This window comes from Meriones unguiculatus, chromosome 20 (assembly GCF_030254825.1).
Source record: "Meriones unguiculatus strain TT.TT164.6M chromosome 20, Bangor_MerUng_6.1, whole genome shotgun sequence".
In the NCBI taxonomy this organism is placed as follows: Eukaryota; Metazoa; Chordata; class Mammalia; order Rodentia; family Muridae; genus Meriones; species Meriones unguiculatus.
Genome location: NC_083367.1, coordinates 5,019,666 through 5,091,754, shown reverse-complemented (window position 1 = coordinate 5,091,754; position 72,089 = coordinate 5,019,666). Strand labels below are relative to the sequence as shown.

The following is a 72,089-nucleotide window of genomic DNA, read 5'->3' as shown; positions in this document are numbered from 1 at the left end:
CTACTGATATTGAATATCACAAATACAAAATACACTTTAAAATTTGTTAATTTCTAGACAGCCTATTAAGATAAGCAACTGTTCCCCCAAAGGGGGAGAATTCTATTAGTCTCCTAGTTTCCAAGCATTCAGAAATACAGTTGTTTTGGTGGGAAGAAACACCTGCCTGGACAGCAACACCCACATGTTCAGTTTGTTTGCCCTGAAGCATTTGTACAACATCTGCAGGTTCTTCAGAGCACACTTTAATAAATAGCAACCTTGGCAAAACTGTACCTGTGCTCTGTATAGAACAGTCTGTGTGTAGAGCCTTATCCCCACTGCTTTTCCAGATGAGTGAGTTCAGTCAAGTCTCTAAGACATTGACTGACACCCAGCTGCATATCTGTTAGAGATTCAAATGAGATTCCATGAGAGCCATTGGTACCCGCATTTCAGAAAGTGTTTGCTTCTGAAATGGAGACTCAAGCCTCTGCTCTGACTTTGAACCCTTCTCTTCCCCCTACAACAGGCATGCAGGTGAGGTACTGAATGTACAAAACAACCCCCAAACGTATTTGTATTGGATCTGCTTATCAATGTTTACCCATTAAATGAAAATAATATGTAAGCTTTATGTGCATTTTTTGGGTACTTTTACTTGTGTATAACTAAACATTAAACATGGTTTCTCATGTTAGTTCCATCTACAGAATACTAGATACTTTTGAATTTAGATTTTATGGCTTTTTATGTTCAGTTAAACTAAGCACTTTATGGAGAACATGACTTGTCTTAGAGGTTATTTTAAGTATTAATTTTGGTATAGATTATCATTTTAAAATTATTTTAGTCTAGCTATACAAAATATTTGTGTTTTCTTTAAACAGCTTTCTAGTGCCATCTTAGATTTTGAGTCTAAGAGTAGAACTGTGCATAATATTTCTATGTGTGACCAACAGGAAGACCATGTACTCAGCTGCAGCTTCTAAATCCAGATTTGCACGTCTTATTAAAGAAGTAATGAATACATTCTGGCCTGGCAGAGAGTTGGTGGTTCAGTGGTATCCATTTAGTGAAGACAAACATCACCCATCCATTTCATGGCTTAACATGGTTTGGAAGAATCTTTATATACATTTTTCGGAGGATTTGACTTTATTTGATGAGATGCCACTCATCCCTAAAACTGTACTGGATGAAGATCAGATGTGTGTGGAACTCATTAGACTCAGGATTCCATCAGTAGTCATTTTAGATGATGAAACTGAAGCTCAGCTTCCAGAATTCTTAGCAGATATTGTGCAAAATCTTGGGGGGGATTGTCTTGAAAAGATTAGATACCTCTATTCAACATCCACTTGTTAAAAAATATATTCACTCGCCACTACCAAGTGCTGTTTTGCAAATAATGGAGAAGGTACCACTGCAGAAGTTGTGTAATCAGATAGCATCACTACTTCCAACCCAGAAAGATGCTCTAAGAAAATTTTTGGCCAGCTTAACTGATACCAGTGAAAAAGAGAAAAGAATAATTCAAGAATTGACAATATTCAAAAGACTTAATCACTCATCTGATCAAGGGATTTCCTCTTACACAAAATTAAAAGGATGTAAAGTTTTGGATCATACCGCCAAACTTCCAACAGATTTGCAGCTATCTCTTTCAGTAATTGATAGCAGCGATGAAGCTACCATTTGTTTGGCAAACATGTTGAAAATTGAAAAATTAAAGACTACAAGCTGTTTAAAGTTTGTCTTAAAAGATATTGAAAATGCATTTTATACTCAGGAAGAGGTGACACGTCTTATGCTGTGGGTCCTTGAGAATCTGTCTTCCCTGAAAAATGAGAATCCAAATGTGCTAGACTGGTTGATGCCACTAAAATTCATCCATATGTCACAGGAGCATGTGGTAGCAGCCAGTGACCTCTTTGATCCTGATATAGAAGTACTAAGGGATCTCTTTTATAATGAAGAAGAAGGCTGTTTCCCACCTGCAATTTTTACCTCAACAGATATCCTTCATTCTTTGAGACAGATTGGTTTAAAATATGAAGCCAGCCTGAAGGAGAAAGATATTGTGCAAGTGGCAAAAAAAATTGAAGCTTTACAGGTCAGTTCCTGTCAGAACCAGGATGTTCTCCTAAAGAAAGCCAAAACACTCTTACTGTTCTTGAATAAAAACCATACACTCCTGCAGTCTTCTGATGGAAAGTTGGCATTGAAGAAAATAAAATGGGTTCCAGCCTGCAAGGAAAGGCCTCCAAATTATCCAGGTTCCTTAGTCTAGAAAGGGGATCTCTGTAACCTTTGTGCACCTCCAGATATGTGTGATGCAGCACATGCAGTTCTAGTGGGCTCCTCACTTCCCCTTGTTGAAAGTGTCCATGTGAACTTGGAGAAAGCACTGGGCATCTTCACAAAGCCTGGTATCAGTGCTGTCTTAAAACACTTTAAAATTGCTGTTGACTGACATACTTCAAAAACCTTTAGTGATGAAGATTACTATCAGTTCCAACATATTTTGCTTGAAATTTATGGGTTCATGCATGATCATCTGAGTGAAGGGAAGGATTCTTTTAAAGCCTTGAAATTTCCATGGGTTTGGACTGGCAAAAACTTTTGTCCTCTTGCCCAGGCTGTGATTAAGCCAATCCATGATCTGGATCTTCAGCCTTATTTATATAATGTACCTAAAACCATGGCAAAATTCCACCAGCTGTTCAAGGCTTGTGGGTCAATAGAAGAGTTGACTTCAGATCATATTTCCATGGTCATTCAGAAGGTTTATCTCAAAAGTGACCAGGAGTTGAGTGAACAAGAAAGTAAACAAAATCTTCATCTTATGTTGAATATTATGAGATGGCTATATAGCAATCAGATTACAGCAAGCCCTAATACACCAGTTCCTATTTATCATAGCAAAAATCCTTCCAAACTTGTCATGAAGCCAATTCATGAGTGCTGTTATTGTGACATCAAAGTTGATGACCTAAATGACTTACTTGAAGATTCGGTGGAACCAATCATTTTGGTACATGAGGAAATACCTATGAAAACTGCAGAATGGCTACAAGTTCCATGCCTTAGTACAAGACTGATCAACCCTGAAAACATGGGGTTTGAGCAGTCAGGGCAAAGAGAGCCTCTTACTGTAAGGATTAAAAATATTTTAGAAGAATACCCTTCTGTGTCAGATTTTTAAAGAGCTGCTTCAAAATGCTGACGATGCAAATGCCACCGAATGCAGCTTCATGATCGATATGAGGAGAAATATGGACATAAGGGAAAATCTCTTGGACCCAGGGATGGCAGCGTGCCATGGACCTGCTCTGTGGTCATTCAACAACTCTGAATTCTCAGATTCAGACTTTATAAACATAACCAGATTAGAAGAATCTTTAAAAAGAGGAGAAGTTGATAAAGTTGGAAAATTTGGTCTTGGTTTTAATTCAGTCTACCACATCACTGACATTCCTATCATTGGGAGCCGAGAATTTATGATAATGTTTGACCCCAACATAAATCATATCAGTAAACACATTAAAGATAGATCTAATCCTGGAATCAAAATTAATTGGAGTAAACAGCAGAAAATACTTAGGAAATTTCCTAATCAGTTCAAACCATTTATAGATGTATTCGGCTGTCAGTTACCTTTGGCTGTAGAAGCCCCTTACAGCTACAATGGAACTCTTTTCCAGCTGTCCTTTAGAACCCAACAGGAGGCAAAAGTGAGTGACGTCAGCAGCACCTGTTATAACCCTGCAGGTATTTACTCCCTAGTGGATGAATTTAGTCTTTGTGGGCATAGACTTATTTTTACTCAGAGTGTAAACTCAATGTATTTGAAGTACTTGAAGATTGAAGAAACCAATCCTGGCTTAGCACAAGACACAATAATAATTAAGAAAAAAACCTGCCCCTCCAAAGCCTTGAATGCACCAGTTTTAAGTGTTTTAAAAGAAGCTGCTAAACTCATGAAGACTTGTAGCAGCAGCAACAAGAAGCTTCCCACTGATGTGCCAAAGTCATCATGCATTCTTCAGATCACAGTTGAAGAATTTCACCATGTCTTTAGGAGGATTGCTGACTTACAGTCACCACTATTTAGAGGTCCTGATGATGATCCAGCTACTCTCTTTGAAATGGCTAAGTCTGGCCAATCAAAAAAGTCATCAGATGAGTTGCCACAAAAGACAGTAGATTGCACCACATGGCTTATATGCACATGCATGGATACAGGAGAAGCACTCAAGTTTTCCTTGAATGAAAGTGGAAGAAGACTAGGGCTGGTTCCTTGTGGGGCAGTAGGGGTTCTTTTGCATGAAACCCAGGAGCAGAAGTGGACCGTGAAACCACACATAGGCGAGGTGTTTTGCTATTTACCTCTGCGAATAAAAACAGGATTTCCAATTCACATTAATGGGTGTTTTGCTATTTTGCTGTTACTTCAAATAGGAAGGAAATCTGGAAGACAGATACAAAAGGGCGTTGGAATACTACGTTCATGAGGCATGTCATTGTGAAAGCTTACTTACAAGCACTCAGTGTCTTATGGGACCTAGCCACTGGTGGGGAGCTGACTGATTACACCTACTATGCTGTGTGGCCTGATCCTGATGTAGTTCATGATGACTTCTCTGTCATCTGTCAAGGATTTTATGAAGATATAGCTCATGGAAAGGGGAAGGAATTGACCAGAGTCTTCTCTTATGGGTCTACTTGGGTTTCCATGAAGAATGTGAGATTCCTAGATGACTCTATACTTCAAAAGAAAGATGTTGGGTTCAGCAGCCTTCAAGATATTTCTGAAGTACCTCAAGAAAACAGGCTCCAAAAACCTCTGTGCTGTTGAACTTCCTCCTTCAGTAAAAGCAGGGTTTGAAGAGGCTGGCTGCAAACAGATACTGCTGGAAAATACATTTTCAGAGAAACAGTTCTTTTCAGAAGTCTTCTTTCCCAACATTCAGGAAATTGAAGCAGAACTTAGAGATCCTTTAATGAATTTTGTTCTAAATGAAAAACTCGATGAGTTCTCAGGAAGTCTCCGTGTTACCCCATGTGTTCCTTGCTCCTTGGAGGTCCATCCTCTGGTTTTGCCATCAAGACTGATCCATCCTGAAGGACGGGTTGCCAAGTTATTTGATATTAAAGATGGGAGGTTCCCTTATGGCTCCACACCTCAATCCTATTATTTTGATTAAGCTAGTTCAGTTAGGCATGGCGAAAGATGATATTTTGTGGGATGACATGCTAGAGCGTGCAGAATCTGTAGTTGAAATTAATAAAACCGACCATGCTGCTGCCTGCCTCAGGAGTGGTATTCTACTAAGTCTTATTGATGAGAAGCTAAAAATAAGGGATCCTAGAGCAAAGGATTTTGCTGCAAAATGCCAAACAATTCCTTTCCTTCCATTTCTAACAAAGCCAACAGGTTTTTCTTTAGAATGGAAAGGGAACAGTTTTAAGCCTGAAACCATGTTTGCAGCAACTGATCTTTACACGGCAGAACATCAAGATATAGTCTGTCTTTTGCAACCAATTCTCAATGAAAATTCCCGTTCCTTTAGAGGCTGTAGTTCAGTGTCATTGGCCGTTAAAGAGTTTTTGGGCTTACTAAAGAAGCCAACAGTTGATCTGGTAGTAAACCAGTTGAAGGAAGTTGCAAAATCAGTTGATAATGGCATTACATTATACCAGGAAAATATCACTAATGCTTGCTACAAGTACCTCCATGAAGCAATAATGCAAAATGAAATGGCCAAGGCAGCAATTATTGAAAAGCTAAAATCATTTCATTTCATTCTGGTTGAGAATGTATATGTTGAGTCAGAGAAAGTTTCTTTTCATTTGAATTTTGAAGCTGCACCATACCTTTATCAGTTACCTAACAAGTATAAAAATAATTTCCGTGAACTTTTTGAAAGTGTGGGTGTGCGGCAATCATTTACTGTTGAAGATTTTGCCTAAGTTTTGGAGTCTATTGATCAAGAAAGAGGAAAAAAATCACAGAAGAAAATTTTCAGCTTTGCCGACGAATAGTCAGTGAAGGAATCTGGAGTCTCATTAGAGAAAAGAGACAAGAATTCTGTGAGAAAAATTATGGCAGAATATTACTACCAGACACTAATCTGCTGCTGCTCCCTGCTAAGTCCTTATGCTACAATGACTGCCCCTGGATAAAAGTAAAGGACTCCACTGTTAAGTATTGCCATGCTGACATACCCTGGGAAGTAGCTGTAAAACTAGGTGCAATACCAAAGAGACGTAAGGCCTTAGAAAGATATGCATCTAACATCTGTTTCACAGCACTAGGCACAGAGTTTGGGCAGAAAGAAAAACTGACCAGCAGAATTAAGAGCATACTCAACGCCTATCCTTCAGAAAAGGAAATGCTGAAAGAGCTTCTTCAAAATGCTGATGATGCAAAGGCCAGAGAAATCTGCTTTGTGTTTGATCCTAGACAGCATCCTGTTGACAGAATATTTGATGATAAATGAGCTCCACTGCAAGGACCAGCACTGTGTGTGTACAACAACCAATCATTTACGGAAGATGATGTTAGAGGAATTCAGAATCTTGGGAAAGGCACTAAAGAAGGAAATCCTTGCAAAACGGGACAATATGGAATTGTATTCAATTCTGTGTATCACATTACAGACTGCCCTTCTTTTATTTCTGGCAATGACATTTTGTGTATTTTTGATCCCTATGCCAGATATGCACCAGGAGCCACATCGGTTAGTCCTGGACGCATGTTTAGAGGTTTGGATGCAGACTTTAGAACCCAGTTCTCAGATGTTCTAGATCTTTATTTGGGAAACCACTTTAAACTGGACAATTGTACAATGTTTAGATTTCCTCTGCGTAATGCAGAAATGGCACACGTTTCAGAAATTTCCTCAGTTCCATCATAAGACAGAATGGTCCAGAATCTTTTGGACAAATTGCGCTCTGATGGGGCAGAACTTCTAATGTTTCTCAATCACATGGAGAAAATATCTATTTGTGAAATAGATAAGGCCACAGGAGGTCTGAATGTGCTCTATTCAGTAAAAGGCAAGATCACTGATGGAGACCGGTTGAAAAAACACTGTAATTGACAGTGTTACTAAAAAGAGACAGCTTAAGGACATACCAGTTCAACAGATAACCTACACTATGGATACTGAGGATTCTGAAGGAAATCTGACCACATGGCTGATCTGCAACAGGTAAGGATTTTCAAGTATGGACAAAGTATCCAAGAGTGTTATATCAGCTCACAAGAACCAAGATATCACTCTCTTTCCGCGTGGTGGAGTAGCTGCCTGCATTATAAGAAGCCCCACAGAGCCTTCTGCTTTCTGCCTCTCTCTTTGGAGACAGGTCTCCCATTTCATGTGAATGGCCACTTTGCTCTAGATTCAGCCAGAAGAAACTTGTGGCGTGATGACAATGGGGTTGGTGTTCGAAGTGACTGGAATAATAGTTTAATGACAGTCTTAATAGCACCTGCATATGTTGAATTACTAATCCAGTTAAAAAAACGTTATTTCCCTGGTTCTGACCCAACATTATCAGTTTTACAGAACACTCCCATTAATGTTGTAAAGGACACATTAAAGAAGTTTCTGTCCTTCTTTCCAGTTAACAGGCTGGATCTGCAGCCAGATTTATATTGCTTAGTAAAAGCACTTTACAGCTGCATTTACGAAGACATGAAACGTCTTCTACCTGTTGTTCGGGCTCCAAATATTGACGGTTCTGATTTGCACTCTGCAGTCATAATTACTTGGATCAATATGTCTACTTTAAATAAAACTAGACCATTTTTTGATAACTTGCTACAGGATGAATTACAGCACCTTAAAAATGCAGATTATAACATCACAACTTGCAAAACAGTCGCAGAGAATGTCTATAGGCTGAAGCACTTGCTTTTAGAAATTGGGTTCAACTTGGTTTATAACTGTGATGAAACTGTAATCTTTACCACTGCCTTATAGATGCAGATATTCGTTAGCTACATGACACCTGCTGATGTTAGGTCCTTCTTAATGACTTTCTCTTCTCCTGATACTAATTGTCATATTGGGAAGCTCCCTTGTCGTCTTCAGCAAACTAACCTAAAACTTTTGCATAGTTTAAAACTTTTAGTTGACTACTGCTTTAAAGATGCTGAAGAAAGTGAGTTTGAAGTTGAGGGACTGCCCGTGCTCATTACACTGGACAGTGTTTTGCAGATTTTTGATAGTAAATGACCCAAGTTTCTAACAACATACCATGAATTAATTCCATCACGTAAAGACTTGTTTATGAACACTTTATACTTGAAATACAGTAGTTTTCTGTTGAACTGCAAAGTTGCAAAAGTATTCAACACCTCCAGCTTTGCTGACTTACTCTCTTCTGTGTTACCTCGTGAATATAAAACCATAAACTGTACAAAGTGGAAAGACAATTTTGCCAGTGAATCTTGGCTTAAGAATGCGTGGCATTTTATCAGCGAATCAGTAAGTGTGACAGAAGATCAGGAAGAGCTAAAGCCAGCATTTGATGTCATTGTTGACATTCTCAAAGACTGGGCATTGCTTCCAGGAGCAAAGTTCACTGTGTCAGCCAGTCAGCTTGTGGTTCCTGAGGGAGATGTGCTGATCCCCCTGAGCCTCATGCACATTGCTGTTTTCCCAAATGCCCAGAGCAATAAGGTTTTTCATGTTTTAATGAAAGCTGGCTGTATTCAGCTGGCTTTGAACAAAATCTGTTCTAAAGATAGTGCATTAGTTCCTCTGTTGTCATCCCACACAGCAAACATAGAGAGCCCCACAAGCATCTTGAAGGCTGTACATTATATGGTTCAAACTTCAACATTTAGAACTGAAAAACTAGTGGAAAATGACTTTGAAGCACTTTTGATGTATTTCAACTGTAATTTGAGTCACTTGATGTCCCAAGATGATATAAAAATTTTAAAGTCCCTTCCATGCTACAAATCCATCAGTGGCCGCTATATGAGCATTGCAAAATTTGGAACATGCTATGTGCTTACCAAAAGTATCCCTTCAGCTGAAGTGGAAAAGTGGACACAGTCATCATCATCTGCATTTCTTGAAGAAAAGGTACATTTAAAAGAACTGTACGAGGTACTTGGCTGTGTACCAGTAGATGACCTGGAGGTATATTTGAAGCATCTTCTGCCAAAAATTGAAAATCTCTCTTACGATGCAAAATTAGAGCACTTGATCTATCTGAAGACTAGACTATCAAGCATTGAGGAGCTGTCAGAGATCAAGGAACAACTTTTTGAAAAACTAGAAAGCTTGTTGATTATCCATGATGCCAACAATCGACTAAAGCAAGCAAAACATTTCTACGATAGAACTGTGAGAGTTTTTGAAGTTATGCTTCCTGAAAAATTGTTTATTCCTAAAGAGTTCTTTAAAAAATTGGAACAAGTAATAAAACCTAAAAATCAAGTTGCATTTATGTCATCGTGGGTGGAATTCTTGAGAAATGTTGGACTAAAGTACATACTTTCCCAACAGCAGTTGTTGCAGTTTGCCAAGGAAATCAGCGTGAGGGCAAATACAGAAAACTGGTCTAAAGAAACACTGCAAAATACAGTTGACATCCTTCTCCATCACATATTTCAAGAACGAATGGATTTGTTATCTGGAAATTTTCTCAAAGAACTGCCCTTAATACCATTCTTGTGTCCAGAACGGGCCCCTGCTGAGTACATTCGGTTTCACCCTCAGTACCAGGAGGTAAATGGAACACTTCCTCTTATAAAGTTCAATGGAGCCCAAGTGAATCCAAAGTTCAAGCAGTGTGATGTGCTGCAGCTGCTGTGGACATCCTGCCCTGTTCTTCCAGAGAAAGCCACGCCCTTGAGCATCAAAGAACAAGAAGGCAGCGACCTTGCCCCACAGGAGCAGCTTGAACAAGTTTTAAACATGCTTAATGTTAACCTGGACCCCCCTCTTGATAAGGTCATTAACAATTGCAGAAACATATGCAACATAACAACTTTAGATGAAGAAATAGTAAAAACAGAGCGAAGGTCCTAAGGAGCATATATGAATTTCTCAGTGCAGAAAAACAGGAGTTCCGTTTTCAGCTTCGAGGTGTTGCCTTTGTGATGGTAGAAGATGGCTGGAAACTTCTGAAGCCTGAGGAAGTAGTGATAAACCTGGAATATGAGGCTGATTGTAAACCTTATTTATACAAGCTGCCTTTAGAGCTTGGCACATTTCATCAGCTGTTCAAACATTTAGGTACTGAAGATATTATTTCAACTAAGCAATACGTTGAAGTTTTAAGCCGCATATTCAAAAACTCTGAAGGAAAGCAATTAGATCCTAATGAAATGTGCACAGTTAAGAGGGTGGTTTCTGGTCTATTCAAGAGCCTACAAAATGACTCAGTCAAGGTGAGGAGTGATCTGGAGAATGCCCGGGACCTCACACTCTACCTTCCGAGCCAGGATGGTAGGCTGGTGAAGTCAAGCATCTTGGTGTTTGATGATGCGCCACACTATAAAAGTAGAATCCAGGGCAATATTGGCGTGCAAATGCTAGTTGATCTTAGCCAGTACTACTTAGGGAAAGACCATGGATTTCACACTAAGCTGATAATGCTCTTCCCTCAGAAGCTTCGACCTCGCCTGCTGAGCAGCATACTTGAAGAGCAGCTCGACGAAGAGACCCCCAAAGTATGCCAGTTTGGAGTGTTGTGCTCTCTTCAGGGACGACTGCAGCTTCTCTTGTCTTCCGAGCAGTTCATCACAGGACTCATTAGGATCATGAAGCACGAGAATGATAATGCTTTCCTGGCCAATGAAGAAAAAGCCATCAGACTTTGCAAAGCCCTAAGAGAAGGTCTGAAAATTTCCTGTTTTGAAAAGCTTCAGACAACATTAAGGGTTAAAGGTTTTAATCCTATTCCCCACAGCAGGAGTGAAACCTTCGCTTTTCTAAAGTGATTTGGCAATGCAGTCATCTTGCTCTACATCCAGCACTCAGACAGTAAAGACATTAACTTCTTGCTAGCCCTAGCAATGACACTTAAATCAGCAACTGACAATTTGATTTCTGACACGTCATACTTAATTGCTATGCTGGGGTGCAATGACATCTACAGGATCAGCGAGAAACTTGACAGTTTAGGGGTAAAATATGACTCCTCTGAGCCATCAAAACTAGAACTTCCCATGCCTGGCACACCAATACCTGCTGAAATCCATTATACGCTACTTATGGATCCAATGAATGTTTTTTATCCTGGAGAATATGTTGGGTACCTTGTAGATGCTGAAGGTGGTGATATCTATGGCTCATACCAGCCAACATACACATATGCAATTATTGTGCAAGAAGTTGAAAGAGAAGATTCTGACAATGCTAGTTTCCTGGGAAAGATCTATCAGATTGATATTGGCTACAGTGAATATAAGATAGTCAGCTCTTTTGATCTATACAAGTTCTCAAGGCCTGATGAAAGCTCCCAAAGCAGAGACAGTGCTCCCACAACCCCAACAAGCCCTACAGAATTTTTGACTCTTGGTCTGAGAAGCATCCCTCCTCTTTTCTCTGGCAGAGAGAGCCACAAGTCTCCCTCCTCCAAACACCACTCCCCCAAAAAGCTCAAGGTGAATGCATTGCCAGAAATCTTAAAAGAAGTGACATCAGTGGTAGAGCAAGCTTGGAAGCTTCCAGAATCAAAACGAAAAAAGATCATTAGACGGTTGTATTTGAAGTGGCACCCTGACAAAAATCCAGAGAATCATGACATTGCTAATGAAGTGTTCAAACACCTGCAGAATGAAATAAACAGATTAGAAAACAGGCTTTTCTGGATCAAAATGCAGACAGAGCTTCAAGAAGAACATTTTCAACTTCTGCATCCCAGTTTCAGTCAGACAAGTACTCATTTCAAAGATTCTATACTTCATGGAATCAAGAAGCCACGAGCCACAAATCTGAAAGGCAACAGCAAAGTAAGGAGAAATGCCCTCCCTCTGCTGGGCAGACATACTCTCAAAGGTTCTTTGTTCCTCCCACCTTCAAGTCTGTGGGCAATCCAGTGGAGGCCCGGAGATGGTTAAGACAAGCCAGAGCAAACTTCTCAGCTGCCAGGAATGACCTTCATAAAAATGCCAATGAATGGGTGTGCTTCAAATGCTACCTTTCCACCAAGTTAGCTTTGATTGCAGCTGACTATGCTGTCAGGGGGAAGTCAGATAAAGATGTAAAGCCAGCTGCGCTTGCACAAAAGATAGAGGAGTACAGTCAGCAGCTGGAAGGGCTGACAAATGATGTCCACACATTGGAAGCTTATGGCGTAGACAGCTTAAAAACAAGGTACCCTGATTTGCTTCCTTTCCCACAAATCCCCAATGACAGATTCATCAGCTGGATCAGAGGTTGCCATGAGGGTGATGGAGTGTACTGCCTGTATCATCATAAAACTTGAAAATTTTATACAACAAAAGGTATGAGAAAAGTATTTAAAGAAAAAAAAAACAGAGCCAGATTTTAATGTGTTATAGCACAAATATTAATTACTGTTCTTCATCAGCTTCATTGCCAGGATCTAGGATCTGTGAAGCACACATCAGAGTGTTCTGGAAGATTTTGAAGCTGTATGACTCCTAACAGAAACCTTAACAGCATTGAAAGCTGATTTTGAAGACGGTGGTGAGCTGCAGATTTTCTAGGTGTATTTGAACTGTTTGGTGGCACATTATTGAACTGCACTTTATGTAACCAAAGCTTAGCAGTTTTAGGAGTCTACCTCTGTCTTTGGTTAGGAGAGAGCTAAATTTTATGTTTTAAACATGTTTTTTGAAGTAGATAAGGAAACACTGGACATACTGATTTGGACATATGAGGGAAATTAGGTCTTTGGCGCTTCTCACTTTTTTAAGTGGACACTTTTAGATGCATTGTTTTCATCAGCTGGATCTGATTATGAATATCTTGCAGTTTCTCATGTTTAGTTGCACATTTTCAATGGTACAGTATTTAATCCTGAGTATTACTTGACTAAGAGTATCAAAATGGTCCTTGGAGTGCACTTGACATCTGTATTTTGATTTTTTTTTAATGCCTTGTGTTTGTGGGCTTCCTGATTCATGATGATAACCTATGGAAGTCTCAGAGTTCTGGTCCCTACTACCAGACACAGTTTCTAAAACTGCTTACCAACATGGCATTTAGCAAAAGAACATTGGCATTATGCTTTGTGTACGTATTTTCCACAAATGTCAAAATTTGTATAGTGTGGCTGAACAATATGCAATCTTTTGTTATCTAAAGGTGCTGCAGTGAAAAAAGCCAACTGTCTTTCAATATGGCACTTAGTTGGGAATTTTAAAATGTTTACTTTAAGTACATTAAAATTGCTCAAATTATTGAAGTGATGCACAGGAGTTTACAAAGGGAATTATCAGTTTGTACTGTACCCCACGAGCGATTGAGAACTGACATTTAATTTTCATAATGTTCAAAAGTCCTAACATACATATTTAACATATTCTTTTGCATAAAGTCAAAGAAAGGAAATAATAGCTTATATAAGTGCAATGGCTGTAAATGATGCTAAAAATATTTTATGCAATTAAGGGCTTACATACAAAACATGGTAGCTTTTTATTTTTACTTTTATTTGTAAAAAGGAATGTTAATTGCTTCTGGATGTGAATCATGGATATTTTCCGTTGTTAATATTGGGTGCCATAATTTTAATAAAGAAAAATGTATATAAAATCATTCTGATGGGTACATTTTTGTTTTGAGAGTCTCTTTATTTTATATGTCTGGGTATTGTACCTGCTTGTGTCTGTGTAGCACTTGTGTGCAGTGCCCCCAAAGGCCAGAAGAGGGCATCAGATGCTCTGGAACTGGAGCTATAAATGCTTGTTAGCCACCATGTGGATGCTGGAAACTGAACCTGGGTTCTCTGGTAGAGATGTCAGTACTCTTAACTGCTGAGCCTCCTCTTCAGCCCTCACATTATTTCTTGAGAAATACAGTCTGTTGGAAATCAAGCTTAGTTTCTCCATGGTAAGAACTGTGGTGTGCATGTGTGTATGCTCATAGTGAGCTTTGGGAGAGCATTGCCCTGTATATTTTATGTCAGGATGCAGGTTTTATTGTGGTTAACTGATTTAAAGTACACAATGTATGCAGCCTTTTAGGTGCTCACTGACTTACTTAAGAGCATGCTTCAGCTCTGTACGGAACAGAATTAGTTGATCCATCTGTCGGGGTGGGTCTGGAAATAATTGCCATCTCTGGCATCTCCTGACAGGTCTTGTGTCTCACAACAACACTCTCTGAGGCTGGTTCACGTCTGTGTTCTAACTTATGGGAAACATTTTGTCCCTCGGGCACCAGACATCTGGAGTTAGGTGACTGAAGGCTGATCACTCAGTTGTGGTAGTACCCGACTCCACTTTGCTTAAAAACTGTGTGCTTTTTTGATGCTCACATTTGGCAGTTAGAACTTGCAGCACTAAAAATTATGCAGAAAACTCTGTCTGGTCTTGGTAGTAGTTGATCTAGGTGAAAACAAGCCACAGACAGTACAGGCCACAATCCCTTACGTGAAGCATTGGATCCAGATGTGTTTCAGTTGTTCCCTTCAGGGAACTAATCTGAGATCATGTTAAGTTTTTGTTTGTTTTAATTTTTAGATTTGTTTATAAGTTATTTGACTCTTTTATGTGTATGGGTGTTTTACTTGCATATATGTTTGTGCACCAGTGTACATGTGTGGAGTGTCCATGGAAGCCAGAAGAATCAGATCCCATAAAACTGGAGTTAGTGGTGGTGATGAGCCACCATGTGGGTACTGGGAATTGAACTGGGGCCATCTGGAAGAGCAACCAGGGCTCCCAACTGCTGGGCCATCTCTCTCGACCTGTGAGATTATGTATGTTTTTAATGAAACATCTTTGTGGGGTTTGGCAAGGTTCCTCTGCAGGAACCTTATGGATGTCTAACATTAACTTGACTATAAAATTGTTATAAATAGTGTTGCAGAACTGAGATCAGGTTTCATCATTAACTTGATAGTAGCAGCAGCTGCAGCAGTTGTGTTTTTTTTTCCAGTTATTTTTAGAGTTTGAAATTGAGAATAAAGAATTTCTTCCCTGAGTAAGTTTGTATATTTTATTATCTTAAGCTTTTTTAAAACTACTTGCTTATTTTTTAAATGATAATGGAAACTAGATGCCTGAAGCAGGTGCTCCCGAGTAGCTCTCAGTTAGGATGGGATAGGATTAATGCCTTCACTGGGGAGGGGAGAGGGCACCCAGCAAGGATGGGTGTCCTGGCAGAAACAGGCAAGCTTGCTCACTACAGCCAGTACAGTGGAGTGGACCGCAAGGATGTTGAGCACAAGAATTATTCCAGTAAAATGTTTACAGCAGTGGGAAGCTGCTCACAATTGACTTGGGGATGGGTGATGTTTATTTCATCAATGCTGCTGGTGAGCTGTCCTCTTTAACTGTGTTACACAATCCCATGGTACCTCTGTAGTCCTGGTAGAAATTGGCAGTCATGGCAGGTTTTAGTTATCCTATGTCAGTCAGAACCAGTAGTGTGTATGTGAGGAGATTCATTGCCTGGCATTGCCTGGTAGCTGGGCAGAAGAGTTCACTGGCACACCTAAAGGCTGTTAAGGTTGAGTAGAAGCTGAGGCACATTCTGCAGATGAAATTTCTCAACACTTTGATTTTTGTTGTTGTTGTTTTGATTTTTGAGACGGGGTTTCTCTGTGTAGCCTTACTCACTTTGTAGATCAGGCTGGCTTCAAACTCAAAGAGATCCATTTGTCTCTGCCTCCCAGAGTGCTGGGATTATAGGCAACACTTTGATTTCTAAGCTTTTGCCCTTTGTCTTAATAGATATGACTTAAGGTGTTATACTTCATTTGTTAAAAAACAAAAAACAAAAAACTGTATTAGTCAGGGTTTTCCAAGGAACAGAACTGATAGCATGAACTAATATATACCTCTATATTAGTAAGGGATTTATCAGAGTGTTCAAGTAGTGTTCAAGTAGTTCAACAATGATTGTCTCCTGATGGTAAGGCCAGTGACCCAGTATTTGTTCAGTCCACGAGAATGGATGTCTTAGCAGCCCCAATCTAGTCCCAGGGAAGTCCTAGAGAGCTAGTTTTCAGTCCACACTGGAGTACCAAAGAAGTAGGTTCTCCAAAGAAGTAGGTTCTAACAAGAGCGATCGGTACAGATGAGCATTCTAATGAGAGTGAGGATAAGTAGACAGAAAGTACTAGCTTCCCTCTGTGTTCTTTTGTGTGGGCTGCCACCAGAAGATCTGGCCCAGGTTTAGGGTGGGTCTTCCATTAATAATTCAAACAAGAAAATTCTCCCATGGTGTGCCCAGCTCTTGGACTTTTTATACTTCCAAATGTAATGAAGTTGACAACCAAGATTAGCTACCACACAGACCCCCTGAGCACACTGAAGGTGCCCCCCTGTGTTAGGTATGTGGATATGGTGAGGACATTTGAGCCTGACTGTCAGTCAGACCAAAGCCTGGTATGATTTCCCTAGCAACTTGATAAAACTAATCTGCATATTTTCTAAAGCCAGATTAGTTAACTTTCATTTAAAGATTATGAGTGTGAATAAGGAATTGTGAAATAAGTTTCAGAAAATACCTTTTCCTATCTGCTCTGAATATAAAGCCATAGCCTCTTAAGAGGCCAGAAATAAAGTGTGTTCTACTCTGTTACTAGTGTGCTTTTCATACATAGTGCTCACACTGTTTAAATTGTTGACTTATACTTAATCCAAAGTTCATTTGTGTTCCAAGCTGTAAGTATAAATGGTAAAATCTGAAACATCTAGGGGGTGGCTGAGGCTAGCCTAGAGCCACTGTTATTTTAAACCAGGGAAGGGACAACTCCCACACGAAACAGATAATATTGAAAACCGCACTTGGGGGCTTCTGCTCTCATTTGCTGTTCCCCAACACAGCTTGTGGGTGAACTGAAGGAGGGCTCAGCCAGCATATCTCTGCCCTATCATAAGAGCTTGGCTATCTTCAGAAAATGGTGTGTGACTGTCTTAATCAGCCAGTGGCTTCTGTCTTAATGTTCTATCACTATAAAGAGACAGCCCGTGACCAACTCTTATAAAGGAAAGCAAGTATTGGGGCTTGCTTATGGTATCAGAAGTTTAGTCCATTGTCATCATGACAGGAAGCATGTCTGCACAAAGGCAGACATGGAGCTGTAGAAGTAGCTGAGAGTTCTACATCCAGATTCAGCAGAAAGCGAGCCACTGGGCCTGGCTTTAGTTTTTGAAACCCCAAAGTCCAATGCCAGTGGCACACTTCCTCCAACAAGGCCACATCTCCTAATCCCTCTCATGTACTAAGACTCCTCAATGACCAAGAAGTCAAATATTTGAACTTATGGGGGCCAATCTCATTCAAACCACCAGTGTCCATTACACAGGGTGCTTTGGGAGGTGAAGCCTGCATTCTGCTTGTTTATTGGGCTATGAAACCATATTAACAAATTGAAAGAAAAAAACCACAGGATAATCTCCCTAGATGTTGAAAAAGCATTTGACAAAATCCAACATCCATTCATGTTTAAAGTATTGGAGAGAACAGGGATACAAGGCACATATCGAAACATAGTAAAGGCGATATACAGCAAGCCGATAGCCACCTTCAAACTGAATGGAGAGAAACTTAAAGCAATCCCACTGAAATCAGGGGCAAGACAAGGCTACCCACTCTCTTCCATATCTCTTCAACATAGTTCTGGAAGTCCTTGCTAGAGCAATAAGATAGTTGAAGGAGATCAAGGGGATACAAATTGGAAAGGAAGAAGTCAAATTATCACTATTTGCAGGTGATATGATAGTATACGTGAGTGACCCCCAAAACTCCACCAGGGAACTCCTACAGCTGATAAACACCTTCAGTAAAGTGGCCAGATACAAAATTAACTCAAAAAAATCAGTAGCCCTCCTGTATACAAAAGACAAAAGGGCTGAGAAAGAAATTAGAGAAACAGTACCCTTCACCATAGCCACAAATGACATAAAGTACCTTGGTGTAACCCTAACCAAGCAACTCAAAGACTTGTATGAAAAAAAATTCAGGTCTCTGAAGAAAGAATTAGAAGAAGATATCAGAAGATGGAAAGATCTCCCATGCTCATGGCTTGGCAGGATTAACATAGTAAAAATGGCCATTTTACCAAAAGCAATCTACAGATTCAATGCAATTCCCATCAAATTACCAACACAATTCTTCACAGATCTGAAAAGAAAAATTCTCAACTTCATATGGAATAACAAGAAAACCAAAATTGCTAAAACAATCCTCTACAATAAAAGATCTTCTGGAGGTATCTCCATCCCTGATCTTAAGCTGTACTATAGAGCAACAGTTATAAAAACTGCATGGTACTGGCCTAGAAACAGAATGGTGGATCAATGGAACTGAACAAAAGACCCAGAAATAAACCCACACACTTATGGACACCTGATCTTTGACAAAGATGCCAAAACTATACAATGGAAAAAAGATAGCATCTTCAACAAATGGTATTGGTCTAACTGGATGTCTACATGTAGAAAAATGCAAATAGATCCATACTTATCACCCTGCACAAAACTGAAGTCCAAGTGTATCAAGGACCTCAACATAAAACCAGACACATTAAATCAGTTAGAAGAAAAAGTGAGGAAAATCCTAGAACTCATTGGTACAGGAGACAACTTCCTGAACAGAACACCAACAGCACAGGCTTTAAGAGCAACAATCAATAAATGGGACCTCATGAAACTGAAAAGCTTCTGTAAAGCAAAGGACACCGTCATCAAAACAAAATGACTGCCTACAGATTGGGAAAGAATCTTCACCAACCCTTTATCTGACAGAGGACTCATATCCAGTATATATAAAGAACTAAAGAAGCTGAAAAGCAGTAAACCAAGTAATCCAATTAAAAAATGGGGAACAGAGCTGAACAGAGAACTCTCTGTAGAGGAATATCGAATGGCAGAGAAACACTTAAAGAAATGCTCAACGTCATTAGCCATTAGGGAAATGTAAGTCAAAACGACCCTGAGATTTCACCTTACACCCATCAGAACGGCCAAGATGAAAAACTCAAGTGACAACATATGCTGGAGAGGTTGTGGAGAAAGGGGAACCCTCCTCCACTCCTGGTGGGAATGTAAACTTGACAACCACTCTGGAAATCAATCTGGCGCTTTCTCAGACAACTAGGTATAGCACTTCCTCGAGATCCAGCCATACCACTCCTAGGCATATATCCAAAAGGGACTCAAATACACAATAAGGACATTTGCTCAATCATCTTTGTAGCAGCTTTATTTGTAATAGCCAGAAGCTGGAAACAGCCCAGATGCCCCTCAACTGAAGAATGAATGCAGAAATTGTGGTACATCTAAACAATGGAGTATTAGTCTGCAATGAAAAATAAGGAAATCATGAAATTTGCAGGTAAATGGTGGGACCTGGAAAGGATCATCCTGAGTGAGCTGTCCCAGAAGCAGAAAGACACACACGGTATATACTCACTTATATAGACATATAACATAGGATAAACCTACTAAAATCTGTACATCTAAAGAAACTAATCAAGAGAGAGGACCCTGACTAAAATGCTCAATCCCCATCCCGAAAGGCAAAGCAGATGGACATCAGAAGAAGAAGAAAACAGGAAACAACCTAGGAACCTGCCACAGGGGGCCTCTGAAAGGCTCTGCCCTGTAGACTATCAAAGCAGACGCTGAGACTTATGGCCAACTGTTGGGCAGAATGCATGGAATCTTATGTAAGAAGTGGGAAATAGTAAGATCTGGTGAGGACAGGAACCCCACAAGGAGAGGAACAGAACCAGAAAATTTGAACACAGGGGTCTTCCCAGAGACTCATACTCCAACCAAGTACCAGGCATGGAGATAACCTAGAACCCCTGCACAGATGTAGCCCATGGCAGTTTAGTGTCCAAGTGGGTTACATAGTAATGGGAAGAGGAACTGCCTCTGACATAATCTGATTGGCCTGCTCTTTGACCATCTCCCCCTGACGGGGGAGCAGCCTTACCAGGCCACAGAAGATGGCAATGCAGCCACTCCTGATGAGATCTGATAGACTAGGATCAGAAGGAAGGAGAGGAGGACCTCCCCTATCAGTGGACTTGGGGAGGGGCATGGGTGAAAAAGGGGGAGGGAGGGTGGGACTGGGAGGGGAGGAGGGAGGGACTTATGGGGGGATACAAAGTGAATAAAATGTAATTAATAAAATAAAATTAAATTAAAAAAAAAAACACCAGTCAGTGTCTGTGCAGCCATCTCTGGTGTTGCCATACACAACACATGTGACTTGTCTTCTAGACTCAACTGGCTCCACCCCTCCTATTCTTCTGTTCTTGCTGGTTGTCCCATGGTACTGTCATCTCCAAAGGGTCTCTACTGCAAATGGACTGCAGCTTCACCAATAGCCTCTGATAAGTTCTCTTGAGTGCCCCTCACCCTGCCACATGGTGCCAAACCCCAACTGCTCTCTATGAGTATTTTAATACTGGAACTTCTACTACAGTTGGGACTGCACCTTCACCAAATGACCTCTCCTGGCACCACACCTCAGCTGTTCTCCATGACCTCTTCATGCTTTGGAAAAGAGACCTGGGAGACTTAGACATTCTCAAGTTCATCTGCCAGCAAAAGGTATAGCCTGGTCCCTCTGTATCACAGCTTCTATGTGCTAATCTTGATTTAACAATAGATAGATAGACAGATAGATAGATAGATAGATAGATAGATAGATAGATAGATAGATAGATAGATAGATAGATAGATAGCAACATAATTGAAGTAAAATCTTCTAGGAAGTGTTTTCTCAGTGTCAGCACACACAGAAGCCATGATCTGGAGTGGGGCAAGGCACTTTCAGAAGATTTTGCCTCAGTGATACAGGTCTTTTCTTAATCACAGTTGATTCTTCACCCCACAGAAGACCAGTATCGATTGTCCTGTAAAGCACAGTTTTCATTTTAGTGGCTCTTAATTAAAAAAAAATCACATGATCATTCTCAATAAAGTTTTTGAGGGACTCTTAAACTTCCCTCTGAAACTTCACAAACTGGGCCTCCATCATCTGCATTGCTTTCAGTATTAATCTTTTAAGTTCCCACAACAGTTCATTAAGCTCTGAATACTCAATGGCTTTTTTAGTCCACAGTCCTTCCATAGATCTCCAAAAACACATGGTCTGGTCTGTTCGAGCAATAGCCCACTCTTTGGTACCAATTTCTGTCTCACGGTTTCTAATGTTTTGATGAATGATGAAACACCATGACCAAAAGCAACTCAAGGAGGAATGGGTTTATTTTAGCTCATGTCTCCATTGTAGGCTATCATGAAGGGAAGTCAGAGCAGGAACTCAAGGCAAGAAAATGGAGGCAGGAACTCCAGCAGAAGCCATGGATGAGTGCTGCTTACTGGCTTGCTCTCCATGGCTTGCTCAGATTTCTTTCTTACACAATGCAGGGCCACCTGCAAAGGGATGACAACACCCACAATGGGCTGGTTTCTCCCACATCAGTCACTAATTTTAAAAAGTGTCCTAAAGGCTTGCCTACATTACATTTTTCTTTAATTTTTGAGACTATAACATAACTTCATTCTTTTCTCCCTATAAACTCTTACATATAGCTCTTCTTTCTCTCTTTCAAATTCATGTTTTCTTTTAGTGTCATAGCAAATTCCCTGCTCTTTGGGATTTTCTCAACTCTGATTTTTCTAAGATAATGCTATCTTGGGTCAAGTTGAAAAAACAAACAAACCCATGACTGAGTATTTGTCATTGTAAGCCTTGCTAGGTATATTCTGGAATGTGAGAAAATTTTAAATTACATGTCTATATAATTTTATATGAGGGTCCCATCTACTGGTTCTAACAAAGGATAAATTACTTATCACTCTGGAGAATGTACTCTGTGCACAGCATCTTCCAATATGAGTGTATAACAGAAAGTTAAACATTTTATTCAAACCTTCTAATTTTTTTCTTTTAGAGAGAGAAAGGGAGAGAGAACACACACAACTACATGTTCATTTGCCTGTAGAGGCTCAAAGTTTTCATGTCAGGAATCTTCCTTGATTGCTCTCTTACTGTATTCCTTTGAGGCAAGGTCTCTCAGTCAAACCCAGAACTCGCTGGTAGGGCTAGTCTCACTAGCCAACTTGCTGTGCGTATTCCACCTCTGCCTTCCAAGACTGGGTGGGTGGCTGTGTCCATCTGTCATTCACTGGGTTCTGGAATCTGGACTCCAGTCTTCTGAGCCACCTCCCCAGATCCTATCTTCTACTCTCCCTCTTTTTCTTCAACCTCACTTTACCACTGGAGCCTCTATAGGCTTATATAAGAACAAAGTTTACTTGTAAATGTTCAGTGGTCCTGTGTTAGGTCATGTGAGCTTGAAGACATTAGTCAGGCACAGACATGGGACATCAGAGTAAATAATGACAAAATAGCTGAGACATATGACAAGAGAAATGTCACAGTAATCAGATTTAAAAAAAAATATCAAGATTTAATTAAATGAAAAAAAGCCCATGCCCTGTGATTCAGGAGCACTGTGCACGCAGGGGTTTGCTCCCAACTTCATAGGAAGCACCGTGTTTTTATTTCGCTGTTTCCTGTGTGGCGTGTGAGTTCACTTTTCTTTTTTTCTCCTGGCTCTGAGATGAGGAGGCACATCTGACTTGTGTTAGCATTACAGAGCTGTGGGTGGGAAGTTGCTGTCCTCCAGGGAATCATAGTGTTGTGCTGGCTGAGCTGCCCTGAGAGGTGTGCATCATCAGGTCAGACTCCATGGCTCCTGGGCCACAGTGTGCCCTCCAGTTCCAGAGAGACTGATGCACTCCCTCAGGCCGTGAAGTGGCCAGTCTGCTTTGCATCTCTCTGTGGGTTCCCTCAGTGGTCAAGGAAGCATGGAAACTTGACAGGGCAGTTGGTCTTACACATTAATCTTGTGTGTCCTGTACCACCTGTAAACATCACTGTGCCCTGGCAACTACAATTGTACTTACTGATCCTGACATTTGCCTTTATATTCTGTTTCCGATAAAGGTATAGAAAGTCTGATTCCTCTCAGTAAAATTGTCACAGCCTCAGTCTTGCTGTGGTCCCTCCAGCCCAAGCCTGGTTTCATTCTTCACAGTCATATCAGGTGACCTTGGCCCAGTAAGTAAGTGGAGCTGTTTACACAGGATGGTTGGTCTGACTCCATCTTAAGCTATCTAAGATCCTTCTAAAACTGTTCAAAACAAGCAAGCAACTTCTGTCACCTTTTTTTAATGATAGGCATTTTAAAAAAAAGTTTAAAATTTTTAAAATTATATGGTTTTTGGATGCGTCTGTGTTGGCGGGGGGGGAATAAACATGTGAGTGCAGGTACTGGTGGGGGCCAGAGGTGTCCGGTATCCCTGGACCTATAGTTACAGGCAGTCATGAACCACTTTACATGGGAACCAACCTTGGCCCTCTGCAAAAGGAGTGTGTGCCCTTAACCACTGAGCCATTTCTCAAGATCCATGATGGGCATTCTCACTGTCGGTGAACTGCCTCCACAGAAATCTAGGAATGTAGTGTGTTCTATTCTTATCAACTTCGGCAACAACAGGCGCTGCATGCATTCACACACTACGCGGCTGCTTCCGTGAAGCTTCACCCTTTCTCCCCTGTCTGTGGAAGTCAGCTCTAGGCCTGGCAGGCAGAGGCTCACCACTTCCTTTGGTCCTGGGAGAAGAAAGCTTTGGGCAGCAGCTAAATATGTCAAGTTAGCACCATACATCTCTGCATACAGCTGTCACAGTGGTGTTTGGGCTGGGGTTAAGTATATCAGAGTTCTCCAAGGGAAAATAACCATACCAACTTAGAATCACATTTTGAGTTAATCTCAGAAGTTACCTGGTACCTTGTGGCTTTTATGACTGACTGGTCTGAGCCTTTGTCACAAATAATTTGAGGAAGATTAATACCTACCTCTCAAGAGTGGTGAGCATTGAAGAAAGTAAGACACTTTCAAACTCTGGTCTGAAATAAAAATGTCATTTTTTATTGCTTGTTGGTATGTATATAAAAAGCATGACTAAATTTGTGTAATTTCTTCCCTTAACTACATACTGAAAATCATATCAACCTCAAATTCCCTTCAGACTGTGGAGATCTCGGTGAAGCCTGGCACACTGCACACAGCTGAGCGGGGTGCTGGGAGTTTAATGTGAAGGAAGGGCTGTGCACAGTTGGGGCATTTTAGGACCCACCAGCCAGCCGTGCATGGGTGAGGAGATAGGTGTCTGCCATCAAGTACCATCAATTGCTTCCAGGGAACAGTTCAGCATGATGTGGAGGGAGGCAATAAAGATGAGAGCACAGTGAATAAGTTGTTGACATCTCTTTGTGTCATTCTGAAACCTGGTAGTTTGGGCCCAACAATTCCATTGGCCCATTTCCCCTGCATGCGTCTGTCTGAGTGCTTTAGCAGTGAGTCTGCCAGTGCCCATCCAGCTGCTTGGCACATAAAGGCTGAGGTCACAGCTCTTGGCTCACTGAGACAACATAGGTGCGCTGCAGGAGAGCAGTGGTCAGAGACAGATGTGGCTGTTTTCCTCGCAGGTGGTGGCCTCGCCAGCCATAGACAGGTACAGCTTCCCGCCGGGACACACACAAATCTCATAGAATCCATGAGAGTTGCCAGAGGGACCCCGTGTTCCCTGCTTCAACTGGAGCAAACCAACAGTTTCAGCATCAAGCACCACCTGTTTGGGAGACAATGTGACATGAGACAGGAGGAAGGAGGAATGAGCTGCACCAAGAAAAAGTCACATTCCCAGCATATTCCAGAAAAGGTAGTCTCCTCCCATTGAAAATGAGCTGGGTGCTGAGCTGGGTACCTGCCGGTACTTGCAGAATGTAAGTACCTATCAGAATGGCCTGTTTCTTTTACCTCTGAGTTCTGTTCTTTGTGCAGGCTAGGCTGACTATCCTTCTCCAGTGTGGAGAAGGGCCATATTTTCCTTTACCTCCTAGCTGGGCAAACCGACCTATTGTTTTACAATTAGTTCAGTGAACCAGATTGCTTTTGGTCTGTGTTGCTTCACTCTTTTTTTTTTAAAGTGTTTTAAAGTTATATTACAAAACTGACAGACTTGTTATGCCAATTCACACTTGTGATGATCCATGCTGAGCTCATGCTAAATTGTTCTCTCCCCTTTAGGATAACATACAGTGCACAGAAATGGGTTCAACTTTACGTTTACCTATGGATCTCAGACTTCACCCTGACTTAATTTATGCTTGTTTTTTTTTAGGAGAGACAATTGAGTTCACCTGACTAGCTGTACTATTTTCATAAAGTCTTGCTATTATTTGAAACCCCTCTGTCTTCTTCTGAGTGCTGAATGCAGTAGACCAGAAGACTAAAGCCAGTGCAAACCCCTTGGAAACCATCAGGTTTGGCTAAATAAGAACATTAGGGAAGAGCCCTTGATGCTGCTAAGGACCTTGAGGACGGTTGCCTTGAGCAGCTTGCCCCTTTCTCTCAACACTGTTAAAAGGAAGTGGATGCTTTGTAGGTTTGTATAATGTCTTCATTGTCAGCCAGTTTAGGCTCCCTTTAATCCCGCTATCTCTCACCCATGAATTCCTAGCTCCTAATGAGGTGTCAGAGCATTGCTAGCTGCAGGACAGACAGCTTGCTCTGTGTGGCCTTGCACAGCAACGGGGCAGAAGCAATACAGTGAGCACGAGGCAGAGCCAGGGCATCTTTGAGTGCTTGCTTTTCCCTGTTAAGTCTGCTCTCTGCCCTATCCTGCCATACGGTTATTAGGTTAATTGTGTCCACTTGTTTCCTTCCCTCCACTGGTGGCCCACAGAGTTTTTCTGGTCACCGTGTTGGGTGGGAGTCCACACATCTATCCTCCCTTTGTTCAGCTTCTAGTCACGGGGAATCCCAACTGGAATTATAGTTCACATTGTGTGCTACATGCAAAAATGCTGCATGATTCACAGATGGAAATATGACCATTTAAAAGCTGAAGCTCCTTGCAGAGTGTGGGTGAGACTACAGAACCCTTGATCTCCATCTTTGACCTTGCCAACTCTGGATCTCCTATGTTCCTAAGCTTCATTTTGCAGAGGATGTTCATGTCTTCGCTGTAGGTGACCGTTGGCTGGATTCTGTCCCCAGACCTGGAGTGGCTTCCCATGACCTTCTTTGGGGTATCATCATGCACCCTAACTGCATTTTCCTACTTGTGTTATATGAATGTCATTTCAAAATGTTATACTAGTGTCTCAAGACATGATTAAGCAAATATTTCCCCCATTTGTTTAATGAGGAGACAGGCACAGAGAGCCAGCAAACTTTCCAGAATTCACAAATATATTTGAAGAATAGGACTGATAACTCACAGGGACCAGGCTTCCTGACTTGCAATAGCCCTGGGCCCTGCTCTCCTTGCATTGTGCTTTACAAGTAGTTTCTGCTAACTCTCCCCATGCAAGCCTGGGGCAGAGCTGGGGAGGGAGAGTGTAATCATGCACCCCCACTGGGCTGGTGACAGCACTATGTGTGTGTGTGTGCACACACAGACACACAGACACACACACACATGAAACAGGAGCGTAGTACACATTTTTACACCCACACTCCAAAATGATATTTGATGGGCCTGTTTAAAAAGAATTTGTGAACCAATGCCTTATTTGAACACAGAAGCAAGTTCCCAATCTGTGCATGTTATGACTGCCATCAGCTTATGCTCTAACCTGTTGCTTTCCTGTAGACTGTACAGGCAGCCTGGAACACCTGGTTTCCCCACTGACTGAGCCTGAGCTTTCACCTTCTATTAATTAAAAAAGTTGTATAAGTCATGGTGTAGGGTGTGGCTGTTATACTATCTTTCTGGACTTGAGTCCTAGAAAGGAAACTTATTGTAGCTGACCTTTGAAGAAAATTGTTTTTCCTTGTTCATTTTATTTCACACTAAATTCTGTGCAAGAAAACATAGGGCTCTGAGCAACAACAGAGGACAGCTGTTATTTACACACAACCCCAGTAATAGCCAAGCTGGGAAACACGAAGTCACGAGGAAATAGAAAACTTGATGTTGTCTGCATGTCCCTGAAGTCTGCAGTGCTTTTCCACAACTGAGAACATGTTCCTTGGTGATGCAGATGCCAGTGGAAGGAAGTGAGCCCTTGGCAGGATGAATGTAACCTTCCGTGGCTTTTTCTGGTGCTTAAGTGTATTGGGCTCCTCCTCCACACTGTCTATGCTCTGCCTTGCATCGTGTCTTATTACCGACAGTGGGAGGCTAGCGTATTGATGTGCTGGTGGATGCAGCACTCGGGAGCCTCACCAGCGCGTACAACCAGAACCCTTCGTTAGCTCACCACTCCATCACTGCTCTGCAAGATGATGTCCATTTGAGAGAGGGCCTCCATTTTCCCAGCACGAGCTTTAATGTGAACCCCCCTTGGGGCATCCATGCTTAGACTCTGAGTTGGGGATTCTAACCTGAAATGAGGGGGGGAAATGTTAAAAGGTGTCCTTGACATGGGCACAGCAGCCAAGAAGCTTCAGAGCCCAAGCTGCTCGGAAGACTGAAGTAGGAAGATGACTCTAGGGGAGTGGTTTTGGGCCAGTGAGTATCAACAGACTGAAGGGAGAAAGTGAGTCACCGTGCCAGGCCTTTAGCACATGGCTTAATGTAGAAGCGTAACTAACAAGGGATGCAGAGTCTTCAAGAAGCTTGAATATATCATGGATATGTCCATGAATATCATGGATATTGACATTCCCTGCACTTGGAAATCCAGAAATAAGCATTCTAGTTTGCCTTCTATTGCTGTGATCAAACTGTGACCAAAGCGCTTTCTTGGGGAAGAAAGCGATCATCTCACCTTATACCTTACAGTCCATCACTGAGGGTTGCCAGGGCAGGAGCTAAAGCAGAGCCTGTGGAGAAATGCTATTCACTGGCTTGCTTTCCATTGCTTGCCCAGCCTGATTTCTTTCATAATTCAGGGCCATCTGCCCAGGGGTGGCATGCTCACAGTGGGCTGGGTCTTCCCACATTAGTCATCAATCATGAAAATGTCCCACAGAAATGTCCACAGTCTATCAGAGCATCCCTTGTCCCAGGTGCCTCTACGTTCTGTCAAACTGACAATAACTAACCAAGACAGTAACAAAGAAATGAGCATCTTACTAGTGACAGCAACAGAAACAAAACTGAGTCAGTAAGCCAACAGGTTTGTGTTTAAGTCTGAGAGGAATAGTTTTAAAGTGGTAGCATTCACTTTAAAGTGAATCTCTAAAATGCCTATCTTATTTCAAGATGATTTTAATGAATTATTTTATAAGGTATTAAATAAGTTTATGCCTTAAGAAGATATTCTTCATCCTCATTGATACTAATTGTTTAGCATTGATTTTATGAGCCTTTATGAAATTAATGAGCATTATTATAATTCAATTATCATCACTGTTGACTTTTGTTACAAATGTCTTTAGATGGCTAGAATGCTGAGATAGTACTGAAAGGTTAGTTTGGCCAAGAAACTAGGATTATCCATGTATAGTGAAGATGCTTTACCAAATATAACACAAATGGCCTCTAACTCAATTCTCGTAGAATCCGTATGCCCGTCTGAAACTTCCTGATTTGTCTTTACTGTCTGCATTTCTGTAGTATTCTGAACATCTACCAGAATCGCCCACTACACCGTGTACAACATTTGAAGGTTTTACTAGCTTGTGGGAACATTTATTTTCCACATTTACTACCTGGTTCCAAAGATCTACATCCCAATAGTCAGTATACCACAGCAATAACCTCATGTGGTGGTAAAATTTTTCTGTGTTACTTTTTTTCTCTCTGTGATAAAAAATTCTAAGAAGCAACTTAAAAGAAGAAGGATTTATTTGGCTCATGTTTTAAGGAGGTACAGTCCATCGTGATTGGGACAGCATGGCAGCAAGCACTAGGGGCTTGAGATAGTTTGCTCACATCTCGGTAGATCAGAAAGTAAAGGGCATTTGGGTTAGAAACTGGTTATAACCCACATGCCCCACTCTGTTCCCTACAACTAGGCCACACCTCCTGAGGTGTTATACCTCCCCCAAACAATGCCACGACCTGGGGACCTACTGCCCAAATACATGAGCCTGTGGGGAACATTCTACATCCTTACTATAATAGACCTTTTATTTTAAAAATATTATTTGATGCTGGGCACAGTGACTCATGCCTGTAATCCCAGCACTCACAGAGGCAGGGGCAGGTGGATCTCTGTGAGTTTGAGGCCAGCCTGGTCTACAAAGCAAGTTCAGGACATCCAAGGCTACACACAGAGAAACCCTGTCTCAAAAAGCCAAATATGTTTATATATATATATATATATGTGTGTGTGTGTGTGTGTATATATATATAAATTTGACCTTTGACATAAAAAGGTATTAGTGGAATTAACAGTGGCTACATGATACCCAGCAGCCTAGAATTACAGATAAATTCTTTAAGAGCAAACTTATGTACAAAACTATTCAGTCATCATGCACAGATACATCAAAGATTGAGGGCATTAGCCCAAGGGAAACAGTCACAAAAGAAGAAATGTAGTATGTTCCTGTGACATGAAGTACATAGAACAGTCAAGTCCATTAAAGTAGAAAGTAGTGTGTTAGATACCAGAGCTGAGGTGGGGAGGGAGATGAAGAACTATTTAAGAATGATGTAATTTCAGCATAAAGAGAAAAAAAACTCTGGACATGGACTGTGTTCAAAACACTCTAGTTATATTGAATTCCAAAGAACTGCACACTAAAAATGGCTAAGAGGGTAAATTATAAATGATGTGAATTTTACCATAGATAACAAAGCTTTCTAACATTTTTGCAAATATGAATTTATCCTATACTTGCTTTTATAACATTATTTTCTCAATGAAAACTACATACATGCACACACAGACACACAAATGTACACACACACACATACAGTTGGAGTAAATTTACTTTCAAGAATGCTTATTTCAAATTTCAAAGTCTCTGTGGGGCACTGTACTCTTTCATGAGGCTTTGTTTTTGGGAGGCTGTGGTAGGGATGGATAGTGTAACAGAAGGAAGTTTGTTTGAAAGCCTGGGGTGGGAAGGGGTAGTAGGTGCGCAAGTGTGGGAGGCTCAAGTCAAGTGTGGGAGGAAAGGACTGCCAGGCACAGCCCTATCCATGTAGGGCCCTGAACATCCACCCATCACAACCATGACAGATACAGAGGCAACACAGCATTTAAAATAGTATCCATTGTGTAATGTCCCTCTGACAGGCATGTAATGAGCAGACCCTTGATGTCCTATGGAGCCTGAATAGATTCAGTGGGGACAAGAGAGGAAACGCCATGAAGCCACATAAAGTTTAGAACCAACAAGGCTTTGGGTTCTAATAACTAATGACCAGATAGTTATGTGTTGAAGGCCCTGAAAATAAAGGCAACTAGCGCAGTAAGAAGTGACATGGAGACATTGTAAGCATCTGTCTGCAGGCACACCTTGTTGTAAATTCTTTACTTAAGGTCCTGGAATGGGTCCGCTCTGACAAGGAGTGTCTCCACTAAGTGTTCAAAAATTGCTCCTTCTGGCCCTAAAAAAAGAAGTAGAAGCCCAGAGATGTATCAGAACGAATGTACAAGAAGTGGCATCAGCCAAATTAAATAGCCTGTCCAGCCAGGAAGCTGAGCACCCCTAATACCAGAGGTTTTGAGAATTAGCTTACTCATCCAGAGTGGAAAGTTACAGTACCGACTTCCTATGAAGGGCCGCAGTCACAAGGCAAGCTCCCGAAACCCACGGTAACATGGTGGTTACCTTCACACTAGAGAACAAGGGAGCCTTATCCTCGGCTGGCTAGCTATGCATGCATGTGCAGATATTTCAAGATCTGAAATCTGGAACCTCAAACACTTTGGGTCCCAAGCACTTTGAGTAAGGGATGCTGAGCCTGTAGTCTGTGTTTCTTTCTTTCTTTCTTTCTTTCTTTCTTTCTTTCTTTCTTTCTTTCTTTCTTTCTTTCTTTCTTTCTTTCTTTCTAACATATGCCTGTGGATCCAATTTTCAGGAAAAATCGGCCCTACAGTTTCTGTATGTTTTGAGGCCACCACAATAACTTATCAGTAGAGTGTGATGTTTTCCCCATGCTTTACAAACCAATAGGCTTATTTTAAAACTAGAGAATGATATTAATCATCAAAAGGAAAAAGGAAGTAACTCACACTAACGCTGCATCCTTTTATATGTATTTCAGTAATACTAAGTTTCGTGTGTGTGTGTGTGTGTGTGTGTGTGTGTGTGTGTGTAACAGCTGTGTCTTATGTCATTTGTTTCTATAGCCCCGCAGAACAGATTTAAAGAATTCTAAACATCTGAAATACCCCCCTTGTGTTTCTGGGACGAGCATATCTCCCTCAGTCCATTTGATCATAGGCAAGAATGTGCCTAGGGGGTAGAGATACATAGAACAGGTGACAAGCTGTTTGTCATATCCTACATTTAGCTATTGTTGGAGACCAGAGTTTGCATTTTTAAATCTGCATGCTGTAGACTTCATTACCTAAATAACAAGCAGTGCTGGCTGGAAAGCCATGCTGTGGTTAAAGCACAGCTACTTATCAAGCTTAGGGCAGAAGGACAGACTATGGCCCTGGCGGTTAGTGCAAACCTGCCATAAATCATCATTTCAAGTAAAACAGCGGGACAAAGGGGGCAGATAAACGAGAATGAATGTTCTGGGCAGAGGTTACCAGGGCAATGCTAATCCATTGTTCAGGTTATATTTAAAGTATTTCTTACCTCGAGTTTTATGGGCATATGCGGAGATTTAAGCAGCTGTGCTTAAATCTACATACACCCACTGTGATTTGTCCTGGCCTTTTGTGTGGCCTAGGTTCTGCCAGCCCAAAGGTCAGTTCCTACCTGGGTGGGACTCGTGCCTAGACTTCACCCATCCCAGGTTTAGGACCCACACTTGCCTGGACCTCACCTCTAACCAGACTCCACCCACGGTTTAGGCTACACCTCTTGCCTATGCCACACCTCTTCCTAGGCCACACCCTGGTGCCAATTGCTGTCTTAGTTTCTTTTCTATTGTCTTGATAAACACAAAGACCAAAAGCAACAAGGAAGAAAAGGGTTTATTTTAGCTTCCAGTTCCAGGTCTACCACTGATACCCAACCAGGAACTGGTTAGAAATTCATTCTTACATCCTATACCAAACCTACTTGTTTGTGGCATAGATGGGAACTACCCTCCCAGGCACATGTGTGTCATTGCTAGTCACTAGCTGTTGGCACTATTTGGTGAGGGTATGGAACCTTTAGGAGGCTGGCCTAGCTGCGGAAGACACTGGTTGCTAGGGGCAGGCCTTGAGGCCCATTCCTCTTAGCATTTTTTGTCTTGAGCTCTTTCTGTTTCCTGAACCTCTGAGATGTGCAAAGCCGGGCTGGACCATCAGCTCCCTCAGCCACAGAGTAAGCAGGTTCAGCCTCCATGCTTTCTCTCCCACAAGAGACTGTGTATCCTGAACTGTGAGCCAAAACAAGCCTTCCCCCCCCAAGTTGCTTCTGGAAGATGCTTTGTCACAGAGACAAGAAAAGGAACCACTACACTACTAAGCCAGAAATTCTAGGGACAAATGTAACAGACACAGACACAACAAGCCCCAGAGGTGGCCCTGACGCAGCAGGTAACTTACACTGCAGCTGCTCCTCAGTTTCCTCATCTGTTTCGCTTACCATGGTATAACCTGAAAGGAGTCCTGGGCTAGGGAACGGTTCATTCTCTGTAATGGATGGCTGGGTTTGAGGAAATCCAAGTTTCTGTTTATACTCTTTTCTCTACTGTTTAAAATTGAACGCCCTGCAGTGCAGTGATACTTTCCAGGAGCTAGGCTGACTCTGCACTTGGTCCACCAGCAAGAGTAGATTGGTGGTACCAACATGCTCTGACCCATGAGGAGAGAAGCCTACTGACAACTTACTGGCAACTAGTACAGAAATGGCATCCAGGTCAAAAAAGCCAATGTTTTCAATACAGACAGCCCTGAACTTATAACGGTGCTACGTTCAAATAACCATGTCATAAAACGATAATATTCTCAAGTGGAAGATACATTGAATCTACCTGAAATATCAGCCAGGCCATCTCAGCAGCACAGTGCCCTGCAGAGTGGGGCGGCTCAGTCAAATGCGATCCAGGGGCTGACTGGCGGGTACAGCATTGCTCGCTGTTGCTGTCTAGCCACGAGGACGGGACCACAGAGTGTTAGTCCAGGAAAATATCCACATTTAAAATTTTCAACTAGTTTCTACTAACCATGTGCCATGTCTCCATTATCACAAGGCAGACAAGCTGAGCCATCACAGGTTAGAGACCCAATGTACGTATGTACACTGGGCCAATGGATTCTATGCCAGATACTTAGCTACTTGCTCTTTTACTTATTCAGCTGTGTGTGTGTGTGTGTGTGTGTGTGTGTGTGTGTGTGTGTAGGCCTCACCCAGTAGCTCAAGTCTCAAATACATGATCTTCTGCCTCTGCCTCCTGATTGTTGGGACTACAGGCACATGCCCCCTCTGCCACCTGCTTTAATTTATCGTTGGCTTTCCATAGTCATCTAGAAAGAAAGGAAGCCAGCACCCTGCTTCCTTGGCGGAGGCTGCAACATTAGGCCATCACTTTACAGTGTGCTTGGGAGCGATGCATATATGCATAGAACTGTGTGCTGGGGGTTGAGACTACTTCTCCGAAACACTGTGTGCGAGAATAATGTTACTGTTGATTTTCCGATTAGTGCAGAAAAATTCTGCAAGCAGCTTAGTCACACCTGTCTGCCTGGACTTGTGGTCTTCCAGAAGCATAGCAAGCGAGTTTGCAACAGGTTCTGAAAATGCTCTTCATAGAACTCTTTACACTGAAGGTGAACCCAGTAAGGGCTCAATTTAACTTTCAACTCAACCAGAGAAAAAGCAGGTTTTTTTTAGACACATGGTGTATTTATCCAAGTGCCCGTCATCATGGGGATAAAACAGATATGTGAACTGTACAGAGACAAGCATAAGCCGTCAGCTACAGTGACTAGAAAAGAGAGGAGAAAGAAGAAGGTGGGCAACGCTCTCTGAAGAAGGCCTCGTCCTTCAGACACAAACAGAATGTCAAAGGCAAGGCCAGGAAGAAGCGTTATCACAGCCAGCTGCTTTTCCTTAGTGGAGAGCAGAGCCCTGAGCGCTTAGCTGCAGCTAGCCACCTCCACACACCTGTCACCCGCAGCCTGCCGGTGCCGACCACGATGCCCTGCTCCTCAGCGGTGAACAGTGGCTTGGCAGCTTCAGAACTGACCTGAAAGCGCTGGCTCTGGACTTCTACCATCTGGGCACCTGAAAGAGCAATCTGTATGGCAGATTAAAAGTGCTGACTCTAAGCAGCACTGAGTCTCTGTTTCCATAACTGTTGTGTCTCCCGCTACCAAACAGTGGACTATGACCGGCTTCATATGTGCACCAGGACCCTCATCCCTGATACCACAACAATAATACAGACATTTGAAAACAAAATGGTTTTGGTGACAGAGGTGGTTAGGAATTAAAGCTCACAATTTACTCATTTTTCTTTTTCTTAAGAAAACCTGGAAAGCCAGGTGCGTTGGTACACACCTGTAATCCCAGCACTCGGGGAGGCAGAGGCAGGTGGATCTCTGTGAATTTGACACCAGTCGGGTCTATAAAGTAAGTTCAGGACAGCCAAGGCTACACAGAGAAACCCTGTCATGAAGGAAGGAAGAAGAAAGAAAGAAAGAAAGAAAGAAAGAAAGAAAGAAAGAAAGAAAGAAAGAAAGCACCTAGTTTTACTATTTGACAATTGTGGTGGTTTGACTAGGTGTGATCCCTATGGACTCATGTGTTTGAGTGCTTGCCCCATAGGGAGTGACATTACTGGGAGGTGTGGCCTTGTTGGAGGAAGTGTGTCACTGTGGAGGCGTGTTTTAAGATCCTCAATTACATCATTGTATTTGTTGTGTTTTTGTTTTGTTTTTTTTCTAAAAGAATGCAACATGGCACCAGCAGCTTCCTCTGAAAGAACACACCTTCTTTGTAACTGCATTCTGGGACAAAGCAGAGAGAGTGGGAGCATTCTTCTCTTTATTTGTGAGAGTGAAAATGAACTCATTTTGATTTTTCTCTCCACATACCCTCTTCAGCTGATCTTTCTGACCATTGCACTTGCTACTCTTGCCTTCCTTCCAAACTTGGACATTTTGTGCAAGTGTTAACAATCTTTGAGTGACAGTACATAACTGTTTTCTTGGTCCATCTGTGGCACTTTGTTGAATGTGAGCATTTCAGTTTCGGGCTTCTCAGAACAGCACTGAGTTTATCCCCCATTCATAGTGTGTGTTTCTGGAGCCCTTCCTGAGTTAGACCTCAATGGGAACTGATGAGGGTGCTGGCCAGCCTCTTGGCAAGTTCTTGCTTCTTCAAATAAGACATCTCTACAGACCCACTTTGGCACCCCACTCTGCTCCAACGCTGGTACATTTATCATCCTCTTCCTTTATCTCAACCTCCAGAAATCCTCCTTCTGTGATGCAATGCTTAGCCTCTTCTTCATATTTGGTGCACTTCCTCCTACAAATGCCTCAGAAGTTTTGCCTCAAAATTTGTTCTGTGGGATTGATGTCTCTGGGATTTGGTGCTCAGAAGAGGGAGTTCCACGTTCTAGCAGGAACCATCTGTGCCAGTATGTTTTCCCATGGGCCAGTCTTAGAAGGCCCAATTGTTATTTGTTTTGCTGCATCAGAATTCCTGACAGAAGCAACTGGAGGAAGGGTTTATTCTGGCCTCTGGTTCTAGGAGCTTGTGACAGAAAAGGTATGGGGCAGGAGCAAGAGGCATTGGTCACACTGCATCAACAGGCAGGAAGTAGGGAGTAAACAGGAACTGGGCTTGGCTGTAAAACCCCAAGTCTCATCCACAGTGACCCACTTTTTTCAATGAGCCTTCATTTCCTAATGGTTTCACAGTCTTCCAAAACTGGGTCACCAACATATGGGGGACATGTTTTGTTCAGACCACAACAGTGTGGTCTGTGGTCCCAGAATCAAGGTCTTGCTTCCTGCTGTCATGACTTTCCATGGCTTCCACCACTCCCTGTCACCATAAACCTGGCAAGATTTCCCCTGCCTTTTCCCAGGCTGCTGTCTGTCCCTCACTCCATAAGAAACTGCCTTGCAATTTGACACCCCAGATGCCCCAATAAACTATCTTTCCACCCACAGAGTGGTCTAGTTTGGTGGTTTCACTCATTACAGTTAGCAACTGAGGAAAAACAAAAACACTTTCAGTGAGAAACTTTTTGTTTAAATCTGTACAACCCCTGACAGTTTCTTGGAGGTGGGAATTACATGCAAATGACGGAGGAGTGCCACCATTGCAGGATACAGGTAGGAGGAGGGCCAGGGCAAACACAGTCGCTGAGGGGAGCTAGTCTGCGTCCATTCTAGCTGACAGTTCTTTTAGCTGTCTGCGTTTGCAACAATTCCCTTTCGTTTATAAATATAGAAAAAAAAATTGTGTTGTGCTTGGGGAGATTGCTCAGTGGGTAGAGCATTTGCTGTGTATGTATAAGGCCCATGTAACTGCTGGTGGGCATGCAGCCCTCCTGTGGTCTCAGCACTAGGCAGGCAGAGATGAGGGGATCCCAGAGCAAGCTGCCTTACTAGGATAGTCAAATCACTGAGCTCCAGCTTCCGGTGACAGCCTGCCTCCATGTTTAAGGTGGAAGGTGACAGAAGAAGACACCAAGTGTCAACCTCTGAATCACACATAACATGTGTGCACACCTGAAGGTGCGTGTCCTCAACACACGTGACAACACATCCAGGGGCGCATGCACAGCCCACACACGGAAGATGCAATTTTTCCCCTTGAGGGAAGGGGTGAGTGCAATCAACATACATTATACTCCATTCTCCAAGAATTTACTCTTTTAAAACATGTAATTAAGAAAATTCTTGTTGTTTATCTCTGCATTGATTTGTTCTCCATTAAATGTTTTTCACATACTATAAAAAAAGAAAAATTTCCCACTTCAGAACATCCATCTTCTCTCCTATGAAGCACAGGTAATTTATCAATATCCAAACTCCCTGATAAATTACATTAAAAACAAACAATCAAGAACAAGCAAATGAGTAAGCAGGTTTTGTGAGTCTGAAAAGATTCCCCTACCCCCTATGTGTCATTACATGTCCCCTGTGTGTTATTTGACAGCATGTGGGATCCAGCACAGATGCATTTGACAAATGCTCACTGCGTGAATGAGAAAAATGAAACAAACCCCTTAAACACCTAAAAACAGCAGGCAATTAAGGATTTTTTTTTTAAAAAAAAATGGTGCTAAGAGGACTGTGGTGAGAATTTAGAATTTGCCTAATTGGAGAACCCTTGGCTGGTTTTGAAAACTACAGCAAGTGGCTGAGAACCAGGGAAAGCTGAGTGCTCTGTGAGTGGCAGGCACTGTGCCCTCTGTGAAAATGAGGGAGCAGACACTGGAAAGCAGGGGGACAGAGCCAGAGGAGGTGGGGGAGGGAAAAAGAGATGCAAATACGAGAGAGAAAATGGAGAAAGAGATAAGGAGGGTGGGAAAGGAGAAGGAAAGGCTGTTGACAGTGTGGATTTGCGATTGGTTCTGGGCCCTGGTCTCTGTTCTCTTGGGACTAGCTAAACTGGACATTGGCAGATATTATAGTCTTTTGAATATAATAAATATTCTATTCCTTGCACTAACCTTAATAAGCCTGTATTCCTGGAACTGAAATACTTTTGATCAAAATATCAAGGGCTAGGGAGGTGCTCAGTTGATAAATTTATAAAGACCTGAATTCCAATCCCTAGCCAGCATCTATAAAAGCTGGGTGTGGCCACTCACACATATAACCCCAATGCTGAAGGTGTGGAGATAGGGGATCCCCAGAACTCACTGGCCAGCCAGTGTAGGCAAACAGGTGAGCTCCAGGTTCAGTGGGAGAGGAAGATAGCAGGAGTTGGCCTTTGGCTGCCACCACATTCACACACACATAAACCTGCACACTGCCCCTCTGCCTCGTGGTGCTAACTCTTCTCTATGAACACCACAAAGGTTAGAAAGCTCATGTTTTATTGTTTCTAACTAAGCTTGCAATTCTTTAGAGGGAGCCTCCCTCTGTTTACGAATGTGAAGTCTATGAAGTGAGCTGCTGTGAGAATGTTGAACTCACCCACTTTGACTCTGCCTGTGACCTCCCCTTCCGAGTTTCGAGCATTGACTGTCACATTCTGAGTTGACTGCAGAAGCAGAGATGAATCCTAGAGAGGATTTACAAAATTAGGAAAATACACTTTTATGTCTACATATAGCTTACAATTACACTTTCTATATAACTGCAGATACAGATCTATAGATATAGATATTACTGGGACTCTGTATGTTTTCAGCAAAAACATTTAAAACCTCAGATTTACATTAATATCAGGATATAAATATATTAACTTTTAAAAATAGATTATAACAATCCTTTGAGTTTATAATGTTTAAAAATACTGCTCCTAACATGTTAATTAGTTCTCAAGGCAAACAGATTCTAATTAGCAATTTATCTTTGCCAGGACATTCAGTTTTAGTTGTCATTGTTATCTGGGTTCAAGGCATTTCTGGGGGATACATTGGAGAATGGTTAGATATTCTACAAGAAATACCATGATGTTTAAGTGCAAAAGTTTGCTCACAAAAAAGCAAAAATCATGACACAGAAAGACAGGGAATGCAGGCCCAATCCGCTGTGTGGTCTGAAGAAGATGTTCTCTCTTAGAAGGTAGTGAGGGTGGAGGGGGCTAGGAGGTGGGGTGGTAGGATGGAGAAGGTTCATCAGTGGGTATGAGTCACAGTTCTTCAAGAACAAGATGTTGTGAGGTGCAATGGAGCAGTGGAACCATAGTTAACCGTGACTCACTGCACATTTCAAAAAGATAAAAGACATCACTTTTTCAGTGCTTCCACAATAAAAAAAATATAAAAAAATTATAAAAATTTGGAGGAAATATGTTTGACCTAATTTAAACATTACCCAATGTATATGTGTGTTGGAACACCCCAAGGTACTTTTGAATATTTAAGTTTTGGGTAGGTGAGATGTCTCAGTAGATTTAAAACAAAACAAAACAAAACCTTGCTGTGCAAGCCTGAACACCTGATTTTGGTCTCCAGATCCCATATCCCATCATGGAGAAAGAGAGTCAACTTCCAAAAGTTGTCCTCTGATCTTATACAGGCATGTGCATGCACATACACACAGTAAATAGAATTTTAAAAAAGTATGTAATGTGTGTTTCCTGAGTGTGTGCTTAAGAGTAGAACCACTATGACTGCAAACTTGAGTCCTCATGGCCATGAGGTAGGCTTTCCCCAGCCCCACATGCCACTTTTGAGCATGCTACATGGCCAGAGCAACAGGGAGACATTCTTTCAGCTCAGCACTGTAGATCACTGTGGAGTGGCAAACTCTTCAGATGTATGATTTTATGGAGAACTACTCCCTAAAAAAAGGGTAACCAACATATTGGCTGTCAAAGGTTTCTCCAGGGCACATCTGTTCTGTAATTGTATATCCTGATTGACATCAGTGTCACATTGTGAGCCTTTAACATGTGGTTGACTAGCCTGACTTTCTTTCTAGTGGTACTCCCTGTTTTTCTCAAGGCACTCTGGAAATGACAGCCTGATAAAATATAACTGAAAATTGTTAATTCTAGAACATTCCGTTTGCTATGGTTAGCTGCCAGGTCCTACTATCTGCTGTCTCTCCCAAATACAGTGAGGGATCAACCAGCACGACTTGGGAAAGCAAGGAGAATAAGATCTTGTATTTCAATTTATTCATGCCCGACTTTCTAACAAAAACTTGTGTTCATTTTCTTTGTCCTCGTGTAGCAGTGTCCTTAACATTTCCAAGTGCCACTGCGGTTATTGTATGTGCTGGAATAAGCTCAAATCTAGCTCACGTATGCATCAGCTTGTGTTACAGGCCATCTGCACGCTCCTTCTGCCAGTAAGATTCCTAGAAATACTACAACACAACCATGGGCAAAACTTCCCCTATGCTCTGCCCTCTCTGATACCTCCCTTTGTGTCAATACCGTGACTCTTGAAGGACTCTAATAGGCCCAAGCTTGGCAAACATGGCTCTAGCAGGCCTTGCCCTTTCCCCATCCCCTCTGCATTGCTAAAGAGTTGGAATGCATTCCTAAAGCTAGCCACCAAGGTCTATTCCCTTCTTTAGCCACTTCCTCCCACCAAGTTCTTCCCACTTCCTCCCACCAAATTCCAGCTATCAAAGAATTGAAGTCCAGCAACCAAAAATCCTCTTTGGCTCACCTAGTTAACATACCCAATCAAAACAAATCTAGTGGGGGTTTGAGGGATGGAAAGGGCTTGGGGGGGTGTCTCCTTTTCCCATTATAAACTACCATTTGCCTATGAGCCAAGTCTGTCTCCTCTCTATCCAGAGGGTGTCCTTTGGTCCTCCAGGACAAATGTCCCTCCCTTCCTCTTGCTTGCTCCCTTCCCCTTCTCCCTTGTCCCCAGTCTCCTGTCTTTGTATCTTACTCCCTGCCCTTTGTCCCTCTGGGGCAAATAAATCTCATTTTGCTGAGAACTTAGTCTTGGGGTGTCTTATGACATACCAGTCCTTTCAATTCTCATTCTGCTGCTGGTAGGAGACCCTGAAGAATTTTCTGATGGCTCTTTGGGAGTATCTTTACTTTGGTCTCTGTGATCCTTCTTTTTATATATGGTGAATCTCAGTCTCTAATGCAGAGTATCTCTGTGACAGAGATTCCTTCCGAGCTCCTCAGAGTGCTCTGAGTCAAGGCTGTTTTAAGCTGCTTGCACCAATGGAGGGATAGTCAATTGTTCTGGGTAAAGATTTTTATATTTATAGTTGTGAGCCTAGCCTTTAATGCTGAGCCATCTCTGTAGGCCCTGGGTAAAGATTTTTAATCCTAAATTATATTATTCTTTTATAACTAAATTGCTGAGGATACTGAACTCAGAGCAGAAGAATTTAAGAATAAAATCTCTATAGCATGTATAGTAAGGTAAGGTAAGGTCTACCGCCCAATAGCACATTGTGAGACAGAACATACCATAAATGTGTGGACACATGGACTTGTTAAAAATCCCCTCTGAACAACAGAATTTCTGTGCTTAACTGTTACTTATTTTTCACAAGTTATGTGAAATACAATCTTCTTACCACTCGGGAGCATATTTCCTTGGCATATAGAGGAAATAAAAATTCCGATTCCCCTTCCAGGTGAAGTCCGTCTGCTGTAACATGCAGGTGACCTATTCCTATCTGTTAAAAAAGAGAGAAAGACATGAAATTGTCCATTTAAAATTTTTTTTCACTTCTCTTTGGTTAACTAAACATATACATTGCATCTCCATATATTCCTTCCATTTCTCTGTGTTTCTTCCAAATGTCTATTTTAAACTTTAGTTGTTAATATTCAGTATTCGTTCAAAAAAACCTTTTGTAAGTACAAAAGTCTACTTGGGAGATACATATAAGATTTAACAAATCATTTTATAATAAACAGCTAAAACTCCATGACCATCTTACTATTACTTTTTTTTCATTTTATTGATTGATTGATGGACTGATTGATTGCATGTAGGATCATATGTGTCACAGTGTCTGTGTAGAGATCAGAGGACAATTTGCAGGAGTTGGTACTCTTCTTTGGTTACCTGGGTCCCGGAAACAGAACTTCGATTGTCAGGCTTGGCAATAAGTCCCTTTGCCTACTGAGTATCCCTCTGTGTGGGGAGCAGAGGAAACTGCCAAGTTTCTTCAGGAGTGCTCTAGGCACAGCAATCAAAGGCTAACTGGAGAACCCCTTATCAGTGGTTCTCAACCTTTCTAATGCTGTGACGCTTTAATACAGCTCCTCATGTTGTTGTGACCCCCAAACATAAAATTTTTTCATTGCTACTTCATAACTGTAATTTTGCTACTGTTATGAATTGTAATGTAAATATCCGATATGCAGGATATCTGATATGTGACTCCCAAAGTGGTCATTACCCAAAGGTTGAGAATCACCAACTTACAACAATCCCTACAATAATCCTTACAACAGGGACCAAACCCACCTGTTCATGAATTCAGAACCAACTGATTTGAAGCCTTAATTATACCTGAAGACCTCCATGGTGCATTTATAAGGTAACAGAAGGAATGCTGGCCCATCTCTTTCACCATCTTCTACTGGTTGAAGCAAACCATAGGCCCACCCACACTCAAGGGTAGGGCTATGGGGAGTGTAACTCAGAGGGGAGAGATCATGGAGACATCTTAGAATTCTGCCAAGTAGGTTATTAAAAAAGCAAATAAAGGTATTTAAAAGTAAAGGTTTGTAACAGTGTAAGGCATTTCGTGGCTACTATACTAATCATCTAATTGTTTTTATAATGCAGTGCAGATAATCATAAAGTTAAGATTCAGTTCTGCATGTGATTTGGAGTCTGAGTCCACAAAAATAAGAGGCTAACACTTGTTTAAAAATCCATAAGCAAAGTATATGGGCATAAAAGCATCCAGGAAGGACCACAGAATCATTTGTTATGTCAAGTGCCCTAGAAAAGAAAGAAGTTGTGGTAATTTGGATGAGTCACCTGAATGGGTTCAGGAAGTTGAATCCTTGGTTCCCAGTAGATAATAGCACTGTTTGGGAAGGTCTAGGAGATGCAGCTTTGTTTTTGGGAGTGTATCACTGGGGTGGGATCCAAGAGTGTATAGTTTTGCCTTTCACTTCTGATTCATTCTCTGTTTTGTGTTTGCTATTGAAGATGTGAGCTTTTGGCTTCCTGCTTTGACCATTATGCCTTCCGGATGCTGTCCATCCCCACCATGATGGTGGGGTCTTATACACCTGCATCTGTAAGCCCAAATAAACTTTTCTTCTATCACAGCAACAGAAAAGTAACTAAGGCAGAAGCAAAGAGCATAAAAATAAACACTTCATTCAAGCTTTCACGCTGAGTTGTCCAACCGTTTTGTTGAGAGTTTTGATTTTTGCCACATCTCCTATTGACTGCCACATTCTAGAACATGCCACCATAATTCTGAAGGTACACATGGCTATTGCGAAGGGTCCCAGGCCCTCTGAGGAGCTCCAGTCACATTAACATAGGAGAAGTAAAGACGTAAAGAAGTAAAGAAGAAGTAAAGTGGGTTGGTAGTTGAATAATTAACATGGCATTACTACACTGATCAAAGCAAAAAAAAAAAAAGTCCCTTTGCTAATTTGCTTTAGCTGTGGTGTTTTATCATAGCAATAGAAAAGTAGCTAATACATTTTCAGCTGTCCAGCCTTCATGAGAAAATGCTGGGCCTTGGTAGCCAATACCATCATGCTGCTGCAGAAGTATTATCAGTATAAGTTCTAACCTAGAAATCATATTCCATGTTGTCTAATGTTAATGTACTCATGTTAATACACATATTAATATCAATATGTTAATACACATAATTTATAATAATTTCTAATAATAAAAATAATAATATACTGTAGTAAATAAAATTATGATACTCTATACTAAATATATTCAATGCTTTTGAGCTATATTTTAATGTTATGAGTATTGTACCAGAATGTGTGGAAATAGAAATGTTTATTATGTGAAGAGTAATGATAGCTATTGGCTTAAGCCATGGCAGGACAGAAACAAGGGCACAGAAAATGTAGGACTTACTGAGTGCATTTCATGCTTGAACCTCAGACTTTAGCTATCATTCTTGGAGAGAGCACACATCACACACTCAGCTGCCTGGGAAAAAACATACCGACTAGACTGTGATGTCCTTTGTAGTAGTATTTTTATCTCACTAGATGTATCTTGCCAAATGAATGTATTCTACATTAATTGAGAACCCCCATCCCCAAAGGCACAGCACAAGGGCTTCTTGGGACATACCTTAATGTAGAGTACTTGCCTGATATGCAAAAGGTCATGTGTTCATTTCCCAGCACCACAAAATGTACACAAAACATCAAGGCAGATAAGGTTGTGCAGTTATTTTTAACATGTGGGAATGTTTAGAATAAATTCTTTAAGACTGCTGGCATCTTATTTTCTAAATCTATTGTGGACATTTAAGTGTTTGCACACATATTTGTGTGCATCAAAACAGTGTTTAAAACATGCAAATATTTCATTGCTCTGGCTTGGGCATGGTTTAAGTGTGTCCCTCCATGGTAGTGGTTCTCAATCTGTGGGTCATGATCCCCTGGGGATCAAATGATCCTTTCACATGGGTCACCTAAGACCATTAGAAATATTAGATATATACATTATGATTCATAACACTAACAAAATTACAGTTATGAAGCAGCAACGAAAGTAATTTTATGGTTGGGGGTCACCATAACATGTATTAAAGGGTGGCAGCATTAGGAAGTTGAGAGCCACTGCTTCAAGGCCTCTTGTGTTGGCAGCTTGGCCATTGAGGATGGCAGCTCTGTGGTGGGTATGGATTTTTCAGAGGTGGGTCCTCATGGCAAGTCCTTGGGTCAATGGCAACTCCTACTTGGAAGAGCCTGAGATATTTGTTTAGGGGCTCTAGTTAGTTCTCATGGAGGGTTGTGATAAAGGTCACAGCTGCTCCCCACTCACTCTGGCTGGTGTGATTCCTCCTGCCACATGCTTTCTTGCATTACTACCAGGCACGTTGAGGTCCCCAAACCTCCAAAATTGTGAGCGAACAAAGTTCTCCGTTTTTTAGCCCAAGTCATCAGCTCTAAATGGGACATCTCTATAATCCTCCTTCCCAATGGGCTTGATGGACATCAGGGAGGAGGAGGCAGAAAGAACGTAAGAGCTGGAGGATGAGGAGGTGAGCTCACAGCAGCAGTGGTTACCTGCGTGGATCAAGGCAGTCAAAATCCTGTCCTAGACAGGTAGACGGTCTCTGGGGCGCAACCCTTACTGTGGAGCTATGACAGTGGATAATGGCGGAGGGAGAGAGTCATGCATCTTACAGGATGTGACTACCCTCAGGAGATCTTTCTGCTCCAGTGGATGGCCCTGCATCCCCTCACAAATGGGCAGCACTGATTAGATTTAGTGGGTTATTTTTTAAAAAATGACATAAAATTGAAAGTTGGATCTTTTAAGAGAAATATGGGGAGAACTGGAGGGGGAATGGGAGTAGATGAGATCATATTTTAATATATACATGCATAAAATGATCAAGAATAAAGAAAAGAGTTAAAAAACTAAATGAAAAACAAAAAAACTTCTTTAAAAACAAATACTTGCTTCACATACGCATTAGGTAATTTAATTAAAGAAGAGTAGGTATGCAAATGCTAAACATACAGGATTGGAGACATGAGGAAAAAAATTGTGATTTATATACTTCTATAGACTGTATTCTACAAATGACCACAAAGATATCTTGAACCAATCAACCACAAATTCAAGATTAGAGTTTTCTACCATCTAGAGATAATGACTAATGAAAAGTGCAACATGATAAAGAAAAAAAAAAGTCTATATCTATATCTCTATAGCTTACAGTGAGTCAGAGAAAGCAAAAATGATGCCATTTAGCTACTGAAAACCCTGAGGCAGTCAGGAAGCTTCTATCCACACACGGTTAAGGCAATAATCCAGCAAACACATTAGGAGCATGCTCAGAAAGTGGTAATACTCACTGGAGAAAACCACATCACTTTTAGAATCCAGATTGTGAGAGCGAGGTTCACGATGAGCGTTGTTAGCAACAGAAGAACGAAGAGGTAAAGGCAGCGCTTCCTCCAGCTGTAAATGCCGATCTTGTAGACAGGCTGGCTCTCAGGCCTCTCGAGGTGGAAGCCCTCAGTAACTGTGGTATACTGTTCTCGAAACATCTTCTCGGGGAGGGGAGGAGGCAGAGGGACAGGAGAAGGGGAGGAGGGAGGAGAGAGAATTTAGTTGTCAATACTGATTTATTATGAATCTAGAAAACAATTTTACTCTAGACCTAACCAGAAGCTGGGTATGGTGTGGACACCTGAAATCCCAGATGCTAGAGAAGGGTAGGGAGAGCAGGAGTTGGAATACTCATTTACAAGACAGCTTTGTTTAAATAGTAAATAGAGAGCTGTGAATCAAAAAAATGCAGCAAATCTAATGTTTATGTAAAAACACTGATGATTTATATCTAATGTGCAAGTTATACAAACACTGATATTTAGGGCCAGGCAGTGGTGGTGCACTTGGTAGGCAGAGGCAGGATCTCTGTAAGCTGGAGGCCAACCTGGTTTACAGTGCAAGTTCCAGCACAGCCAGGGATACACGGGGCACCACGCTCACTCCCACCCCAAAGAGCTGATTTTGTTTGTTGTTTATACTGACACCAAATACCTATGGAAAAGGAACCTAGAAATTCAGATAATGTCTCTCAGATACTTATTCTAATCAGCATGGGCAGACGGGCAGCTCCCCAGTGCTTTGAGGTCATGCAATGTGGAATTCATGCTCGCACGAAATTGTAGACCTGAAAACACACAGCACTATTTATAACCTTGTACAACAGTAATGGAGGGAGTGAATATTCTAGAACTTCATACATAAACTCAATGACATGGAACTAATTCTGTAGTATATATATATATACTGAACAAATTTTAATTTTATAAACTAGTTTTAAATGACTTACGTTAGCATTAAAAATTACACTTCCTGCTCACTATCCTTCAAAATATATTTGTGTTATATTTAATTATTATTGACTTTAAATGCATCACTTAAATCTAAATATCAGGGGCTTTTTGGTTTTTGTTTTCTTTTGGTTTTTCGTTTGTTTGCTTGTTTTGGGTTTTTTGTTTGTTTGTTTTTGGTTTTGGGTTTTTGAGACAGGATTTCTCTGTGTAACCCTGGCTGTCCTGGAACTTACTCTGTAGACCAGGCTGGCCTTGAACTCACAGAGAACTGCCTGCCTTTGCTTTCCAAGTGCTGGCATTAAAGGCGTGCACCACCACTACCTAAATATCAGTATTTTTTATAACTTGTACATTAGATATAAATCATTAATGTTATAGAAACATCAGATTTACTTCACTTTTTAATTCACAGCTCTCATTTGCTATTTAACCAAAACAATCTTATAGATGAGTATTCCATCTTGCACATTCTTTGATTCTTCTTTTAAGAAATGATTTATTTTATGTGTAGGAGGGTCTTGCCTGCATGTATGTCTTGAGCCATGTATACTCAGTGCCCAGGGAGGCCAGACAAGGGTGTTGGACCTTCTAGAACTGGAGTTACAGATGCTTGTGAGCCATCATGTAGGTGCTGGGAGGTGAGCTCTCTCAAGTTCTCTGGGAGAACAATAACCACCTTTGCTCCCATCGCATCTTTAATTCTTATTATACAGGCTGATGATTGAATGAACTGTCCATTCTGTCTTCCTAAATAAAGGCTGATCAACGACATTCCATATTTCAGCCAGCCCTTACTTACAGGTCTGCTCTAGATAAGATACTTTCAGGAGTTGGGCCAATGTAACTAACAAATGAACCCTGCTCCAAAGGAGTTAACAAGACATACAGGGAGCCAGGTACAGGGCTGTCCACTTACGCTCCGACCACTTAACACCTCAGACAGCAGGGACTTTAGTTCAAGGCCACATCGAGCTATATGGCCAGACTATCTCTTTTTAACTTAATTAATGTATTCATTTATTACAATTTATTTTCTTTGTATCCCAGCTGTAGCCCTCTCCCTCATACCCTCCCAATCCTACCTTCCCTCTCTTTTGTCCTCCCATGCCCATCGCCCACCCCCCCAGCCCACTGATAGCGGAGATCCTCCTTCCCTTCCATCTGACCCTAGCTTATCAGGTCTCATCAGGAGTGGCTGCATTGTCTTCCTCTGTGGCCTGGTAAGGCTGCTGTCCCATCAGGGGGAGGTGATCAAAGAGCCGGCCACTGAGTTCATGTCAGAGATAGTCCATGTTCTCATTACTAAGGTACCCACTTGGACACTACATGGGCTACATCTGTGCAGTGGTTTTAGGTTATCTCTATGCATGGTCTCAGAAAAGACCCTTGTGCCCAGATATTTTGCTTCTGTTGCTTTCCTTATGGAGGGAATGTCCTCTCCAGGTCTTTCATCTCTCCCTTCTTTCATTATTCCCTGGATTCATAATTCCTTCTTTCAATAATTCCCTGGATTCTGCCCAAAGTTTGGCTATGAGTCTCAGTATCTGCTTTGATACCCTATTGGGGTAGAGTCTTTCAGAGGTTCTCTGTGGTAGGCTCCTGTCCTGTTCCCTCTTTTCTCCCTCTTCTGATGTCCATCCCATTTGACTTGATTGATCATCTTACCCAGGGTCCTCCTTCTTGCTTAGCTTCTTTAGGTGTACAGATTTTAGTATGTTTATATGTATATTATATTATATTATATATTTAATATCCACTCGTAGATGAGTATATACCATGTGTGTCTTTCTGTTTCTGGGATACCTCACTCAGGATGATCTTTTCTCAGTCCCACCATTTGCCTGCTAATTTCATAATTTCTTTGTTTTTAATTGCTGAGTAGTATTCCATTGTGTAAATGTACCACAAAATCTGTATCCATTCCTCAATTGAGGGACATCTGGGTTGTTTCCAGATTCTGGCTATTATGAATAAAACTGTATGAACATGGTTAAGCAAATGTCTTTGTTGTATACTTGAGCATCTTTTGGATATATGTCTAGGAGTGGTATAGTTGGATATTGAGGTAGCACTATTCCTAATTGTCTGTGAAAGTGCCAGATTGATTTCCAAAGTGGTTGTACAAATTTACACTCTCACCAGCAATGGAGGAGGGTTCTTCTTTCTCCATAGTATCTCCAGTATGTGTTGTGGCCAGACTTTCAAACAAACAAAATGCCAAAACTTTGTATTGCTTGCAGGGGGTAGGGTGGAAGACATGTTAAAAAAAACTTAGATTCTTGAAAACTTACAAATTCAATTATACTAAGAACTCAAAGGGTGAGTTATGTCGTTTACAATTACAGAGTTTATTGGATCTCACATATCTGACAGATCATACTAGATGTGTACTGGTATCTTAGTTTGGGTTTCTATTGCTGTGAAGAGCCACCAGGACCATGGCAACTCTGTTAAAGGAAAACATTTAACTGGGGTTGGTTTACCGTTTCAGAGGTTTAGTCCCTTATTATCATGGCAGCAAGCACACAGGCAGATGTGGTGCTGGAGAAAGACCTGAGAGTTCTATATCCAGATCCACAGCAGCAAGATGGGAGAGAGAGAGATGCTGGGCCTGGCTTGAGCATCTGAGATCTCAAAGTCCAACCCCTACTGATATAGTTTTTCCAACAAGGCCACGTCTATTCCAGCAAAGCCACGCCTACTCCAGCAAAGCCGTTCCTCCTAATAGTGCCACTCTCTATGGGCCTATAGGGGCCATTTTTATTCAAACACCCATAACTTATAAGTATATTCTGCTTGTTAATCAGTGACACAAACAAGGGTCATCTGGGAAGAAAGAAACTCAATTGAGAAAATGGCTTCATCAGATTGGCCTATAGGCAATCTGTGGGGGCATTTTCTTTCTTTCTTTTAATTAAATTTTTGGTTTTATATTAATTACAGTTTATTTACTTTGTATTCCAGCTGTAGCTCCTTCCCTCATTCCCTCCCAATCCCACCCTCCCTCCCTCATCTCCTCCTTGCCCCTCTCTAAGTCCACTGATAGGGGAGGTCCTCCTCCCCTTCCATCTGATCCTAGCTTATCAGGTCTCTTCAGGACTGGCTACAATGTCCTCCTCTGTGGCCTAGAAAGGCTGCTCCTCCCTCTGGGATGGGGGGAGGTCAAAGAGCCAGCAGTTGAGTTCATGTTGGAGACAGTCCCTGTTCCCCTAACTAGGGAACCCACTTGGATACTGAACTGTGATGGACTACATCTGGGCAGGGGTTCTAGGTTATATCCATTCATGGTCCTTGGTTGGAGAAACAATCTCAGAAAAGACCCCTGGGCCCAGATATATTTGGTCCTTGTGGTGCTCCTGTCCTCACAGACCTTGAGAAAAAAATTCTCAACTTCATATGGAGAAACAACAACAGAAAAAAAACCCAGAATTTCCAAAACGATCCTGTACAGCAACAGATCATCTGGAGGCATCTCTGTCCCTGATCTCAAGCTGCACTACAGAGCAATAGTAATAAAAACCACATGGTATTGGCATAGAAACAGAATGGTGGATCAAAGAAACCTAATAGAGGACCCAAAAATAAACCCACACACTTATGAATACTTGAGTTTTGACAAAGAAGCCAAAACCATTCAATGGAAAAAAGACAGAAACTTTAACAAATGGTGCTGGTCCAACTGGATGTCTACATGCAGAAAAATGCAAATAGATCAATATTTATCACCCTGCACAAAACTAAAGTCCAAAGACCTCAGCATTTTCTTGAATAAAGATTGATGTTGGAAGGCTTAGCTCACTGTCAGCAGGTCACCTTTGGCCAGAAATAAGCCTGGGGAGTGAGCCAGTAGCCAGAATTTTCTCATGGCTTCATTTATTGTCTCCACGTTCCTGCTCTGACTTCCCTCAGTGATGGTCTGTGGGAAGGACCTCTATGCCAAATAAACATTTGTGTGTTCATTCAGCAGCAGTAAAGAGTGTCTTACTACTTTTCTATTGCTATGAGAATACACCATGACCAAGGTGACTTACAGAAGAAAAAGTTTATTTGGGGCTTATAATTTTAGAGTCTTGACCATGATGGCTGGGAGCACAGCAGCAGGTGTGTAGCCATGGCACCGAGAGCACTAACTGAGAGCTTACATCTTGAGACACCACCACTTGGGGAGGGGTGGGGAGATTGACAGACAGACAGAAAGACATGCAGGATGAGAGAGACAGACAGACACAGAGAGAGAAAGATTGGGAATAGGTCAGGCTTTTGAAACCTCTAAGACCCCCCCCCCCCCAGTGACAAACCTCCTTGGTCTTCCCAAATGGTTCACCAACTGTGGACCAAGTGTTCAATTATATGGGCCATTGGGGCCATTCTCATTCAGACCACCACAGAGGGCAAACTAAGGTAGCTCTCAGAAAACACCACAGAAGATGCAGGCCAGGGAGGCCAGAAGAAAGACACCCAAGTGCCTGCTGTGGGTGCTACAACTATAGACAAATGTGTGATGGAGAGATGGAAAAGATGGAGTATGTGGTGGAGAGATGGAAGAGAAAGCAAAACCAAGAGATTCATATACCGTGGAGAAAGGTAGACTGTAGCCATATCTGGGTCCTGCTGCAGCTGGGGTCTGGGTTGATGCTGGTGGCCTGAGTTATCACCAATTGCCAAGCAGATCTCTGTGGTCTGAGCTGCCACTGGAGACCATGTGGATATCTGAGGGCCATGCTGCCAAGGGAGGACATGCCAATATGGGTGGCCTGCACTGCCACCAGATGCCATGGGGACATCCGGGCCCATACTGCTGCCAGAGGCCACTTCTCCCTGACCCTGACTGCTCCATCCACACAAGACTGACGTGTGAATGTACCTTGGAGCAACGGCCATCCTCTGCATGGATTTACAAGACTGAGCTATAAACATGCATGCATGTGTGCATACATGTAGTCCTTTTCATAGTGAAATGAATAATACGAACTTATTTTCATCATTGTCCCAAATTCATGACCACATTCCAATGACCAAATAGTTTTAGGGATAAGCATCAGATAGGAACGAGAAAGTTGTAACTGGCCGCAGTGGGAGTAACAAAATGCTATGAGCAGCTGCTGAGGGCTTAGACCCAAGCCGTCTGCACCAGGCAACAGTGGGAGCCTACTACACAGTGCTTCCTTCTGTCATGTGACAGGGAATGCCTAGAGCTTTTGTTTTTGTTTTCTGGGTCATTGTAGAGGGTGCTTAATTTTCCCGTATCATGTGACAGCGGCACCTTCTGTGTTCTCCTCTGTGCTATCCTGGGAATCTGAGTGTGGTGGTTGAAAGACCTAATGCCTTCACGGTTCTTCCTGTGGATGGAAGCTAGGTGCCTACGGTTCCCTTCTGTGTGATATCATAGTAGGCACCTGCTGTTTTCTTCCTAATATGTCACAGCAGATTCCCAGTGTTTTCTTCTGCATCATATAATAGTTTTCTGTGACTGTCTACTTCTGTATGTGACACTCGGCCACCTACTGTTCTCTTGCCTGCACTATGAAGACTCTACCTCTGTTCCCTATGTTTTTGGTCCAGCTATCAGCCACGTGAACCTATTTCCAGGATGACTGCTGTGTAGCACAGTGTGATCAATTGGGGTATATTACCAGTCTAGACATAGAGACTGGGAAGGCATGATATCCAAGCAAGCCACTATGTCTCAAATATTACAAAATAGATGCAGATGCCCAAAGAGAAACCAGTGGATCACCTAACCTCTACACACACTGATCACACTTCTCATTAAAGGAAGTCAGGGCATAAGCTTAAGCAGGAGCCTAGAGGTGGAAATTCATAGGCCATGGTGGAAAGCTGATTACTGGCTTGTTCCTCATGTCTTGTTTGGCCTGCATTTTTATACCACCCAGGACCACCATCGCAGATATGGCACCACCCACAGTGAGCTGGACCCTCCCACACAAGCCATCAATAAAGAAAATGTCATGTCCCTCAGTCATTCTCACAGGCTAATCCACTAGAGGCAATTCCTCACCTGGGATGTCTTCTTCTTAGGTGACTCTAGTTTGTCATGTAAACAAAAGCTACATTCACTATTCAAACCTATGGTAACATCATATCTATTAGAATGGCTATTATAAAAAAGACAATGGATCGCAAATGTTGGTGAAGTGTGGAGAAAAATGTAGCTCTTTCATAGTATTGGTGGAATGCGAATTAGCGCAGACATTACACACTTTAAAATATGGGGTTTCCTCAGAAAGTTAAAAACAGAACATCCATATGATCCTGCAATCCTGTTACAGGCTTATCCATAGCCATGGGAACTGAGATCTGTGTGCCAAAAAGACATGAGCATCCTGAGCATCCTACATCTACTGAGCAGTAGTGACAAAAGCCAAAGTACAGAATCAACAGTGTGCTGCTTTTGATGACTGGGCAAAGAAAGTGCAGTACACGTTAAAACAACAGAATGTTCTTCAGCCTCAAGAAGGACAAAATCCTGTTGCTTATGATAGCACAGACAGTATTGGGCATTGCAATGCTAAGTGAGATAAGCCACACACAGAAAGCCAAGCACCACATGACTTCACTTGTGTAAAATATAAAGAACTGGGCATGGTGGTACACCCTTCAATCCCAGCACTCAGGAGGCAGAGCTGGGCAGATCTCTGTGAGTTTGAGGCCAGCCAGGTCTCCATAGTGAGTTCTAGGAAAGGCAAAGCTACATAGTCTCAAAAAATGTTTCATAGAAGTTCAGAGTGGAATGTTGGTTTCCAGAGGCTGGAAAGGTCAAGGTAGGGAGGGATGGAGAGAGGTTGATCAACAGATGCTAGGTTATATTTAAGACAAATAACATCTTGTTGTCTGTCCCACAGTAGGTTAAAAATAATCTTCATTGTCAAGTTGACTGGATTTAGAATGACCTAGGAGTTACACCTTTGGATGAGAGTATTTCTAGCCAAGTTTAACTGGGAAAATATTCACTCGGAATGTAGGTGGTAGCATCACATGAACTGGGATCTTGGACTGAATAAAGGGTGGGGGATCAACCGAGCATCAGCATTCATTTCTTACCCTCCCTGATTTGTGACTGCAAGTATAATGGTTAACCAGCTGTCCCTGCTCCTGCAGCTATGCCTTCTCCACAGTGATGAACTACATTGCTTCAAACGATGAGCTAAAATAAACCTTTTCTTTCTTGGGTTGCCTTTGGTCTGATATTTTATCATAGCAACAAGCAAGTTATTACCTGTGTTTTAAAAGATGCATCAGATGTTTCAAAAATATCCAGAAGCTAGAATTTGGAGTGCTATCACTACAAAGAAGTAATAAATATTTAAGATAATAGCTATGCTGATTGCCCTGAGTTCATGTATAAACATATTAAAATATTATACCCCATTCTGTAACTGTACAATGAGTTAATCAGAAGAAGACTTTGCAATGCCAGTTTACTGAAGTGATTTATTTTTATGTGCATTTATGTTTTGCCTGCATGTGTGTCAGTGTGCACCAGTCACCCTAAAGTCCAGCTCACTTAGCTGTTTTGAGGGAGATTGAGAGCAATCTGGCATGCTTTATAAAGCCACAAATAATTGTCTTGTCCTTGCAGAGCTTGGTCACCAGAACCCTGACTGGGGTGATGAGGAAATGAAGAAAGGGCAGGCACATGGACACGGAAAAGTTGGTATTGGGTGCTCTGGGCTATCTGATGGAGAAGCCACAACATCCCAGAAGCCCAGGGTATTCATTCTATACAGTTGAACAGAGGACGGGGTTATTGCATATAGTTGAACACTGAGATGGGCTTGTAACATATAGAAAAACAAACAGTTATGCTTAGTTGAAAAGGGAGTCAGGTTTAGCTATTCTCAATAGGAATAGTCAGGGGCAGGCAGAGAAAGCTTTAGTGGATTTTCTTTACACTGTATCAACACCCACACAGAGCCTATTGGAACAAAAATTAGCCTAGCCCTGGAGATGCCTTCCCATTTCCCATGGGTTTAAGGCATCAGGGCCCTTGACATGGCTGGACCCTTATCAAACAAAGCTCACTCCCTCAGGCCTTTACTTATCCCCATTTTCCACCCTCCACCTTCCCCCCTCTGTCCTCCCAACCAGCATCTGTATAGCTCTGTCCTTCTCTGGCCCAAAGACAAGGCCCTATAGTTCTGTGGTTCTACCTTTGTCATTTATTCCCCTATAGATGCCTTTTGATTTTGTCATTATTGTGATATAGAGAAGTTTCTGAGAAAGTCTGAACAGAAATAGTTGGTAGTTTGTTAGGAGTTTAGCTTAATCAACTGACTATATTTGTATATAATCTGTCTGCCTTCCTGTCTGTCTACACATCTATCTATCTATCTATCTATCTATCTATCTATCTATCTTTTTATCTATCTATTTATCTATCTATCTATCTAGTTTCAAACATAGAACAAAAGGCTGAGGTGTTTATTTAAAATATCAAAGTGGCCTGGCTGCCAGGTTCTCCCAGCACCCTTCAGTCCCTACCTATTACAGGGTATGGCTGGTGTACCCTGCCCTCTACCCTGAACTTTCCAGCTCAGGGCTGGGCTGCCTTCCCCCAGGAGCTCTTCCTATATAACCCAGACATTTTGGTTGCCTGCCTCTTGCACCTTCGGCCTCCTGGCTGCTACACCTGGTTTCCCTCTCTCCCCTTTCACTTCTCCTCCCCCTCTCCCAAGTGGTTCAGGTCTCTCCTGGATGTGTCTGTCTCTGGCTACACTCTCCCTTTTATCTACAATAAACTTCCATACTTGTGCCACACATAGAAGCAGTCATGTCTTTACTTTCCTTTTTATTTATTTTTTTCATTCGCTCTCATCATGCAGCTATTTGTGAACCTGGGACTTCACACAGACTAGGCACACACTGTATCACAGAACTCTATCTCAAGCCTCGGGAAGTCTATTTTTATAGGACAAGATGGAAAGGTATTATTTTCAGTATTTAACTGCCATCTTTCTTATGCTTACGTGAGTACTTGGACTTGGCAATCTTCTGAATCAAAGATCTAAACAGTCTGAGACACTACTTCCCTTTGGTCATTCTAGAACCCACAAAATTAACCCCACTGGCATCACTAGTTTTGAAATTTCCAAAGTGGACCTCCTTGTATCTAGATATTTCCAAGAAAAGTCCACTGTTTGTAGTTCCTGTGAACCCAGACTCACCCCATCGTGGGGGCAAGTCATTCATCCAGTCCAATTGTTCTTTCCCTGGCATTTCTTCATTCCTTTAAAAGTAACTCAGATTCAGATTTTCCAATCTCCACATGGTAACATAGTAACACAAAGAAACAACCCCAATTTGAGCAGTCAAAAGCAACAGTTCCTTTTTGCAGTAACCCCACAGGATGGCTGTTGTCTGTGCATATCACTTTTCCCCAAATGTTGGGAGGGAAACAGTCCAAGAACAGTTTGGGAAGTTGGCTTGACAGTTTGCTTATTCTCAATTTCCAAAACACCTTGACCCTTGTTCTCATTTTCATCTATTAGTGTCTCTAAGAAAACCACCCAGAAAGTCTGAAGCATCAGGAAGTCTATCGGTAAGGTTTGAGTGGAGCTTCTCTGATTAATTGTCAGAGTCAACATCCCATAATACAGTCACACTGTCATGACAAATATGCAAATGTCAGCAACACAGCCATGCAAAATGCAAAACACAGAAGTCGCTGGGATAAGTTATACAGATAAAATAAGAGGGGAACTGGATTTTGTTAATAACTAAAATATAATTGAGATGATTTATTCAGCATTATTTTAGATTATTAACCATTACACTGTCAGTGAAAGAAAAAAGAAACCTTGAACATATCTGATTCATTAGTTACATACTAATTATATAAAATCCAAGTGGAAACTGATTGCTTACCTTGGCGACTCAGAAATCACACTGATGAATTGACTCCCGATGAGGCCCCAAACTCTGTGGAAGTGGAAACATTTAAGCTCCCATTTTGTGTAGGGTGAGACAGACACTGAGCACACTGAGCAAGTTCACTGTCTCCACCCCTACCCCCACCGGCTGCCTTGGCTCAGGTTTCTGCCCGTCCTGGAGCAACAGGCTAATCTAAATTTACCTAGTGACTTCAATCGCTTAGACTCTCTTAAAACTGGGAACATATTTCAGCCTGCACCCTCGGGTGTGCCAAGCAGAAACCAGAGCCGAACAGAACCCCAACCATTGCTGCAAAGCCAGCACCCCGACATGCAAACCCCGCACTGCTTTCTGGGACGCTTTGCCTTCAAGGAGAAAGAGGACGTCTTTGGTGAGCTCTAACCTCATTCCTCACCCAATCACTCAGAGTTCACACACAGCGCCCAGAACTTGGGTCTCACTGCTTTATGGGTTCCCCTTTCTTACCCAGAGACAGGAAACTAGCCAATAACAGTCTTTGGAAAACACTTTCCTTATGCCCCGTTGTAAGAAACTTTATTATTTGGGGAGAAGAAACTTGCATCGTGGTTACCACAAGAAACAGAAGGTAAATAAACTTTACATATTAAAGAGCTGACAGCTATTTTCAAGGAAGATAATATATCAGTTTAACAAATTATGTGAATGATCTGATGCTTAAGTGTCTTTATTATTTAAAAAATTAGACAATTTAACTTTTTTAAAATTTTATTTTATTAATTATACTTTATTCACTTTGTATACCCCCATAAGCCTCCCCCTCCTCCCCTCCTAGTCCCACCCTCCCTCCCCTTTCTTCACCACAATTTCTGCATCCATTCTTCAGTTGAGGGGCATCTGGGCCGTCTCCAGCTTCTGGCTATTACAAATAAAGCTGCTACAAACATGGTTGAGCAAATATCCTTATTATGTACTTGAGCCCCTTTTGGATATATGCCTAGGAGTGGTATGGCTGGATCTTGAGGAAGCGCTATACCTAGTTGTCTGAGAAAGCTCCAGATTGATTTCCAGAGTAGTTGTACAAGTTTACATTCCCACCAGCAGTGGAGGAGGGTTCCCCTTTCTCCACAACCTCTCCAGCATGTGTTGTCACTTGAGTTTTTGATCTTGGCCATTCTGATGGCTGTAAGGTGAAATCTCAGGGTTGTTTTGATTTACATTTCCCTAATGGCTTATGACGTTGAGTATTTCTTTAAGTGTTTCTCTGCCATTCGATATTCCTCTACAGAGAGTTCTCTGTTTAGCTCTGTTCCCCATTTTTTAATTGGATTACTTGGTTTGCTGCTTTTCTGCTTCTTTAGTTCTTTAGATATACTGGATATTAGCCCATATCTCTTCAACATAGTTCTGGAAGTCCTTGCTAGAGCAATAAGACAGTTGAAGGAGATCAACGGGATACAAATTGGAAAGGAAGAAGTCAAATTATCACTATTTGCAGATGATATAATAGTATACATGAGTGACCCCAAAAACTCTACCAGGGAACTCCTACAGCTGATAAATACCTTCAGCAAAGTGGACAAATGCAAAATTAACTAAAAAAAAATCAGTAGCCCTCCTGTATACAAAAGACAAAAGGGCTGAGAAAGAAATTAGGGAAACAACACCCTTCACAATAGCCACAAATGACATAAAGTACCTTGGTGTAACCCTAACCAAGCAAGTCAAAGACTTGTATGAAAAAAATTTCCAGTCTCTGAAGAAAGAGTTAGAAGAAGATATCAGAAGATGGAAAGATCTCCCATGCTCATGGCTTGGCAGGATTAACATAGTAAAAATGGCCATCTTACCAAAAGCAATCTACAAATTCAATGCAATTCCCATCAAATTACCAACACAATTCTTTACAGACCTGAAAAGAAAAATTCTCAACTTCATATGGAATAACAAGAAACCCAGAACTGCTAAAACAATCCTCTACAATAAAAGATCTTCTGGAGGTATCTCCATCCCTGATCTCAAGCTGTACTATAGAGCAACAGTTTTAAAAACTGCATGGTACTGGCATAGAAACAGAATGGTGGATCAATGGAACTGAACAGAGGACCCAGAAATAAACCCACACACTTATGGACACCTGATCTTTGACAAAGATGCCAAAACTATACAATGGAAAAAAGATAGCATCTCCAACAAATGGTGCTGGTCTAACTGGATGTCTACATGCAGAAAAATGCAAATAGATCCATACTCATCACTCTGCACAAAACTAAAGTTCAAGTGGATCAAAGACCTCAACATAAAACCAGACACACTAAACCTGTTAGAATAAAAAGTAGGGAAGAGCCTTGAACTTATTGGTATAGGAGACAACTTCCTGAACAGAACACCAACAGCACAGGCTCTAAGCGCAACAATCAATAAATGGGACCTCATGAAACTGAAAATCTTCTGTAAAGCAAAGGACATCGTCATCAAAACAAAATGACTGCCTACAGATTGGGAAAGAATCTTCACCAACCCTTTATCTGACAATTTAATTTTTATCAGGTCTAAGTGAATCAACTTTTTGAATCATTAACCTTTGAAGTTATTGCTGCCTGGCAGCATGAATTAAAATGGACTAAATTACACACTTAGAGATATATATCTTAGTATCAAACCTTGCATAAAAGAGACGCTGACACTAGGATGCACAGGGTTAATTTTAATCTTCTCCTTATGAAACTCTCTTCTGTCTATTTATTTGCACTGTGTCTTTGTAACTCTATTTGAAACTGAATACCTCTCTTACAGGAACAGCTGCAGGCTTTAAATCAAACCAGGACAGTTTCAATTAATCTTAAAATTTAGAACTCTTTCATGGGCCCTCTACTATGAAAATTTTGTCTGCTATTACAATTCAAACTGAAAATCAGAGTATAACAATCAGATCTTAAGTAAAAATACTTACCCTATTGGTCAATGCTGCCACCTTGTCCTTTCAGACTGATGGAAAATGTTTGAAAGCCCTAATTCAATATTCTGATTGAAATATTGCACACGTAAAGGTTTCAACGCTGCCCTTTTCATTGCTGGGTAAGTTGACTTTGTTAACCATGCACTTGCCTTTGGGATGTTTGTTTGTTTATGTCAGTCAAGTGTTGTGTATGTATGTTGCCCACCCACATACTTTCATGTTACTAATGTCTGCATCCAGTACTCCAGGTAAGAATGACCCAAAGATGTCTCTGACTTTATAGGTTAACTGAAATTATTATAACACTATTTTTAATGTTTTGAATGTAGGTCTAGCCTAACTGTGAAACTCACACGTGATAATGTTTATCACATCGAATCATAGCAGTTTAAAGATAGAAGATACCTTAAAGTAACTGTATTCTATGGTCAACTAATGTGTTAAAGGTTCCATGATTAAAGAGGCATTGGTAGAAAGGACTGGAAAGCTAGCTGGGTTTCCATGCTTATTTGGTGTTTGTTCACCATATCTTTCGTGCATGGCTATCCTACTTTTGTGATCTAGGCTGGTGTCATCTCATTTTACCCATTCTTGCACTACACTGGGATGCCTAGAGATCTACAGCTTCTATCCTGGTCCTTCTTTTTTAAGTTTTCTCGGTGTGGATAGCCCTGGTGAAAATCAGAAGTTTTGGTAGCGATGTCATGGGAAGGACTTAGATTCACTCACTTACCACATCAAAAAACAAACAAACAAACAACAAAAACCTGACACAATAGTTTCTGTCTACTCTTACTTCCTCAGGTGTATTTTTTCTTTTTCATGTTGGTCTCTGTGATGGTTAGCTTCAATTGTCAACCTGACACAGCCTAGACCCACTTGGGCAGAGAGTCTCGGTGAGGAGTTTTCCACAGCAGGTTGGCCTGTGAACATGCTTTTGGGTATTGTCTTAATTGATTGATGTGGGAAGACCCATCCCACTCTGGGTGGTACAGAACCTGAACCTTATAGAGAAAGAGAAACCTTGTAGAGGAATTTAGGAGGGCCCAAGCAAATGAGTCTATGTGTATTGATTTCTATCTTCCCTCGACTGTGCTATACTCTGACTGGCTGCTTTAGCTTCTTGTTGCCTTGTTCTACAATAATGAACAGTAAACTGAAATTGTTAGCTAAAATAAACTCTTTATCATCTAACCTCTGCTCCTCGGACCTCTTATTAAAGCAACAGAAAGGAAATGGGAATAGTCCCCTTGGTCATTGTTCATTCTCACCCTGGAGACTGCCTCAAGTCACAAATCCACTTGTTCCACACTGTACTCTGTGCTTCAGATAATTTCACTGAACAGAGACCACCTGGACTAGTGAGCTAAGGAGAAGTCAGCGTGAACCAGGTAACACTGAGGAATGCATGTGTCTCAAGAGCTGGTACCATATACTCAGGACTCTCTGAGGGCTTTAAGCAAATAAGTGATGTGGGATGAACCATTGGTTCAGTCAGAAACCCTGTCACCACAGTAGTAGTGGTGGGACCTGGGAGTTTGAAGATGACCTGTGCTATACAGCTGACTAATTTGTTTCTCTTTTGAAACAGAGTCTCATGTTTCCCAGGATGGCCTTGAACTTACTATGTAATGAAGATGGCCTTAAACTTCTGACATCTGACCTCCACTTTTGAGTGCTGGGATCAATATTCTAAGCAACCATGCTTAGCTTATGACCGACTGAGGATCAAACTCGGATTTTTGTCCATGCTGAGCAAACACTCTGCTGTGTGAGCTACCGCGTCAGCTCAGAATTCATATTCCATCTAGAATTAGCATACCAATAAAGTTAGAGTGGTTATTACATCACTAAACACATATATTTTACATATACTAAACACTTATCATATACTAAACACATAGTGCTACTTTGGAGGTGCTCAGGAGATAAGGTTTAGGACAAATGCCTAATTCTGTATCAACAGAGAAGACAGTAAAAATACACATGTAATACATGAGACATCTTTGGGATGCTGATGACACAAGACATATAAGAGAGAGTTAAGAAGGAGGAGGAGGAAAACTTCAATTTCAGAAGAAAAACTAGAACCCCTCCTGAAATTTCAATACTTCATGACTGACCCTGAAAGAGTGATAACACTCTGACAGTTATTCCTTGAATATGTGACTTTGCATCATTCGTAGGTAACAGATGTTAGAACTCTATCATGTGACTTGGTGGGCAGCAATTCTTATTTCTGGCTGGCGGTCAGAATCTCAGGAAACCCAGTGAGCATAATCATCACAGCCAAACACACATGGCAGGTTAAGGAAGAAATTGATCAGAATGGTTCATAAACAAGTATTTAAAATGCTTGGTGTCTCCTCTGTCCACCCACTTCCCCCTTCCCCTCTCTGAGCTGACTACTTATCTCAACTTTCCATGTTTAATTATAACCTTTAAAAGACCCTTTAAGAAAGATTTGTCTATTCGTTATTTTATGTGCACGGGTGTTTTCTCTGTGTGAATGTATGTACCACATACACACAGTGCCCATGGAGGCCAGAAGATGGTGTCGGAGTTACAGATGGTTGTGAGCCACCATTTAGAGTCTGGTTTTGAACATGGGTCCTCTGCAAAAGCAGCCAGTGCTCTTAACCAATGAATTATCTTCTTCCCAGCCTCCATCTTAAAGGACCTTTTATTGCTGTGTATCAATCCCAGCTTTAGACATAATCTCTCCCTGTAATTCATGCTCATTTTCACCCAGCAGTTATTGTCCCCTTTTAAGAGGTGCTAGGATTCCCATGCAGCCTAATGTGACTAATGCTGTCCCACTTATGTCACCCCTGAGTGGTCCTTATCCCATCCCCTTAACACACTTTTTTTTTCTCTCTAAAGATCTTTTACCAGTGAACTTGGGTACTAGATGTATCTTGACCACAAAAGTGTGGTACCCTGGGTTCATAAAGATGATGGCAGTATAAGGATGCTTTGGCATGAGAAAGGGAGAATAGTGATGGATAGCAATGGGAAACTGAAAGGAAACAACAAAGTGGCTTTAGATCAGCAGTTCTCAACCCGTGGGTCGTGACCCCTTTGGGGTTGAATATCAGATATCCTGTATATTAGATATTTACAGATATTTATGATTCATAGCCATAACAAAATTACTGTTATAAAGTAGCAACAAAATAATTTTATGATTGGGGGTCATGACTACATGGGGAACTGTATTTAAGGGTTGCAGCGTTAGGAAGGTTGAAAACTGCTTCTTTAGCCCCTCCTGTCTGCAAGCCTCAGTCACCACTTCACAAACTCCATTTAGCTGCCTCGCCTCTCTCACTTCCAAATGGTGTTTCTTTCCTAGCAGGGGCACTGCCACCTGCTGCTTAGCCACAAATTACATAGTTCAGTTGAAATCATGTCAGCTAAGGTGTGTGATCCTCCCACAATAAGCAAATGACCACAAAAGGAAGTTTGTGTGTTTTTCAAACTGGAAAGAAACTGTCTTGGTTAGGGTTACTTATTTTTGCTGTGACAATACTTGACTGAAATCAACTTGTCCCAGTCTATGATCAAAAGAAGTCAAGACAGGAACTCAAACAGGGCAGGAACAAGTGAAGAATCCATGGAGCAGTGTTGCTTATTCGTTTGCTCCGCATGACTTGCTCATCCTGTTTTCTTATAGAACATAGGACCATCTTGCCCAAGAGTGTCCCCATCCACAATGAGATGGACCCTCCCACATCAATAAAAATAAATCCACAGTCTTGACCATGGGACAATCTAGTAGGAAGAGACATTTTTTCTCAATTGATTCCCCTTTCCAAAAATGACTCTGGCCTGTGCCACGCTAACATAAAACTAGCCAGTACAGGGACAATTCCAATGAAAGCTAAAAACCTGAAGACTGTTGATCCAGGTATACCGTATTTATGACTCAGCCCAGGTTCCTGCCATAAAAGAGGACAGCTTCTGATGTCAAACATTAAACTTTGTAATGGATAATTTCAACAGAACGAGGAAGCAGTGCACTGATGTTGCACCCAGGACTAATAGTAATATAAGTAGATGCACATCCCGAAGACTGCGTGCCTTAGGTGCTGGTATGTTCTGAATTACATAGGTCACCCATATGGCCTGACCACCAGGACCTTGCTGGGGTTCTTACTGCTGCTTACCTTCCAATAAAACAACTATGTAAACCTAGAAGGGTGCTGAGGTACCAAAATGAACAGATAGGGTAGTCTCTGCCCTGGGAAGCCTCTCTTCTGATGGTGGAAACAGACAAAGTGTATGAAATTTTTCTGTATTTAAATATGAAAGGAAGGTAATTCTTCTTATTGACAACTTTAGATATAGGGTAACTTTCGCCTCTCATCAAAGAAGCTTTTTGCATAAAATGGAGACTGTTGCGGAAAGTCACAACCGGTCAAAATGCAGAAAATAGAAACAGCTGACCATGGGTGCCCAGATCCAACTGATAGTATACTAGAACAAACTCTCTGCACCCAAGGCTCGGTGAACAGCACAGAAGTGGCATCAAGATTGTAAGAGTCAGAGGACCAGATTGTTTCCTGAGAGACTATGTCTTCTCTATAGGACAGGGAAGCTGGACCCATAAAATCTTAACAATAATGGTCACTTAAACAAAAAAAAAGTTGATATGCTGATACATATGGGGGATCTCACAGGCTCTACCCATAGATGCAGAGCTATAGTCAGTTGCTACTGAGAGATAGGGAATCGTGTTTTCCAGGAATGAGGTCCATGATAAATCATCTGATCTCAAGTGGTCAGCCCTAAAACTGAAGGGACCTACTCTTTTGGGTAGCATAACTATAGCTATTTGTTTCAGGCCTAACAGCCAACAAGCTGAGGCCTATCTCAGCTTGTTGCTGAGACAGAAAAAAAAAAAAAAAAAGAATCATTGTACAAGGAAGGTCAGGTTGACCAAAACCTATTTCTGTTCAGCATACTCTGTGACTTTGTAGTTCCCAGAAATTCCCCAACCATAAGTGCATCTGCCCCTAACCATCAATACTGGACCAATAAAATTAAAGGTCAGCTAAAACTGCTTGTCTAGATAGCAAAAAACTAAGTTGAGTCAGAGGTGACTACCCTGTTCCACTATGTCCCCCATCCCCTCTCCCCCATCTGAGCTAATTGTGGTTTTCACCCTTTAAATATGCAATACAGCTTCCCCTCCCATCCCACACTGACCACCTCTCTGAGCTCAGAAAATAAAGCTTTCATTTCAAGCTTCTGTATCTGAAAGTGAGCTTTCTCGACTTCTACACCAAAGGACCCTAACAAAACATACTCATATGAGCATCACTAAATGAATTCGGCATGTTATATTTATATGAGTATTATGTGTATGCATGAATAACAATGAAAATTAAGGAATAAAGAAATTGGGAATTTGAGGGGGGATACAAGAAGGGAAAGGGAAGAGGGGCGGAAATGTTGTAAATACAGTTCTTAAGTAAGAAATTATAAAAAAAATTAATATAACTAAAGGCAAGAAATAAAGCTAAAATGCTATGTATTCAACGCACGCACGTGTGCGCACGCGCGTGCACACACACGCGCGCACACACACACACGGTGTGGGAATTACAAGGCATACTAAAAGGCAAAAGTAGAGTTTTGAAGATATAAAGTAAACATTAAAAACTATGCAAGGTGGGGATGCAAGGTTATTAGACTAGGAATTTAACACAATTGTGAATGGCATGTGTGATGATTAATCTTAGTTTTCACCTTGACTACATCTGGAATTAACTAAAGCTCCAGCTGCTGAGTATGCTTGTGGGGGATTTTTCTTGACTGGATCTTTTGAGGCCGGAAGACCCACCTTAAACCTGGACCACCCATTCTGGTGGTAGCTTATTTAAAAGACATGGAAGAAGGAAGCTCTTGCTCTTTGCTTGCTTGCCCTCATACCTGCTGACAAGTTCATTCCTTGACTGGCATGAGAGCCACCTTCCAGATTCCGGCATATACTGAAGGCCACCCGAGATATGGCCTCACGGACTGAACAGCTACTGGATTCTTGGCCATTGTGTCAACACACAGCCAGCGCTGGAGTAGATGGACCACAGCCAGCGCTGGAGTAGATGGACCACAGCCAGCTCTGGAGTAGATGGACCACAGCCTGTGCGGGAGTAGATGGGCCACAGCCTGAGCTGGAGTAGATGGACCACAGCCTGTGCGGGAGTAGATGGACCACAGCCTGTGCGGGAGTAGATGGGCCACAGCCTGTGCTGGAGTAGATGGACCGCAGCCAGTGCTGGAGTAGATGGACCACAGCCTGCAAACCTATCATAATAGCGTGTGTATGTGTGTGTCTGTATGTGCGTGTGTGCAAGTGTTCTAATGCACTATATCACTTCTGTTTCTCTGGAGAGCCCTGACTGATATATCATGCTCTGAGATGTAACAAGACAGGCAGCATGCAAGGCAAGCAATGTGAGAAGAGATGAAAACTCAAAGAAATAACAAAGTAAGGGAATATTAGAGGCAAAAAAACAGATATGAAAAATGATGTAATAGACTTATTTATAGATGGGGCATGGTTGAGGAATGTGTCTTTGACTTTAAATACATCTCAACAAAAATCAAAATTGACCAAGATAGACAGAGAGAAATAGAAAGACTAGAAATAGACACACATAAACCCAGTTAGAAATTTTACAAAGCAATGAAGGCAACACAATGGAGCTAATTTTGAATTTTCCGCAAACGACACTGGGACAACTGAACATCTGCATGAAAAAAAAATTAGTCACAGGCTTTCTATTCTTCACAAAATTAACTCAGGACAGAGCACAAACACAACTGTAAGACGCAAAGCTACAAAACTCCCTAAGGTAACATCGGAGAAAATCTAGATGGCTTTGAGTTTGATAGTAAACTTTTAAACATGACATCAAAGGCTCATCCATGGTGACGAATCTCTGTAATAAATAGGACATCATTAAAACCAAGGTATCTCCACAAAAGGTATCCAAAAGGATGAAAAATAAGTGGGTCATCTAGAGAAAATATCTGTATACAGCTAACTGATAAGAACACCCCCCAAAGCACACATGCAACTCTAAGTATTCAACAATAAGAAACAGACACCCACTCAAAATTGGGCCAAAGAGTGAAACAGACATCTCTAAAAATAAGATATACAGAAAATGAATAAGCACCCAGAAGATGTTCTACATTGTATCTTAATGCAAATTAGAGCAATAATGTCAGCAATGCATTAGGAAGAACAAAGTCAGGCCATGGACCACACTAAATGCTGGCTAGGGTGCTCAGCAACAAAAGGATCCATTAATGCAGTAGAAATGCAAAATAGTACAGCCACCTTGGAAGACAAAGATGCCTATAAAATGCAACCTAGCAACTATGTTCCTTAGTACTTACCTTGAAGAGTTGAAAACTCATAACTGCATTAAAACTTGCATATGGATAATTAGTCATAATAGTTTTGCTCATAATTACTAAAACTTGAAAGCAACTGCTATTCCTTCTATGGGTAGATATACAAACTGTGGTGTATACAGGTGATGGAAGATTACTCATCACTAAAATGACAGGAGCTGTGAAGCTATATTACTTAATTTTTTAATGACCATTACAAAATATCTGACAGAAACACCTCTAAGAGAATACAAATCATTGTAGCTCACAGTTTGAGAGGATACAGACAGTTCTGTCCAGGAAAGCATGCTGGCAGTTGGGAAGCACTTCAGGTGGCAGGAGCTTGCTCACATCTAGACAGATCAGAAGACAGGGAACATAGGGATTATGGTGCTCAGCTGGATTTCTCATCTTCCTTTTATGCAGGCTGTGACCCCAGCTCATGAGCTATCACATCCCATATTCAGGTCAGGCCTTCTTCTCCCAGTTAATACTGCCTGGAAACATCCTTACAGACACACCCAACAAGGAACCTCATTAATATACCTTAGTACATTTTAGATCCAGTTGACAATGAAGATTATCCATCAGAGAAGTGACAGGCGTAAAGAATTTCAGTGCTTATTACCAAATGAAAAAAGGTGGTATTTTTTTTTAATTTTAATTTTTATTAATCACAGTTTATTTACTTTGTGTCCCCCTGTAATTCCCCCCTCCTCCCGTCCCAATCCCACCCTCCCTCCGTCTTCTCCCCCCATACCCCTCCCAATCCACTGATAGGGGAGGTCTTCCTCCCCTTCCTTCTTATCCTAGTCTAGCAGGTCCCATCAGCAGTGGCTGCATTGTCTTCCTCTGTGGCCTGGTAAGGCTGCTGTCCCATCAGGGGGAGGTGATCAAAGAGCCAGCCACTGAGTTCATGTCAGAGACAGTCCCTTTTCCCATTACTATGGAGCCCACTTGGACACTGAGCTGCCATGGGCTACATCTGTGCAGAGGTTCTAGGTTATCTCCATGCATGGTCCTTGGTTGGAGTATCAGTCTCAGAAAAGACCCTTGTGCCCAGATTTTTTGGTTCTGTTGCTCTCCTTGTGGAGCTCCTGTCCTCTTCAGGTCCTACTATTTCCCACTTCTTTCATAAGATTCCCTGCACTCTGCCCAAAGTTTGGCTATAAGTCTCAGCATTTGTGGAAAAAGAAAAAAAAAAGGTGGTCTTAAGAGCCTTTTCACTGTGGAATTCCAATTAGAAAAAAATTATTGCAGGGAAGAGGAGCTGGTACAGAGAGCCCAGAAGACTGCTATGCCGTGAAACTTCTGTTTAAGTTACACAGGTTATTTTGTGGTCTTTAAAACCCATAGCATGTACAGCAGAAGGGATGGACTCCAGTGTGGATTGTAGGTGACTTGTCAACACATGTTCATGCATTGAGAGTCATGTGACACTCTGGTGGTGATGTGGACAATGGGGGAGTTTGTGCTTTTTTTTTTTTCTTTTCAAAGAATTAATGGGAGACTCCAAGATGGCGGCGAGCAGAGCAAACCGTTTTGGAGAGGCAGAAGACATGAATCTCCGGAATTGGTGAGTGGAGAGTCAATCAAAGCTAGAATTTGGACTTTTGGGCTTTCTAAAGGAGAGGGGCCACCACAGAAGTGTGGAGTGCTTGTAGATTTAGATCGGGCGCGGACTTCTCCGGGAAGGAAATAGGGCGCTTCTGTTGTCTGGGCCTCCCGCAGGGAAACCCGCACACAGCACCAGGCAGCAGAGCGCAAAGCTCATATCCAGGAGATCAAGGCAGCAGAGACAGTGCTCTGGGCCCCTTACAGCAGCGGTCTGCTGTAACCACCTGTTGAACACCCATCCTCTCCTTGGACACAAGTCCCACTCAGGGCCCTCTGGACCCAAGGAGCATCCCCTACCCCATCCCGCTGACGTGATCCTGTGGCTAGACCGAAGCAGGAAGTGCAGCAGAGCTCACGTCCCAAGTGGCCAGAGTGCAATAATCCCAGAAACCTCCTCACAGGAGGAGCGCAGGCCCAATCACAGAGCTCCAACCACTGAGCACTAACCACAGAGACTCAGATCCACAATACAATTTTTCCTGGATACCAAAGCGGCAAAGCTCAGTGTCTAGGACCCAAGATGGGCAGAGGCAGGGAGGCAGGGCTCCAGACCCCGCAGCCGCAGCGGAGAGCAGTAACGACCTGCTTAATGCTACCACTCAGAGGAGAACACACCCCACCTAGGGCCGTCTCACCAAGCTCTTGACCCACGGAACACCCCCCCCACTACCACCACCACCCAGCTCTGCAGGAGTGCACGCACCGCCGAAACTCCACTCCACCAGAGCACACGCCCAAAACAGTGCTAGCCACAGAGACTCAGACCCACAGTACAACCCTTCCCAGATCCCAAGTCTGCAAGTGGCAGCATGGACTACACAGGGCTGCCCAGCCAGTGATTGTATGGGCCATCCAACCCCTCAGTGGCAAAAAACCAGCTGAATAGACACCAAAGACCAGCAGACCTGTAAAATCAATACACGCGCGCATTCTTCAACAGCGCTTCCGATCCCTTAGTGCCTGCAACAACTTCAGTGCCTGCAAAGCACCCCTCTCACACACTGAAGGCCTCTTCATTCACCAACACCCTGTCCCTTAGGACACACCCACAAACACACGCTCAAACACACGCTACCCTGCATTTGCCCTTCTGTACCTGTGAACTTTCCTTCTACAGGTATAGCTGAATAACCAACACACACACTGAAACCACTAGACTTCACTAGACCTTCATTTTCCTGAAGAATTCTCCAGATACCAGAGAAAAACCAGTGGATTTTTCCAGCAGAATCCAGGAACAGACAGTGAACACGACAGATAACCAAATGGCCAGTGGTCGGTGAAAGAACACAACCAACCCAAATCAAGATATCATGGCTTCACCGGCAACCTCCAAAATTATTGGACACTCCAACTCAGCAGAAACAGAAAAAGAAAATTATTTTAAAGCTATGATTATCCAGTTATTTGAGGCACATAAAGAGGAAACCAACAAATCTCTCAGAGAAATAGTCAGAGATTCAAACAGTTAAAGAGGATACAAATAAATCCCTTAAAGATTTGGCCTCCCAAATAGAAACAAAGAAAAATGAAGTGAACGAAGAAGCTCTTAAAGAAACACATGCAAATATAGCCAAACAATTGGAGGCAGAAGCAGAGGCACTAAGAGAGGAAACAAACAAAAAAATAGAGACCATCTTGGAGACACAGGAATCCACACTCAAACAGATGAAGGAAATGTTGCAAGACATGAAAACTGAATTAGAATCAATAAAGAAAACACAAACCGAGAAAACCCTGGAACTGAAGAACTTAGAGAAAAGAGAAGGAATCACAAAGGTAAGCATCACTAATAGAATACAAGAGATGGAAGAGAGAATCTCAGGTACTGAAGATACACTCACAGAAATTGATACTTCTCTCAAAGCAAAAATAAAATCAGAAAAATCCCAAACACAAACCATCCAAGAAATCAAGGATGCCATGAAAAGGCAAAATCTAAGAATAATAGGAATTGAAGAAGAAGAGGAGTCCAGGTTACACGGTCCAGAAAATATTTTCAAGAAAATCATAGAAGAAAATTTTCCCAACGTAAAGAAAGAGATGTCCACAAACATACAAGAGGCCTACAGAACACCAAATAGACTAGACCAGAGAAGAAACTACTCATGCCACATCATAGTCAAAACACTTAATCTACAGAACAAAGAAAAGATAATAAAAGCAGCAAGGGAAAAAGGCCAAGTAACATATAAAGACAAACCTATCAGAATCACACCGGACTTCTCATCAGAAACTATGAAAGCCAGAAGGGCCTGGGGAGATATCATGCAGGCCCTAAGGGACCATAGATGCCAACCTAGACTACTTTACCCAGCAAAGTTTTCAATCAACATAGATGGAGAAAATAAAATATTCCACGACAAAACTAAATTTAAGCAATATTTGAACAGCAACCCAGCCCTACAGAAGATACTAGAAGGAAAATTCCAATCCAATAAAAACAAATACACCCAAGAAAACATAGGTTAAAGATAATTTCCAACAAAAATCAAAAGCAAACAAGCAATGATTCACAGTAACATCGCCAACTCCACAATAATAGGAAATAACATTCAATGGTCATTATTATCTATCAACATCAATGGACTCAACTCTCCAATAAAAAGATGCAGACTAACAGAATGGGTGTGGAAACAGGAACCAACATTCTGCTGCATCCAAGAAACACACCTATGCAACAAAGATAAACATTACCTCAGAGTAAAAGGCTGGAAAACAGTTTTTCAAGCAAATGGACCCAAAAAACAAGCAGGAGTGGCTATCCTAATATCTAATAAAATAGATTTTCAATCAATACTAATCAAAAAAGACATAGAGGGGCACTACATTTTCATCAAAGGAAAAATTCACCAAGAAGACATCATAATTCTAAACATCTATGCCCCAAATACAATAGCACCTACATTCATAAATGAAACATTATTAAAGCTTAAACCACACATTGATCCCAATACCCTAATAGTGGGTGACTTCAACACCCCACTCTCACCAAGGGACAGATCAACTAGACAGAAACAAAATAGGGAAATAAAAGCACTTACAGAGTCCCTAAATCAAATGGACCTAATAGACGTCTACAGATCTTTACACCCAAACTCAAAAGAGTATACCTTCTTTTCAGCACCTCATGGAACCTTCTCCAAAATAGACCATATAGTTGGTCACAAAGCAAGCCTCAAATAATAAAGATTGTGATAATCCCTTGTATTCTATCAGATCACCATGGACTAAAGCTGGACATCAACAACAATGGAAATAACCAAAAACCGACACGCACATGGAAACTGAACAACTTGTTACTCAATAACAGCTGGGTTAAGGAAGAAATAAGGAAAGAAATTAAAGACTTCCTAGAACTCAATGAAAATGAAGG

The 72,089-nt window shown here is 41.7% G+C and overlaps 1 protein-coding gene and 1 pseudogene across 1 annotated transcript; one reads left to right on the top strand and one right to left on the bottom strand.

Moving 5' to 3' along the window:
- Nucleotides 1-987: 987 nt before the first annotated feature.
- On the top strand, nucleotides 988-12,466 carry LOC132649474 (sacsin-like; annotated as a pseudogene).
- Nucleotides 12,467-24,093: 11,627 nt separating this feature from the next.
- LOC132649465 (gamma-sarcoglycan-like) lies at nucleotides 24,094-57,316 on the bottom strand. Its single transcript, XM_060373224.1, has 8 exons — nucleotides 56,746-57,316; nucleotides 45,871-46,065; nucleotides 41,403-41,504; nucleotides 38,370-38,457; nucleotides 34,372-34,491; nucleotides 30,631-30,703; nucleotides 27,456-27,579; nucleotides 24,094-24,817 (listed from the first exon to the last, which is right to left on the bottom strand). The coding sequence occupies exons 2-8, from the start codon at nucleotides 46,063-46,065 to the stop codon at nucleotides 24,644-24,646; spliced, it is 876 nt and encodes a 291-aa protein (XP_060229207.1). The 5' UTR covers nucleotides 56,746-57,316; the 3' UTR covers nucleotides 24,094-24,643.
- Between the last annotated feature and the right edge of the window lie 14,773 nt (nucleotides 57,317-72,089).

Coding starts and splice junctions, on each gene's coding strand:
- LOC132649465 (XM_060373224.1), bottom strand. CDS start 46,065: ATGTTTCGAGAACAGTATACCACAGTTACTGAGGGCTTCCACCTCGAG. Junction 27,580..30,630: donor GACCCATTCCAGGACCTTAA/GTAAAGAATTTA, acceptor CCCTCATTTCAG/GTTAGAATCCCCAACTCAGA. Junction 24,818..27,455: donor TGCAGAGCAGTGATGGAGTG/GTGAGCTAACGA, acceptor TCTCCCAAACAG/GTGGTGCTTGATGCTGAAAC.